The sequence below is a fragment of the Ambystoma mexicanum genome, chromosome 1p, assembly GCF_040938575.1.
Source record: "Ambystoma mexicanum isolate Mex_15411 chromosome 1p, UKY_AmexF1_1, whole genome shotgun sequence".
NCBI lineage: Eukaryota > Metazoa > Chordata > Amphibia > Caudata > Ambystomatidae > Ambystoma > Ambystoma mexicanum.
In genome coordinates, this window is record NC_090921.1 from 350929643 (window position 1) to 351001731 (window position 72089).

The following is a 72089-nucleotide window of genomic DNA, read 5'->3' on the forward strand; positions in this document are numbered from 1 at the left end:
ACATGTCTCCTCCCATGGCTGCATCTTCAGTGGGGAGTCTGCTCCCCCGCCAGTTCCCAGGGCCAGGTTACGGTTGGCAGACATAATGCCCCGGACCCTGATCCGCAGGTCGTCCCATCTCTTGCGGCACTGTTTGGAGGTGCGTGGGGTGGTTCCAACAGCACTGACACGTTGTGCCACAAGTTCCCACACCACCTTTTTGCGGCCTATGGCTGTTCGGGTCATCTCATTGGAGAAGACAACATCAGCCTTCTCCTGGAGAGTGTCTGCAAGCATTTGCAGTTCCTCTCGACAGAAGCGCTCCTGCCGCTGCCTGTCACATGCCTTCTTGACAACTTTAGGCATGGTTGGCTGTGGAAATGGGTGGGTTATGGGAATGTCAGGGTTTGAGGGTTGGTTGTGGTGTGGTTGGGTAGGATGGCAATGGATTGTGTTTTTTAAGATGGCCGCTGTGCTGTTTCCCGTTCCGCCGCGATTACGCTATTTCTGGTTCCGCTTAATTGTGGTCACCGCTAATTACGGTGACCGCTGACTACGGTCGGCGCAATGATGGGTGGCGGTAGGTCACCCTGCGCTGTTAACGGGGCGGTAAGGGCTGTTTACGGCATGGCGTAGTTTACGTTACCGCCATGGCGTAATGCTCGTGCGCGATGGGTCGTAATGTGGCGCTCTTATCGCCATCGGACCATGGCGTTAACGCTCATTACGCCATGGCGGTAATTTCAATCACTTACCGCCTGGGTCGTAATGAGGCCCATAGTCAATAAATTAAAATTCGAAAAATGCGTCATGATTTGTCAAAATGCATGTGTCTGCCCCACTACATTAATAGTGGTGGGGAAATGTCTACAAATATGCTTTTGCGTTGTCATCCTAGGATGGGAAACCATGGAGACGAAGACCAAGGAGGTCCACCAAGGGGGCGGAGCAAAGATCCAAGGGGCCCGGAGTATCGCTGCATACTCGCATCAGGACTGGGTGAGGAGAACTGGTCGATCCACCCATGATGGAAGAAAAGATTATTAACTTTGCCCTTTTGGAACCAAAAGAAAAGAGACTGACATCCCAGTCTTGCGACTTCCCATTGATGGACGGTCAACGCCAAATCGCAAGAGGGGGGCTTGTGGGATGTTTTAACCCACTATTCTATGCCCTGCAACATTACTGTGCGCTGCTTGCATCAGAAACAACAGAATGGCCGCTGAAAAGCATTATATGCGCTAGAAATCGCAGAGAAGTGTGCGGGAAAACCTGAAAAATAGGACGCCAATAGATTTTTGCCCATGTCAGTGGTAACACAGGAGAACACTGCCAAAACCTATCATTGGGCTGCCCACAGAGTAAGCTGAAACTACTTGAAAAAGCAGTGCTGCATTGCAAGGGAAACCTAGAACTGCTTGAAAATCCATTTTTCCTTGGCTGTTAAATGTGCAAAATAATGATTTGCAAACAGCAGAGAAGATCCAACATCGTTGTTGGGTGTTAAACATCACTTTATTTAAAGAATCTACTTAAGCCCAATGTCAGCAGAAGTATATTTTATCAGAAGAAAATCCACATTCAAAGATGCTTGCATGGGAAAAATATGTCAGAAATGGGCGTAATACCGCCGCTCGCCTGTGTCAGAATCTGGCATATACTTATACTGTCATTTAAACTTGTGCCTTAAAATCAAAGTATGGAAAAGAAGAGACTTCCCATCAAAAAAAAATATAGGTGACAATGCAATCTCTGTTTTAAAAAGGCTGGAATTAAGAGATTTGTGGCTATATTTGTAAAAATGTAAATTGTATTTTAGAAAAAGACTATTTTAAACATGGTTTTAAAAGTAGGTTAAAGCCAGCCACACTGAGCTTCAAAGACATTCCACAATTTCTCTCAAACAAAGGAATCTTCCCCCCCTGCTCTCTGCTGAGGAACTGGCAGGGAGGTGTGAAAGGAAGTGGGTGGGGACTTTGGCCTGTTGCTCTGACAGGAGACAAAAGACTTCCTTGACTGAAAGGAAATGCTAATTTGGGTGTCGACAGAAAACAACTGCTGGCAGGAAGAAACGTGAGACTGCTCTGGCCCAGCCAAAATCTTGGGGGCAGCGACAGACAGTTTTGTTTATTCGGAGAGGATGGAAAATATCTTTTTGAAAAAGACTCACAAAACTGAACAAAATTGGTAAAAATCTGTAAATATAGTGTTGTTAAAATGAAATTTCTGCTCAAGTTTTATAATTACTCTGGAATATGTGCGATATTCCGAAACAGAACTATCAAAATGTTGACTTTGTAGCAGTTGTAATAATGCTAAAAATATGAAACTTCACAGGAGTATGCCCAAATGTTATGTGCATGTATGTGGAAAAATGTGTACAGATCTGACACTGGGTAACCAAACAAAAGCGCTAAAAACTGTCATTTGTGAACCAAAACTCTTAAAAAGATGGGACTTTGATGGATAAGTGCCTTATTTAATTTAGGATGTAAAAATGTATTATTAGAAAGTTGGTGATATTGGAAATAAGTTTTATATGAAAAATAGATTTTCTGTATATAAACAAAGGGTTTTTTTTTTCCCCTGGACCATAAACGCAGCGTCACCATGACACACTGTTTCCTTCTCAAATCAGGAGAGAGGGAAGACTTTCACCAATAGACTTCTTAGAAGGTTGGACTTAGTATAATCAGCCTGCCCACCCCTTGAGAAATACATAAATAGGGACTGTTGAGGACCTACACACCCATTCACCCATCAACTGATTTACTGGTAAAGCGCTCTGCAGGAAGAACCCAGATCAAGACTCCAGAACTCTGAAAGCAGATGGCCCAAATCCAAAGCTGAACCCTTCTGAGCTGCCCTTTAAAATCTTGCAAACTGATTTTAACCCAAAACTTCCAAGGGGCACGACCAATTGAACAGCCGGGCTTTGCTGTTTTTCTACTTCTTGCCAAGAACACTTGCTAGAACCCAGAGATCCAAACCAGCAGAGCAGAGCTGTAACCCAGAACCAACCCATCAGATCCGGTACAGGAGGCCGTGCAGAGACAGAGTGCCATGCTGAGAGCAGAACCAAGCGCCTGACTCGTGTCCGGTGGCTAGCAGATTCCAGTCCAAAACCCTTGACCAAATCTCTGACGGGCCTATTCCAAAACCATAGTTGTGAGTATTTAGCATAGAATTGTCCATAGCCAATCTTTTATTCTTAATTAATCCTACCGAACCCATTCCAACATATCCAGAACTGCATTGTAGAACCTCTTTTGTCTGTCCTGAATCTTTCCCTCATCCATATAAACCTGTGATAATTGTAGTGATAAATCATCTTTGCGCTAATATAGTTGCTGAAGAAAGGCAAGTGTCGCAGCGGGAAAAGATCAGAGAGATGCGCCTCTGGACTGGTGGATGTACCGTTGGTATCTCGCATCTTCATGGCCCCTTAGTGTGAAGCCAATCCTTATTTGTAATCTTCAAAAGCGCATCTTTCATTTAAATCTTGACTCTTTTTGAGAAGATTCGACCTTTACTAAAACATCTAACTTCTGAACCGTACATGCTAGAAACAAAATGTAAGTGTCAAATTGAAGCTAACATCCTCAGCTTTCAAACAAATCCAATTCAACTCCTTACAGTTTTGCCGCAATCGCGCGTGGAAATGTTTGCTGCGATTCTGCATTTGGCTCAATTTCACTATCATGTAAAATAGCTATTTCTTTGCATTCAACCTCTGAATTCAGTTTCCTATCTGCCAGCCATTCAATCATCATCATTGCTAGTGTCTACCCGGAGCTATCCAAAGCAGCTACCACTAGTTTTGAATCCAATTTAGAGAATTAAATCCAATTTTACCATTTTTCCTATTCATTTACAACCCACATTCAAAAGCATTCGACCTGTGTGAAATCATTCCTGTTTCTCTGTAAGCTTGCAGGGGGAATTGGGATTGAAACTGCATTTGTAGAGTGTTTATTCCTGAAACCTGTTTTCTCTGCTTCCATCTCTATATTGCATATTAGGGGGGATTGAGTAGTATCAGGGGGAAAGAGTGATTACATTGCATTTGATTGAATTCATATCCAGTAATATTTCTGTGCTGCATTAATTTCCTATCATTGCATTTGACTGAACCCACACGAAGTTGTTCTATGCTACATTATTCTTTTCATCCATACTCCTATTGATTAAAGAGATTGTTGACTGTAATATCACCCATCGCTGATCAATGTATAAATATTATTAGTGTGATATCCAGATATTGTTCATAATTCATAAAAGTGCGATATATATATATATATATATATATATATATATATATATATATAATTGTTCAAATCCATCAAATAAATCTTTTAACTTTGTAAAACAACCTTCTTCTTGGTTCAGTGTGACCGGGGGGATTCAAAGAGAGGGGCGTGATATAAGGGTACATCGTTCAGAAATAAAAGAACTTTAGACATAAAAATATATAATTAAGGGTTCCAGCTGGGCATCACACGCTAGGCATTGACTTAGGTGGAGTGCTGGGTTGAAACCACTTACAGATCGGGGGCTCGTCCGGGATTTCTGAATTAGATATACCACTTGTGACAGCTTAAAACAGTGTGCTTACTGACAGGGTACATAAATCCTGTTGGGCTACCACGCTGTGTTACATTGTGAAAAGCACCCCTCAAAAGGGAACGCTCTAAGGAAACGGTATGTTTTGCAAAAATAAAATAAAACTTCTGTAAGTCAGGAAGGAAATTTATATTTCCAGAATGGCGACATTGGTAGAGATCAATATGGCTAGAGAACACCCATTGCATAAGTTATTTGTGAGAGGTGAATGGACCGAGCAGGATCAGCATGTGTGGTTGCAGGCAATCACAGAACAGATCACTGCAACAGGATTAGATGCATGGCAAGATCAGGGTCCCTTACATATGGCCCTGAGTGGACTGTATATGGCCACTAAGGCAAAGGAAGAACAAAACAGGATTGCCAACATAGTGGCATATCTATACCTATATATTGGAGCCATACAGGATAAATATGCTGAAAGCCAAGATCTGGCAAGTAAGCAACTGCAGGCATTAGGAAAGGCCCAAACTTATCTGGACTCTTCTGAACAGAGGTTACAGAGGAGTCAGAAAATGAAAGTAGGCAGTATATAGTCAAAATAAGAGGAAATGGGAATCCTGCAGCAGGAAAAGGCAGAACAGGATACCAGAATTCTGGCCTTGCAGAAAGTTACCAAGAAAGTTTGGACTCTCAACTGCAGAGCCAGAAAAAGCTGGAGCAACAAATAAACTTTAACAGGGCATACACAGAGCAGGTAGCCACCCTGCAAAGCCAACTAGACAGAGAGAAAGAGGAGAGCAATACTTTAATCCTGAAAGACCTGGGCACCCAGACAGAATTTGATGAAGAGCGCCAGAAAGCTGGTGCGCTTCAAAGACAAAGGGATGACGTGGCAGCACAGAGGCAGGCTCTTGCTCAGGAAAGGGACACCTTAGGCCAGGAAGTCTGCTATTTAAAAGAGAAACTGCAAGAAAATCGCCTGGCCCTCCAGGGACTGGGTGACCTCCAAAAACACCATCACAAATTGTTAGAGCACACCAGGAGGGTGGAAGAGCCTCTAGCAAGGAAGGCTCAGGCCAGTATTGCCAGGACTCGGGAGGTAACCCTCCTGCAGCAAAGACTGGCTCAGTACTCAAAAACAACCCAGGATGCACAGAGAGAAAATTAGGCTCTCTGTGAGAACAATGACAGGCTCCACAGACAGGTAATCAAACAGAAAGTGGATCAGTAGATGGAGATGACACTAAATTAATTCAAAACATATCAAATTTTAATCAATAAATTCATAACAAAAAAACAATCCTAAAATTCAATAAAAAAACGACCAGTTCATTCCTTCAATCACAACCACATACAAAACTCATTCAGACTTTCATCTATAAAACCCCAAAGTGATTTCTAAACCAGTAAGCATTGATAATGTTGCTACACCAATTATTTTCAATTTTCACATTCATCAGTGACCCAGTCCATAGTATCAGGTGTCGTTGTGCATCCAGTATTCTATTAAACCAGATGATTCACACCAAAAAGCGTCAACACGTGTTTCGGTCAAAGACCTTCTTCAGGACGTAGGGCATGGAGAAATCACACAGCCCTATTCTCAACATATATGGGCCAGTAGTCCGTCTAAAAAAGATAAAAACCATAGTGTCATCCCTATTTCTTTAAACAAGTGACTGATAATGTCACAAATGTGCTATAATTGAATAGGCACACACGCCCCTACTCACCCCCAAGTTCCAACTCGAGGGATGGTGAACGGTACAGCGGAAATCAATCCTCCACTGGAATCAATGTATATGTTGAACCTGTGGAACCAACAAAAACAACTCTCAGCTTTCTTGGAAAACACAGAGCACTTGGTGTACATTCCTATGACCAGGATAAATAAAAACAATCAAATCACTTACAAGCACCCATGGTCATGATCAGGGATTTGAGTGCAGGTCTACCCCTTTATTTATAATTTCCACATACAGGTAGCCATGCAAGAGAGATTGATCGAGACTAGTAAGGCCTTGATTGAGGAACAGAAAGCTCAGGTTCTTGCATGGCAACAGGGAGCAGGGGCTGATAGGTGTTTCCCTTTCCCAGCGAACCTCATTTCTGAGCATAACCTCAGGAAGCCTAGTACCAGAGGCCTTTATCTCTCCCAATCCCTGGACTCTGCCAACCCCATGCGCACTGGTGCATATGAGCCCAGGGTCACGGGGATAGTAGATTTCAATCCAATCAGAAATGGGGCTCATAGACCAGCACCTCCCAGGAATGGATGGGCGGGCATCTGGGTATGGGTACCCAAGTACTGTGAAATTTAGTGGGGAACTCCTGGAGATTAGGCCCACTAAGGGCATCCTGAAAACCTCTGCCCAGCTAGGACAGTGCAGGTGGGGAGGTACCCATCAAATCCTGGTAGCAAGTAGGAATCGGAAGACTCCTCTGAGCGCCAAAGGACACAGGAGACTAGGTCTCCACATTATGCCAGCCATTCTCAGGCTTGCAGAATCTGGGAAAACCTAGAAGACCAGACGGGCACCTCTGGGAGCAGTGCCTTTGAGTCAGAGGAGGGGTGGACCAAGATTACCCCAACCAAGAAGGCCAATAAGGCAAAAAGGGCCTTGCTTAAGGACCCCTTTAAGCAAATCAAGGCGATCAGGAGCGTCATTACGCCTTATCATAAGAACGCTAAGTATTCTGTTTGGGAGAACTTCGAGCAGATGATGGAAACTTTCCATTTGAAGGACAGCAGTAGCTGTATTCAGTATGTGAAATGGACCTTCTCACCAGAATACTCCAGCTTCTTTGCGGGGCCGGAGGACCAAAATCATTCTAGATGGTCCACCTATAGAGCAGCCTTCTTGAAGCATTTTCTGTGCATGGAAATCCCCAGGAGGCTCGCAAGGAAGCCTACATCTTACAATGTGGGGAGGATCAGGCCCACAAGAATTTGTGCAGGAATTAAAGCATGCCTTTGCACAGACCACCAGAAGGGTGCGCACGGAAAGCAAAGAATTTGTCAATACTTTTTTCCACGCGCTACCAAAGTACATCATGACCCAGCTAGTCAGAGATTTTCATGAGAAAAGATCAATAGACTGGGTCATTGAACAGGCCACCCGAATTTATGAGGTGCAAAAGCCCATAGAAAACTAGAATAATCCAAAAATCCGCAAACCAACCAACACCTCTGCTGCTGCTATGGTGGCAGAGGTGAAGGTTGCCCCCATTTTAGAATTGGGAGGGGGGGGGGTCTAAAAACCTGCCTGCACGAAATCAGAAGAATCCCAAGCCCAGAGGCCCTTGGGCCAGTCACAGACAGGGAACCAAGGTGGTAGTCCCACAAATGGGATCCCTCACTCCCCTGACTACATAGGTCCCCGCTACAAGGGGAATAGACCCATCCTGGGTTATGTTTGGACCCCTCCAGCCATAGGGGGGGATCCAACCAAACAGCACCTAACCCAGGGAACTTCCCTCCTCACTTTCCCCAGGAGGGCAGAAATTCCCCAAATCCTGGACAGAACTTATTCCCCAGGTACCCACAAAACTGTCAACCCCAGAACAATCCATCCTTCTTTCCCCACTTTCCGGAGCCCAGACAACCCAATCCGGGAGAGGGGAGGCCAAGGGTGGAGGGGTACCCAAATGTTCCAAATCCGGGGTATTATCAGAGAATGGATAGCTACCCTTCCCGGGATCAGCCCAGGGGAGAAATGAAAACCCCTTATCAGCCTGAGTGGGTTTCACAGCTAGAGCGCCAGGTCCAAAACATGGCACAGGATCTGGGTTGCATGCTGAGGGCTCAACAGAACCCTCAGATGAGCATGACGGCTCAGAATGCCCCAAACTCCAGACCTGGTGCTCGAGAGCCATGACTGGGGCAGAACCCCGACAACCCACCGGTTCCGAGGAAGGAGGCACAAGGGGAAGGGGGGGTGTAAAGCCTTGGAGGAAGCTTCCTTCCCCACTTGTAATAAGCCCCTGGAAACCCAGGAACCAGAACCAAAATCTCCTGCCCCTGAAAGTCTGCCACCCAAGGAGCAGAGGGGGGGGTGGGGTGGGAAAACAAAGAACCCAAACAGACCCATTTTGTGGAGGAGGTACAGATCTTCCAATTTGAAGCAGAGGGTTCCTCAGAGGATCCTGGGAAAAGGATCTTCTCCTTCAAAGATGGGGGAACTCCTCCCAAAGAAAAATGGGTTTCAAAGGATTCAAATCCAGACTGGGTAGATGTGGGGACTGAGCTAGCGCCGCCCACCATCCTACCTCAGAACCAACAGCAGGAAAATCCCCTGTTTCAAACCCATCCTGGTGACTGCCTCCAAAAAGGGGGGCGGGGGCGACCCAGAACTGGAACCAGGGGAAACTCAAAACTTCTCCCATATCTAGTTGCCACCTTTTCTTTTCAGATTCCCTAGATTCCAAACAGAGTGCTGCCCAAATCTCTTCTCTATCAGTGTCCAAAACTAAAAAACGAACCCACCAGTTGTCCAAAAATGTACATTATCTGTGCCCCCTTGCGGAGGAGGGGGGAAGACTCTATGCCCCGGTACAAATACATGGGCAGGGTACAATTTTGGCACTGGTGGACACTGGATCCCAAGCTACCCTTCTGCCCAAAAAGGCCTTTGATAAACTGAATTCAGGAAGGGGGCAGAATTATCAAATTCCTCTCACCCCTCTTTCTGGACAACTTCAGAACTTTGACGGGAAGGAAATTCCCGTCGAGGGGACTGCGGATTTTTAATATTACAATTGGGCAACACAAGGTGAAGCACCCGGTCATAGTTGTAACTCCAGAGGGTACCCCTTGTTTACTAGGGAATAACCTCCTGCGAAGGTTGTCACCCCTAATAGATTGTGTAATCAAGGTCTTCTGGACCCAGACTAACCGACCAATAACATTAAAACAGAGTGTCATCCATGTTAGTTTAAATGGCACCTGCCACATGGTTCAACAAAAATCTGACCAAGTAGAATTTCACTTCCAGAAGAACCAAATCCCAGACGTGACGGTAATGGCAGTAGGACAACAAACTGGTGATCGGGGGTCCTCTCTATTTCTGAAAATCAACCTAACTTCAGTCTAAGGTGGCATTCCACACTGGAAGGAAACACTCTGAAATTCTTTACCAATCCACAATCGGACATTCCAACTCCGATAGTCCAGAAAGATGAGAAATCAGCTCAAAGCCTTGCTGATATTCAGCAAATTGGAGAGCAGTTGTTCATCCCTGTTCAGTTAAATGAAGGGAAGGACTCTGTTCTTACCCGAGTGTGTGTGAACAACGGTAAGAGCTTCATCAGCGAAGCCATGTTCCGCAAACTCACAAAAGATCCAGCCATTCCCACATTTAGACTAATAGACAAATGTGAAATGGATCTGGAAACACCCAATTCCAAACATCTCCTGACAAGCAGTTTGTGTATGCTCAAAATCTCCATAGGCAACAAGAGCATAGTCCATAATTGTTGGGTCGTCCGAGACGTCACTGCCGCCTTTTACTTAGGCAGTGACATTCTCAATCGCTTTGCCATTAGGTTGGACCTAATAAACTTCACAGCTTGTTCCCGATTAGTGGATAATCCCATGGGCTTTGATGACCCAGAGAAAGCATTTGGGTCAGCTCAAATGCTGCCTTATGCAGTTGAAATTCAGATTGGAGAGGAAGTCACCATCGCAGAAAGGACCCGACAATTCTCCATGGAAGTAAAGTTAAGAGGACAGAAATTGAAAAACCGTGATGCCAATGTTCATCTAAATGCTTCTCTCCAACAGCAAGGGTTGGGGGTAAACCCAACACCACTTGTCAATGTAGAACATGACACCATTCCAATAGAGGTGGATAACAGCGATTTAGAGAGTATCACTCTAGCTGCAGGCACCATTATTGGAATGGCGGTTGATGACCAACATTTTTCCATAGATTTAGGAAATGGACTGTTAGGACCAATCCCCAAGGACTGTTTTGACAGTGATAGTGATGACAACACAACACCAGACAGGATCTTTACCCGGCATGGGGGGAATTTCCGGGTGTACACTTCCTGCCCTTATGGTAAGGAAGATGTGACCTAGGACTTCAGGAGGGATGAGGTGATTTTCCAAGTCCGCGAGCACTGCCTTCCCCACCGGTCCAAATCAGCACTGTGACCAGGGACTTCTCCACCCAGCTGGTGGGGGCCTCTGAGATAGCAAAACCAGAAGTCTTTCCAGGCTTCCGGCAGATGGTTGAAGAGAGAGTCAACCTAGCTGATGCCTGTGAGACTCTGGAGCGGAAGCAAAGATTGAAACAAGTTTTCTTGGATTTTCAAGATCTCTTTGTGGTGGACTCATATGACTGTGGTCGCACTGACATCCACACAACAACAATTCCCATGCACCCTGGCATGACTCCAGTGTTTGTGAAGCAATATCGCTTGCATCAATGGAGTTCCTTACTGAAATAATTAAGAACCTTGAGTCCTGTGGGATAATCTGTCCAGTCCACAGCACCTTCAATAATCCGGTGCTGGGGATATTGAAGCCAAACGGCCAGTGGAGACTCTGCGCCGACATTAGGGAGCTCAACAAACAGGTCCATACTTCCTGATGGCCTCTTCTCTACATTGACCAAGGGCTGGCCCAGATCCAGCGGTCACAGGTATTCACTGCAATAGACATGACCAATGGGTACTGGACTACCTGTCAGTAGGGAAGACCAATACAGGCTGGCCTTCACCTTTGCGGGGCAGCAGTACACATGGACCCAGACTCCCTTTGGATACATCAACTCCAGCAATGAATTCAACATTTTTCTACATAAGGCCATGCCTGACCATGGTGAAAGGGGTAACCTGGCCTATGTAGATGATTTTCTCAATAAAAGCTTGACTGTGTAGGAACACATAGCGGATATCCATTATGTTCTGACCCAGTTGAGGGCAGCCGGATCAAAACTTTCCTTTCAAAAGGCACAGTGGTGTAGAACCCGTGTACATTTCTTGGGGCATGAGATTACTCTTCAGGGTCTCTGTCCCCAGGAAAAGAAAGTGGAAGCACTCCAGAAATTGAAAGATCCCACAACTCTGCGGGAACTAAGGAGCCTCCTTGGACTGACTAATTACAGTAGAAAGTTCATTGAGGACTACGCAGAGATCACAAGACCCCTGATTCATCTTTTGAAGCGGGTGGTCAAGTGGGAATGGGGCCCAGAACAAGCTGAGGCAGTAAGACAACTCAAAAGAAGCCTCTCACAAGCACCTTGCCTAGCTTACCCTGTCAAAAACAAGGAGTTCTTGTTGGAGACAGGGTTCTCTAATACATGCTTGACTGCAGTATTATACCAAAAGCATTACAAGGTCAATAAAGTAATCTCTTATGCGAGAAAAATTCAACGATTGTGAGAAGGCACTCCTGGCAATGTTGTGGGCATTGAAGAATTACCGCCCGTTTATCCAGGGGGAACACATCATAGTGGAGACTCCACACCAGCCTCTTCAATATCTCCAAAGTGACAGAATCCGGGCCGGAAATGTGAGTAATTCCCAAATTACTTCCTGGATTCTGTCAATGCAAGGCTTTCCTGTGGAGGTCAGATATGGCCAAAACAAGAAGAGTCCCCTCGCGCAAGGTCTGGCTGACTTGCATGATTGTGCCAGAGAATACTGTCTCGAGGATGAGAGTCTTAAAATCAAGGACAACATGGAGGCATACCTCAATTCCCCACACAAAGTCTTTGAAGAAGACAAGTGTGAGGGAAGGCCCACTGTCTATGTGGATGGATGTTCTTACCATGTTGACAACAACAGGGAAAAAGAACTTATGGCCGGCGTAGGGAATTCATGGGTGAATGAGACCCCAGAACCCTCCGCTGGGTGCAAGATTGGTCCCCGAAGTAGTCAAGTGGCAGAGTTGATGGCTGTGCATGAAGCCATCCCCACTGCTATCCAACATCAACTCCACAAACTGGTCATAATCACAGATTCGGGTTATGAACGGAACAGGTTCGTGGAGCACCTGGTTAACTGGAAAACCAGAGGCATGCTATGTGCTAACAACAAACCCTTGAAACATGGGGAAATTAATTCAAAACATTGATGATCTGGTCACCTCGAATGGCATGACCATCTACTGGAAAAAGATCAAAGGTCATTCTAAAGCAGAGGGACCAGACAAGACTGGAAATGACTTAGCTGAACAGCTGGCCAAAACCGAAGCCATCCAAGGGGATCTACTTGAGATTGAGTCCCTGTTGGGGGAAATCCAGGTCACTGCTATCACTAGGTCCCAGACAAATGCTCACAATGAAATCTCAACTGCACAATGGAGTAACGAGACCCCAGATGCTGATTTGATTACGACTCAAAAAGGGGATCCAATAATTGGTAAGTTTTATCAACACATTGAGGACCCTGAGAACTTTCCCCTGACGGATACCGATTACATTGGGAAAGAGGACCTCAGAGTGTTGATGAAATGTCCAAAAATGTTCCGAATCCAAGACGGTTTGTTGGTAAGGAGATCCCTAGCTGGCCATGATCTCTGGGTGGTCCCTACCTCATTTCGAAGCCTGATGTTAAGTCACACCCATGATGCGGCCACAGCCGGTCATAGTGGGTTTCATACAACACTTGAAATCTTAAGAGGGGTTGCATACTGGCCACACATGGGGCAGGACCTTGACCAATATTTGAAGGGGTGTCTTCTGTGTGCACAATTTCAGCAAACATCCCTCACACACTGTGCGCCTCTCCAAAAGAGGGGGATGACACTGCCTTGGTCAGATTTACAAGTCGACTATATTGGGCCCGTGATTTGCTCCTCTAGGGGGAACAAGTACATGTTGACCATTACATGCTTGTTTACTAATTGGGTGGAATGTCTCCAGGCCCAAAACTGCAAGGCAGAAACAGCAGCTGCCCTGATGATCAACCACATCTTTTCGCGTTTTGGACTACCGCAAAGGATCGAGTCAGACCGAGGTAGCCATTTCACCAGTGAAGTAATGACAAAGATGTGGGAGATATTTGGTGTCAAAAGGAAGCTATACATTGCTTACCGGCAAGCCTCTAGTGGTGCACTAGAGAGATACAACAAAACAATTTTGAGCATATTAAAAAAGTTTGTGGCAGATTCTGGGCCAAGTTGGGATATTCGATTACCTCTTGTCCTAATGGCCATCAGAGCTACCCCTTCATCTGCAACTAAAATGTCACTGTTTGAGCTGATGACTGGATGCAGGATGGTGCTTCCCCAGCATCTGCTCTACAGAACCCAAGAGCTGACATTGATCAATGCCTCCACAACTCATGAGTATGTTGAAAATCTAAGAAAATACCTTCAACATGCTTTGACCTATGCTCAGAGAAATCTAGAGAGAGATCTGCAGACAACATGAATACCCACTATGACTTAAAGACTACCAGAAAAGAATACAATGTAGGAGACCGGGTCTACTTTTACAATTTCCAAAGGAACCAGGCCAAACAGCGCACATTTTGTCCTTTTGAAATTGTAGACAAAATCTCACCAGTCGCCTACAAAATCTGCATCTCCAAAGGCAGTTTGGCAGAGGGGGAAGATAAGTGGGTCCATATTAACCAACTAAAGTGTTGCCATCCTAGGCACACTCTGCAGCAACTGGAGGAGTCTTCTGGAATCCCAGAGGGGGTCACTCCAGCTCCCTAGAATTCCAACTATGAAATATTCCATATATAGTCAATAAATTACAATAGAAAAATGTGTCCTGATTTGTCAAAATGTATGTGTCTTCCCTACTACATTAATAGTGGTGGGGAAATGTCTACAAATATGCTTTTGCTTTGTCATGCTTGGATGGGAAACCATGGAGATGAAGACCAAGGAGGACCACCCAGGTACCGGAGCAAAGATCCAAGGGGCCCGGAGTATCGCTCCATACTCACATCAGGACTGGGCGAGGAGAACTGGTCGATCCACCCCTGATGGAAGAAAAGATGATGAACTTTGCCCTTTTGGAACCAAAAGAAAAGAGATCGACATCCCAGGCTTGCAACTTTCCATTGATGGACGAACAACGCCAAATCACAAAAGGGGGGGGCTTGTAGGATGTTTTAACCCACTAGTCTATGCCCTGCAACATTACTGTGCGCTGCTTGCATCAAACAACAGAATGGCTGCTGAAAAGCATTAAATGCGCTACAAATCGCTGAGAACTGCGCATGAAAACCTGAAAAATAGGCTGCCAATCCATTTTTGCCTATGTCAGTGGTAACACAGGAGACCACTGCCAAAACCTATCATTGGGCTGCCCACAGAGTAAAATGAAACTACTTGAAAAAGCAGTGCTGCATTGCAAGGGAAACCCAGAACTGCTTGAAAATCCGTTTTTCCTTGGCTGTTGAATGTGCAAAATAATAATTCTCAAACAGCAGAGAAGATCCAACATCCTTGTTGGGTGTTAAACATCACTTTATTTAAAGAATCCACTTAAGCCCAATGTCAGCAGAAGTATATTTTATCAGAAGAAAATCCACATTCAAAGATGCTTGCATGGGAAAAATATGTCAGAAATGGGCGTAGTACCGCTGCTCGCCTGTGTCAGAAGCTGGCATATACTTATACTGTCATTTAAACTTGTGCCTTAAAATCAAAGTATGGAAAAGAAGAGACTTCCAATCAAACGCTGTATAGGTGACAATGCAATCTCTATGTTTTAAAAAGGCTGGAATTAAGAGATTTGTGGCTATATTTGTAGAAATGTAAATTGTATTTTAGAAAAAGACTGTTTTAAACGTAAGTTAAAGCCAGCCACACTGCGCTTCAAGGACATTCCACAGTTTCTCCCAAACAAAGGAATATTCCCCCCTGCTCTCTGCTGAGGAACTGGCAGGGAGATGTGAAAGGAAATGGGAAGGGACTTTGGCCTGTTGCTCTGACAGGAGACAAAAGACTTCCTTGACTGAAAGGAAATGCTAATTTGGGTGTCGACAGAAAACAACTGCAGGCAGGAAGAAGCCTGGGACTGCTCTGGCCCAGCCAAAACCTTGGGGGTGGGGACAGACCGTTTTGTTTATTCAGAGAGCACAGAAAATATCTTTTTGAAAAAGACTCATAGAAAACTGAACACAATTGGTAAAAATCTGTAAATATAGTGTTGTTAAAATGAAATTTCTGCTCACATTTTAAAATTACTCTGGAATTTGTGCGATATTCAGAGACAGAACTATCAAAATTTTGACTTTGTAGCATTTGTGATAATGCTAAAAATATGAAACTTCACAGGAGTATGCCCAGATGTTATGTGCATGTATTAGGAACAATTTGTACAGATCTGACACTAGGTAACCAACCAAAAGTGCAAACAACTTTAATTTGTGAACCAAAACTCTTAAAAAGATGGGACTTTGATGGATATGTGCCTTATTTAATTTGGGATGTAAATATGTATTATTAGCAAGCTGGTGATATTGGAAATATGTTTTATATGGAAAATAGATTTTCTGTGTAGAAACAAAGGGGAGGTTTTTTTCCCTGGACCATAAACACAGTGTCACCATGACACACTGTTTCCTTCTCAAATCAGGAGAGAGGGAAGACTTTAACCAATAGGGTTCTTTGAGGGTTGGACTTAGTATAATCAGCCTGCCCACCCCTTGAGAAATACATAAATAGGGACTGTTGAGGACCTACACACACATTCACCCATCAACTGATTTACTGGCGAAGCGCTCTGCAGGAAGAACCCAGATCAAGACTCCAGAACTCTGAAAGCAGAAGGCCCAAATCCAAAGCTGAACCCTTCTCAGCAGGCCTTTAAAATCTTGCAAACTGATTTTAACCCCAAACTTCCAAGGGGCACAACCAATTGAACAGCCGGGCTGTTTTTCTGCTTCTTGCCAAGAACACTTACTAGAACCCAGAGATCCAAACCAGTAGAGCAGAGCTGTAACCCAGAACCAACCCGTCAGATCCAGTACAGGAGGCCGTGCAGAGACAGAGTTCCGTGCTGAGAGCAGAACAAAGTACCTGAATCCTGTCCGGTGGCTAGCAGATTCCAGCCCAAAACCCTTGACCTGATCTCTGACGGGCCTATTCCAAAACCATAGTTGTGAGTATTTAGCATAGAATTGTCCATAGCCAATCTCTTATCCTTAATTAATCCTATCAAACCCATTCCAACATATCCAGAACTGCATTTTAGAACCTCTTCTGTCTGTCCTGAATCTTTCCCTCAACCATATAATCCTGTGATAATTGTAGTGATAAATCATCTTTGCGCTAATATAGTTGCTGAAGAAAGGCAAGTGTTGCAGCGGGCAAAGATCAGACAGAGGCGCCTCTGGACTTATGGCTGTACCGTTGGTATCTCGCATCCTCATAGCCCCTTAGTGTAAAGCCAATCCTTATTTGTAATCTTCAAAAGCGCATCTGTCATTGAAATCTTGACTCTTTTTGAGAAAAATCGACTTTTACTAAAACATCGAACTTCTGAACCGTACATGCTAGGAACGAAATGTAAGTGTCAAATTGAAGTTAACATCCTCTGCTTTCAAGCAAATCCACATTTCAACTCTTTACAGTATTTCCGCAATCGCGCTTAACGCACGTGGAAAAGTTTGCTGCGATTCTGCTTTTGGCTCAATTTCACCACATGTAAAATAGCTATTTCTTTGCATTCAACCTCTGAATTCAGTTTCCTATCTGCCAGCCATTCAATCATCATTGCTAGTGTCTACCTGGAGCTATCCAAAGCAGCTACCACTCGTTTTGAATCCAATTTAGAGAATTAAATCCAATTTTAGCATTTTTCCCATTCATTTACAAGCCACATTCAAAAGCATTCGACCCGTGTGAAATCGTTCCTGTTTCTCTCTAAGCTTGCTGGGGGAATTGAGATTGAAACTGCATTTGTAGAGTGTTTATTCCTGAAACCTGTTTTCTCTGCTTCCATCTCTATATTGCATACTAGGGGGGATTGGGTAGTATCAGGGGGAAAGAGTGATTACATTGCATTTGATTGAATTCATATCAAGCGTTATTTCTGTGTTGCATTCATTTCCTATCATTGCATTTGACAGAACCCACACAAAGTTGTTCTATGCTACATTATTCTTTTCATCCATACTCCTATTGATTAAAGAGATTGTTGACTGTAATATCACCCAATGCTGATCAATGTATACATAATAATAGTGTGATATCCAGATATTGATCATAATTCATAAAAGTGATATATATATATTCAAATCCATCAAATAAATCTTTACTTTGCAAAACAACCTTCTTGGTTCAGTGAGACCGGAGGGGCGTGATATAAGGGTACATTGTTCAGAAATAAAAGAACTTTAGACATAAAAATATATAATGAAGGGTTCCAGCTGGGCTACACACGCTAGGCATTGACTTAGGTGGAGTGCTGGGTTGAAACTACTTACAGATCGGCTAGTCTAGGTGAATAAATATTTGTATTAGTGTTTGTCTTGTCTGTTGTAGTTAGTGAGTCGATGCTTATTTGTTTAGTTATTGTGTTTGTTATTTATTATGTCTTGTTTTGTGTCCATATGTTGGGGATTTGAATAATTATTTTTGTATAGGACTGATTATTATTAGAATATTCTTTAGACTCCATTGTATATAAGTTTCTTACATTTTGTATGAGTATTTCTTCAAATTATTACTTGGGGTATGGTGGTTTTTAATGGATGTATGTGTTAAGATATGCTATATTTCATGTTGATTTTGGTTGTATTATATCTTGCATGTACTTGTTTGAATAAGATAAATAATAAGATAAATAAAGTTAACAAAACATGTAAACACAGAGCTGGTAGTCTGGTTGGATGATATGGCGGTGGTCAGCATCATCTATAGAAGACCTACTTCATGCCAATGGGTTTTGAGAGTTCTAAGGGCTATGGCCACAATTTCGTGCACAACACAATAAGAAGGGCAACACACATTGCAGGAGCAGAGAAGGATGTTGCAGATGCTTTATCTCGCCTGCAGTGGGATACACTCCGGCACCTCCGATCAGCCGCAGACCAGAGAATGAGAGCAGTGCCAAAAGAGTTTTGGGAGGTTCTGACAGGGAACTCCTATATACAGGTGATTGGTGCATGCTGAACGGCCGAGGCCAGGAGAAGAAATCAGCGGGCGACAAACGCACCTCAGAGCAAGGTGCCTACCAAGACCCACTCCCCATCAGCCACCCATAGGCCTCCACAAAGGTCTTGATGGAGCTGCCCAACAAGGCATTGGCAGAAAAGACAGCCAAATGATACAGTAAATGACTGGCCACAGTAAAGGAAATTAAAAATGCTGCAAACACAGAAGACATAAATGAGATAGAGTTCAACAAAATTGTTGCATGGGATTACAGGCAGAATAAAAAGAAGGCATGGCCTAGGATGCACCTGGCAGCCATAGCATATTTATTTTATAGATAACCAGAAGGAAAGACCCAACCCACAGCTCACTAATATATTATGCTTACAAAGGATGGGGCAAACTAGATGGGCCAATAAAAGAGAAAAGACGGCCTTTGAATTTTGAAATGCACAAAACATGAATGATGCATTTGGGAGAAATATGTTCACACATATGAGCGAAAGTAATTTCTTTTGCTACCCTGAGGCACAGCGAGCTGATAGCTTCTAATACAAGGGCCTATGATGGGTTGGCCATGCTACATATGCGCATGGGCTGGGACTGCATGACAATAGAAATAAGAAAAACAAACACTTTAAGAAAGGTTGATAAACTATACCTCATTGAGGATGAGGCCAACTGCCCAGTATGCATCACAAATTATTTTCGTACAAACCGTCCCATCCTAGGATGCCAGTTCCTGAAACACAGGGACAGCAAGGCCCTCAGACATTTTCAGTTCCAGGCCATCCTGTGGAAAGTCATCACCATGGCTGGCTGGCACAGCACAGAATATAGAACTCACTCTTTCAGAATAGAAGCAGCAACATGTGCATGGGGTGAGGCATTGGACCGCAAGGGATCAAGAAAAAAGGGGGCTGGACATCAGGGTGTTTTTAAAAAGTGCATAAGGACAGAACAAATTTTAAAGATATCTCTCCAGATTAAGAAGCCCCCTACAAATCGCCCTGGATCGTGGGACATTCCTTTGTGGGTAGGACAGGAAGGTGGAACAAGGAAACCAGAGACCAGCTACCTTTTTAAAAACACAATCCCGTCCTGGTGGGGCGCCAGGGGCATGAAATGGGAGGACATACCTGAGAGGCTAGCAGACCTGGTGGGTTTCAGGGAACCTCCGGAGTACCTTGTAATACACCTGGGGGCAACGATATACTAAATATAGGAAGACAATTAACACAAGAAATATATACATCCTGAACAGGGATAGCAAGTTATTGGAAGGACATAGAAATAATTATGTCAGAAATATTGCCCAGAAAAATATGGAGAGGGGCCTCGTCAAACGGGGCCATCGACATAGCTAGGAGAAAGGTAAACAGAAGTGTTGACCAATTCTGCATAATCAAGGGACTGCATTTTATCAGGCACAGCAGTATAGTATTCTCTGACCCAGACCAATTCCACAAAGATGGAACCCACCTATCGGTTTAAAGGGATGGAGTTTTTCCACACAGGGATCCTGAACATGTTATCAGCAAGGGGATGCAAATGGAGCAAGGGTCTTTTGGGGAAAACCTGAGTGGCCGTGAACCCACTTGGGTGTGGCTGCATGGGCCTAGAAGGAATCTCACCCGACAATGTACATGTTCCAAACACACAGACTTGAGAGTCCACGCTTAGGGGCACCCGGTGAGCAAAGAAGGTCAACTTCCAGTTCATGGCCCAAGTGCCCAAAAGTACAGAACTAAGATAACGCTGCACACCTGTTTGTTGGGAAATAACAATAATACTCAGTTATGTTTTATTAGTGTTATGTTTAATAAAAAGCCACAGGCTTTTTTATTTGCTAACACAAAAACAGTTTCAGCATATTTTTATGTATGTATTGTATAGAATGTGTGACCCATGGGGCTAGCGGTTCCACAGCCTATGTCCAGACAGTGCTGCAGAATGAGGGGAACCCCCATGAAGCTCAAAGGCACAGGCCCTTATGCTTGGGGAGCTGCGCCACTGGTTAGAGAGAAAGGAAGGGCTGGCAGGATGGCAGCGTCCTCTCTCATAACACACGACACACGCAAAGAGCCAGGCAGGGAGAGTACCCAGCCAGAAACAGCTCCAAAAAAGGTGCTAATGGCGGCCAGCACCAAAACCCATAGTGTCTCTCCCCTTCTTCAAAGGGGGAGAGAACACACGAACATTAGGTGAGAGGAGAGGCAGGAAGCCACGCACATAGGTGCTAAGTGGCTATCGGGGCAGGCCGGCCATTTGGATGTCAAGTGCCCATATGCATGGCATGGCCCTAGGGCACATTGGCCCTATATAGGCTGGGCTGCTGGAGCAGCCCTGCAGGAAGAACACTCTGACCTGAGTGTGACTGGACTCGGCTTTCGAAGACCCACGTTCTCGTTTACCCGGATCCCACCCCCGAACCCTCTCTGGAAAAGGTACATTTGGGAAAGCACAGGACAACGCTCATTGTTTGAAAGTCGTGGAACAGATGAACAGGAAAGGCGGCATGGGCCTGTAAGGAATCTACCAGCAGGCACCGGAATGCTCACCAGACGATTTACAGGTCCCAAACACGATGTGGGGCACCGTGTGAGCCAAGAAGGGTAACTTCCAGTTCCTGGCACAAGTGCCCAAAAGTACAGAACTGAGAACACTGCACACCTGTTTGTTGGGAAATATGCATAATACTCCGTTATGTTTCGTTAGTATTAAAATCCACAGCCTTTTTTATTTGCCAACACAAAATATGTTTCGGCTTATGCTAATGTGTACACTGTATAGAAGGTATGACCTATAGGGGTAGCGGTTCCACAAATTGTGTCATTGCTGCACCCCCTATATCCGTTAGTAACAGTGATGCAGTCCTCTGTCTTAGTCTGTGGGCCAGGCTGGATGGTGGCAGATGGGGTTGGATGCCATCTAGAGCCAATGGATGTTGGGCCCCGGGTGGTTTGGGGAGGATGCCCTGTTCACCTTGCCGAGGTGCCAAGTACCTGGCAGGGGAGAGCCACCTGATCCCAGCACCTGCCAGTCCCAAGGTCCCCCTTCCTTTGGTGAGGAAGCCCACAGCTCTCCTTAGCTGGATCCAAAGACACAGCATGGAAATTGAAGCCTGCCCCCTTTGAGGGTAATCTCGCTCTGAATCTACAGCAAAGGTCTGGGAACCATTAAAACATTGCAATTCAGAAACCACTCATTTTAGAGTTTACAGAATCCACACTGAACTTTGCACTGCCTAAACCCATGGCTCCTAGAACATTTGAAGGCAGACAGGAGGAGCCTCCCCACCTTACCCGTGTCCTCAGAAGCACATCTCATGCCAGGGAACCGTGTGTGCCCATTTCTCCGTTCACCTTACATTTCAAAGGAATAAAATGAACTTAAAAACTAAACCAAGGTGTTACCAGCCCCAACTTCCTACTTTGTAACGATCATCAGCCACAGGATGGGTTCACAGTATAAATACAGCGCAACCCACTTGCTAGGTGTGATGTTGTTGGAGTGGGTTTTGGCTGGTGGTTGAAGTTTGTAGAGCATTTCCGTGATTGTGGAGGTGGCTGTACATAAGGGTGGTGGGGTAACAGCAGAAAGAGGAGGTGCAAGATTGGGAGTGGGGGTAACTGGAGGAGACTGTAGACAATTACAGGAGGTGGGAAACAATTGTAGGAGCTAGCAGGAGGTGGACATAGACAATAGGAGGTTGTGCTTCCAAAGCCAGTAAGAGCAGCTCAGTTCTGGTGGGCCAGATCTACCCTAGGGAGGACCAGATGCTGCTCAGAGGAATGAGACTAGGGCAGGAAGGTGATCAGCGGTTCAGAGAGGGGGAATGAACGACAGCCACCAATGTGGTCCTGGACGGCCTGTGGTCTGCAGAGTGGATGTAATGAATAATAGATCTGACTCTAACTCAATGAATATGCGAATGCTGCTCGAGTAAGTGCAACGGCAAGTACATGTAGTGACCCCGGGCCTGGACCAAAAGGGTAGGTTGGATGTTTGAGACATGAGTACAGGAACCTGGGAAAGCCTTCATCTAGTTTGCATATTGGGCTGCCGGCACCCTTGGAATGAGGGAATTTGACATCATAGGGTGAAAGTCTTTGCTTGGTAAACCTTGAGACTTGAGTTTTATTTTTTATTTCAGAGTTGTACCTTAGGGACATATGTAACTAAAATGTCTAAGATTTACCTATTGTGTCCAGTCCAGTCGTAGCAAATCGCTACGGAAGAGTCTAGTGAAAGCCGAGATTCCACCTTCAGGGATATCGACTCAATTTAAAGGCACAACTCCGTGCCACAACTGTCAACACTGCAGCAATATCATTGAAGAAAATTCCATCTCACATCTCCACTCAGGAAAACCCATACTGCTAAATCATTCTTGTACCTGCGATGCCCAGAATGTCATATACGCATTGAAATGTTGGAATGAAAACTAGAAAGGTGAAAACGAGATGGACCGAACAGAAGTCCAATATCCGTACTAGGAACCAGAAGTCACCAGTCTCAGCCCATTTTGCAGACAAACGCCATACTGTAGCACAGTTGAAATGTGTTATTTTAGTGCAGGTAACAGCTGGAAGCAGAGGGGGAGATGTACAACGAAAGTTGGCACAGAGGGAGATTCTATGGATTGAGCTCTTGGACTCACTAAGCCCTCGAGGCATGAACATTGAATTCGACTTACTGTGTTTCGTGTGAATCTACAATGTTCACTCTACATGCTGTAAAAACTTTTTTCACGCTGTGGCTGACATTGATTTTAACTTCATCTATCTGAATCTTTACCCCTTAGATCTGCTGACTAGATTGCGTATGTGATTTTTCTAATACCCGCATGATGCCATTCTATGTAAATGCAATTACATTTTGTTATCTGGATACTCATGACGATGAGATTTGCCATCATATTTGGCGAATGTGGGCTAGGCCATACGGATGCAGCACCAGTGTTAAATTTATGCTCTTTGTCCGTGCGGAGCTTAGAACGAATTTGGAATCTGATATGAGACATGTTGACAGGTTGTTGGTGTCAGTGTTGAAGTACTTCAATGTAATCTTTGATCTAAATATACAGGTAGTCAAAATTGCTAGGTGCTAGGTTTTAATAATGCAGTATTTATTTGCAACACTGTACCCAGAAGAGCGTTGTGTGAGTTTACATGCAACGGGTTAACTCCTTGGATCACACACGCAAACATACTTGACACCGCTGACCAATGGCCTTGGCGCAGTCCCCGGGAAACCCTACCTAGGGAACTTAATGACTGGTGCGCCATGGGGGCACCCCGCGGCTTTTTCATACCGCGGTTGTGCCCCCATGCACACTAGTCTTCCTTCTTGTTCACAATTAACATATAGTTGTCCAGTTTCACCTGAATCCTTCATGATGATCGTTTTATTCAGTTTAGAGGTTAGCGCCGACACGTGAACCGAACTAATTGCATAATTGCACGAAATCCCTATCTCTATGACAACGGATGTTTGAGCTGGGGATCCCACACCAAGATGGTCACCGTGCGGCATCCCCGTGCGCATTCGCGGGGTTGCCGAGACAACCTTGAACGCTCCCCGCGGCCGTGCTGCTTTCAGTACAGCAGTCGACGCGGTTGGATAAGCTTTGTGATACGGTGAAGGCATTGACCTGAATGAGATTACGATATAGGCAGGCTGCACCTCTATGCATGCCGTACGCTGGGGAGGCATTAAGGGAAGTATAGTGGGAAACTGTCTCCTTTATCCCACTCTAAGGATCGGGCATACATTGAACTATTGTCCACTGCCTGAATCCATATTGGTATCGTTGAACAGAACTTAAATTCGCAGTAGATATCACTTATTCAATTGTAGGGTTCCCGCCGTACTGAGCCTGGCCGTCTCCCAGTCTCCTATGATTGCCATCTGAAGACTGGGTGAGTGCAGCGGTGCTGCTTTAATTACATTTCTTCTGACTAAGGTTAAACCTGACTCCTTTTAGGTTACTTACCCTGGCTCCCTATTTGAGATTGTTTCCATAATAGGTCAAATTCTGGATCTCTCCGGCCCTCGATGAGAGGTCAGTAACTTTAGCCTCCCTGTATCTTACGTTTAGCCTCACTTTGTCTTTATTCTTGCTAGTTAACTAAATGAATGTCCCTTTGAATTACCCACAGGACTAGAATTAGGAATGTACTACCCCTTGTAGCACACCATAAATAGGAACAGAGAAACCCCCACCCTGAAGATGGATCTTTGATCCGAAACGCGTTGGTTGATTGTCTAAATCTAAAAAGGGTTTCCCTGGAGGGAGCCAACCACTCCAAGAGACAATTGCGTCTAACACACTTTTTACTAACAAACACAAAACTGTTTTGTTATTGCTGTGCTTTCTGTTCGTTTGAAGTATCAACCTTTTGTTTGAAGTGTCAATGTTTTTTGATATTTTCATGAAAGACAATAATGTTGAAATGTATTACTTGTATTGTTGTAAAACTAGAGAATTCAAAGATTCTCTGAGAATTAAGTTTGAGGCTGAATCTATTGAATGAAGAATATCATGTATTTATCTAATGAAAGATTTGCGACATAACATAAATGTTAACTGTTTGTATTGAATTAGAGTATCTATGAGTATACAAATGTATATCTAAAGCCTCCATAGGTTAAAGTCTACCAAAGTATTAATGAATGTTGATTGGGACTTCCTGTTCCATTAGGAGTGCATTTGGGCCTACTGGGTAGCAATACACAGTGCTGTTTTTTTGACAATGTCCATGTCCCAAGTGGCCTTGTGATGTTTGCCCTCTTGCACCTGAAACAACAATTAAAATCTCATTACATTTTACTAGAGAGATATATTTGAAAGTTCAAATATACATTTTTTTGAAAATCGGAATTAGCTGTGCACCCCTGCACCCCAAATCCTTTGTTTTTTTGACAGTCGCTTGTGTGACCACAAGACATCTATGATAGAACCGAAGGAGAAAGAACCACCTAAACAAACAAAATGTGTCAACTGTTCTTTTGGTACACAAGTAACTAATGAGGGCTAATATCAAGTTCAGCTCACTACCACAGTACTTGGGACTTCAAAAATAGTCTAATAGGTACTATGTATTGGGTGCTGGGAATCGGTAAGCAAGGTCCACCGTTAGCCCAGAGTCCCATGAATTAGTATAAATCACAACACAGCCTAGCAACATGCACCAAAGGGACTCCCTTATAACATAATATCCATGAAAATCAGTTAATTGCAAGTAAACTGAGGTCCACATTATTCATGTTTCCCCCCATTTATTATTTAATGTCAAAAACAGTTAACCCCAGTTTTCCTTAGGGTTGTATGGCATGTTGTTTTCAGCACAAAATATACATGAAAACCTTAACGTTCAAATCATACGTGAAAACCATACAAATTAAGATTTTTGTTTTCAGTTGGATATTAAACACAAATGCCCCAATTCAGAAAGGGGTGCAAGTGAAATGCATGTATTGAGCTTCCCTAAAAATATCACAAACGTAGGATCAAAATTCATCATACCATACAACAAGAACATAGTACATATATTGACGCCCAAAGTACTGGCAGCAAAACAATGAATAATAAATAGAGAATCAAAACATGGGCGAATGCGGGGAAAGGAAAGGGAAGCAGAGCGAAGAGAACCACATATTATACTCAAATTCCGGTTTACATTTGCATTTTAATTATTCCAAAACACATCTACTAGATCGGTGCAAAGCTCTGATATAACCCAGTACGGTAAATAAACACTATTCACCATTATTCGCCTCCATCACCTTCACATCTACCAAATGGGTGCAATGGTACCACTCATGCTCTATTATACCCCAATGTGGTAAACATGCTTGTTTGTTTATTAACAAACAACAGGGCGCAGCAATAAGATAATGCAAAGCTTACAAATTTGTACAGGTTACAATAAAGGTGCATGGAATCACAAAGTAACAAAATAGATTACACATAACATTACAGAAAGTATGACATTATTCAGCTATGAGTATATGAGTGCTGGGAGTGTGCCGTGGCCTGGAGGTGGAGTGAGCAAAAGGGCAGATACGGCTAAGAAGATAAGGTGACTAAAGGTCATTGGAGATGATATGTTTGATGGCGTTCCTTCTAAAGTGTTGGTAGGGTTGGACTGCTCTCAAATTATGTGGTAGTGAGTTTCAGAGTTTAGCAGCCTTCACTGGAAAGCTGTTGCCGCTGATCGTAGTTAGCTTATATCTTGGTACTACTAAGCAATTGGCGTTACCAGCTCTGTTTGGTCTAATAGAAGTTCTTTTATATAGTTTATTCATGAGGTAACTAGGGGCAGCGTTGTTTAAGGCTTTATGGGTCAGTGAAATCATTTTTAGCTGTATTTTGTTATCAGTGGATAGCCATTTATGTTGGCGTCTCATGGCGGAGATATGTATAATTCACGTCCATCCCCTTCACCAATAGAAAACAGTGTATTTACGGAAATTGTCCCATAGAGCTGGCAAAAGGTCCAACACTCAAAATACTACACAAACGTGTCTGAGAACATGCACAAGCCAAACCAATAAGAACCCAGTGAAAACTCCCTAGAAATGTATTGTCCTATTTTATTTTTTAATAGTTGGTTTATTACAAATCTATTTATCTTTTATCAAACACAACTAAAAACCAGAAAAGATGAGAAACAAATCCCTGTTCCAAAATACAAAGTGAAGTCCCTCATAATCATGGACGTCAGGTCCCTTTCTGGTAAATTCCATTCCCACCCTTACTCCTTGCCAGAAAGAACTCCTTGTAGGACAAAGGACCAAAATACTTCTGCATCTTGAAGGTGCCTTTCCTCCACAATCTTGCTCAGGAATTTGGTTTGCTTGTCAGTTAGCCCAGGGCAGAATAGGATTATGTGCTTCAGTGTTTCTTCCTCCCCTTTCTTAAAACCGAACCTACAGCTCGTCGGAGACATCTGTCCATAGATTTTCAAAATCTGTTTGGTTGGGAGCAAGTTCATCCTGAAACGCATGAACTGGTTCCTATACCATCTGTTGGGTAATTTGATCTGATGCTTCGGGAGTGAGCCCCAAGCCTTGTGTTTTTCCTCATGGCCGTTTGGACTTTATATTGGTTATTTTCTACAATCGTGTTGGTCCAATCATCCTCCCATAATTTCCACTTCACTCTTGCTGGATTATTAATGAGCTCTTCCAGGTCCACGTTAAGATGGTTAAGGAGTCGGTCACAGCTGTTTCTCCACCTTGTTAACAGGGTATCGCTATAGGTCTTTAACACTGACTCCAAAATGTGTAACGGTTTAGCCGGACAGGGCAACAGACATTTACGATACAGAGCCAGAGTTTTCCATGTGGGTCTTGCTCGCAAGGAGGTCAAGCCCAACTCAAACCTAATGATTGATGCTGGGATAAGGTTGGGGAGCATCAGTAGTTTTCTCTAAAACACTCCCTATAAAGAAGGTCATATTTCTCAAGAAGTGAGAGGAAAACCTTCTCCCCTGTATGCTACTCCGGGGGTGACCTTCACTAGAAAGAAAGACAACAGCAGCAGAGCTGAAAGGTTTCCGTATTTCCTCTGAAGCAGTCTTCCCTGAGCAATCAGAGTACTTAGTTTAGCCTTTAGGGCCAGGTGAGGTGGTAGATGAGTCTTATTGTTCATCAAGCCCCCCAGATAGAGCACCTGTTGAGTCTGTATCAATGTTGTTTGTTGACATACCATTTGAACTCCGATTTTGACCTTGGACCTTGCAGGCCCAATACCAAGTTAGCTGGGTTCATAGCCAGTCAATTTATGGTTATGTATTCATGGAGCGCATCCACGCTTTGCTTCAACCCATTAGGCGTGAGGTAAACCAGGACCATGTCGTCAGTGAAAAGTAGTCTTGTAACTGGTTGGTCTCCAGTCTGGGGGTGCGAGGGGGGGGGGGGAAGACTCTCGCCTTATCCCACATTCCTCCCAGATCTGAGATGAATAACCAAAATAATGTTGGGGCAAAGGAGCAGCCTTGTTTTAGGCCACCAAAAGTTGCTATTGGTCTGGTCAGGAGGCCCTGGGCTTTAAGACAGATCTGAACATTCAGAGACTCATACAGGGATTTGATCGCCTCAAATTAGTAAGACGGACAATTCCACATCTTCATTTTTGCCCATAGCCATTGCCGATTGACACTATCAAATGCCTTTTTTAAGTCTACAAATGATTTTCGTCTTCTCATTGAAGGCTTTTCCTTTTAAGATGTTGATCAAAAATAAGTTCAAGTCCGTTCTGACACCCTTGACAAATCCTGCTTGCCTCTCTGTCAGCTGTTTTGATCCACTTTTGCAGTTGTTTCAAGAGAAAGCCCGCAAATAGTTTGCCAAGAGTTTGCCAAGAGAGTCTAGCAAAGCTATTGGCCGCTAGTTAGGTGGGTTGGCCCTGTTGCATTGCTTATAAATGGGGACGATTATCATGGATTTCAAGACCCTGAGATCACCCCCACTCTCATGACCTGTTGAAAAAGATCAAATACCAAAGGAATCCACAGCTCAGGGGCTTCCTTAATCAAGGACTTTGTGATGCCATCTGGATTCGGAGCTGTAGAATGGTCGGCCTTCTTGATTAATAGTTAGACGTCTGAAAGGTCTATCAGGAATGACTACCCTCTACTTGTATTTAGAGGGGCAATCTGGGCTAGACCTTCCTTTTGTTCAAATAATTGTTGGTAGAAGGTCGTCCATGCTTCCTCAGTGACGATGTTCAGAATAGGCGTATGTTGCTGCCCACGCGCTACGTTCAACATAGGTTTGGACACCTTCACTTGCCATGAACGGACGTCCAACAGCTAGTGGAGAGGAGAGTCAAATTTCAGGAGCGGGCACCCTAAGATTTGCTGAATTTTTGCCCTTCATCTTGTTAGTAAAACCAGTACATTCAACCCCACCCATGGCATCCTGTAAACAGGTCTTAGCGTTTTTCATTAGGCGTGTGGATCCTAGTTGCAAGTTAGTCTTTGGTAACAACACACAAGGGGATGAGTGTTTTTTTACCCTTCTCAGGTTTTAGCAAACGTCCGCTCACCTTTATCTTTGATTGCAGCCTTATTCGGGGCATCAGGAAGGAGCAGCGTGTGTCGGACTTGGGGTCCATCCTCGTCCGATAGTTTTCTTCAAGGCTCCTCAAGCTCCCCAACCTCCTGGGCAACACAGTCAACACTCCCTCACACTCTGCCTTGCTCTGCGACAGGAGTGGGGATTTTAAAGGGAGGCACCAGCAGCAGAAACACAGGAATAAAGGTAATAGACTTCTAGCAGGACTCCCAACACAGTCAACACTTCCTCACACTTCACCATATCCTATTTCTGTGTCTGTGTAAAGAATCCAGCTCCTTTGCAAAAATACTTCATAGTGCTCCACTCTATCATAAAAAGGAGGCAACATCTTAATTGACCCTTCTATTGTACTTAATTGAACATTGATTTATACTGATGGCCCAGCCTTAGACCTTAATATACATAGTGTGACGTTGCCTGGCTGACATCACGCTATCCATAAAGTAAATACACATTAACGCTCTGGGTCATCCGCACATATCAATCCGGCTTAGACAAGTATAACAAATGGGCAATTTGTTGATAATCTATTTCTAGTTAATGCTGATAATCACATAATGGTAGGTAAATCACTGAAGCCAGTTATTTGAACATCAAAATTGCTCAATTAGGATTCGAATATCCCTTAAAATATGTAATGGAATGTGAATGAAGTTGAATTCTTATTAAAAAATTATGGATATGCATGTGCCTTAACCAAACTTTTTCCCCCGAAGCACATGTAGTCCTACAATTCTCTCTTGTGATGTCAGAAGAACCAATCATCAATGTATACAATAAAACTGTTCACCACGACAGTCCACTCACACTCTTATTCATTACAGTAAATAACACCAAACCAGTCCCTTTGTCATATTCATGCCAAATGCGTTTGCTGACCCACTGTTCACTTGTAAAGGGATAGGTGCAATATTCACCCTCTGTTACGCATATGCTTAAATTTAAGCTAACACACTATTTCGCATGGTGGTCCAAACCACACTTGTACTTGCTTCAGTACATCACCAAAACATGCCCTGTTGCTATATAATATGGCACATGCGCTTTCTGAGCCAAGCTTCTAACTTGGGCACAAATGGGATGTTTTCTAATTTCTTTTCTATTGATTTTGTTGGTGCACTAACACTTATATTAAGCAACTCATATTGCATATTTCAAATGCGGAAACGACTCTGAATAAAATTCCTGTCAAACACATTAACATTCCCCAGGTGGGAAGTCCAATTGTTTAACATAGAATAATATAACCTGTATACAATTGGTTGGACTAATTTGTGCATTTTATCTTATGTTATATTTAAGGTGCCTGCTCGGCATACAAATACACTTAGACGGGCGATCCGCAAAGCCACTTACTATTTCACAAACGAACGGGGGGAAATCCTGCATATGCCTCTAGTCTCCAAACTTAATCTTACTATATTACCAAAACCACAATGTGTTTGTGTAAATTGAGTCACAACCCCCTATTACACTTGGCAAATACTAAACTGCTCATTCAGTATCAAGCAACCCACTGAACCACCTCTATTGATTTTTATGACTCTTTCAAGAGACTTTATCAGTGCTCATTTCAGTTGGTATTAGATTTATAATTTGGAACAGTGACCTCATACGTTTGGTACCATTATAGCCATATTCCTATTCACTTCATAGGTTTATCATAAAGAAATTATCACATGAGTAATGTTATAGACACCAGGCTGTGAATATTCATCATTCCGAGTATGGCAGTCCGGAAATAAGAGTGCCAGTGGCAACGTTGCAGGACCGCCATATTACGAGAATACCGGTAGGGGCAATGGATCCTCTGGCAGGCCTTACCTGCTGGGGTTTCAGGCCCCTAATGGTATGTCTTTCACTGAAGCATTAGTGCCAGTGCTTCAGTGACCACATTTCCATGGATTCCTATAGGACTAGCTCATTACGAGGTTGGCGGGCAGTCCTATAGGACTCCATGGAAATGGGGAGTAACGGTTACCGCCACCAGTTGGGATATCCCAGTGGCACCGGGATATCAGTCAGCATTAAGGGTGTTACAGGGTTGCCAGTAATCCACTGCCTACCGGTGGGCTTTACCGCCAACCCTGTAATGAGCTCCTATGTCTTTCAAGGAGGATACCACCCACAATGATTTCAATCCTGCCGTCTCAAATTAATTCTTTAATTAAAAAAACAGCCATCTCATGGTCTGTATTCAAACCCCTCTGAATAGTTAGATATCTGCAAATGATCCTTGATTCGAGTTGTCGCAGCGATTTTTCCCTGTCTCCTCCCCTGGGTTGGAATCATACTAGTTTCAGTCCAACAAATCAGATGCCTCTTTTATCTTCAAGTGGTGATGCTCCTGACAGTGAGTCGACAATGGTAATGTAGGATCATCGGTTCCTAAGGCATTCAGGTGTTCACGAATACCTATACGTAGTTCCTGAATGGTACTCCAATATATATGAGACTACATAAACAAATGATCCCATACACCACATATTTGGAACTGCAATTGATGAACTCCCTGATTTCAAATTGTTCTTTAACATTAATCAAAACACTGTTTCCTTAACATATTGACACATGCTAAATATGCAGCACTTATTGAAAGCCAGAGAGATTCTGATGTAAACATGTTTTCTCTTACCTGACTCAGGAATGACGGACTGGGTAATGTTCTCAATGTAGATGCCTTGGTGTACACAAAAGTTCGTCCCTCACTAATATACTGTCGTAGATCAGGATCTAATGCCAACATGTGCTGCATGATCATCCTCACTTCATTGTTATTCATAGTGGTGTTCTTGACTTTAGGTTTAAGAAGTTCACCTGTTTGTGTTGGCATCTTACATTTTGACTCGTGGCAGATTTTGTTCATTGTAATCTCTGCAGAAATCGTGTTATCAGAACATCACATTCCTGTTTGTAGCATGCCATTTTGCTACAATTCTTCCTTGTCCATATACATTACCCATAGGGATGTTCGTAATGATACTGGCTCTATGACAACTTGTAGCAGCTAAAATTGAATTGACTTCTTTTGGTTTCCTGAACATCTTGGACATAATTCTGAACTCCTTTCCATATGGGTGAGTAATTAGAAAATCAATTCCTTGGCTGTCCGTAGTGCAGGTAAATTAAATGCCCAAATCATTTACATTCAGATTTTCTACAAACTCATAAAATACGTTTTCATTTTCCTACCAGATTATAAAGTCATCATCCACAAATAGTACCCATAGTTCGATACGTACACAAAATACATTATCCACATGTACATATTGGTTCTCCTAATGCCCCATAAACAGGCTGGCCAATGATGGTGCATAATTTGCCCCCATGGCCACTCTCTTAGTTTAGTTTATTATTTGTAGAGCGCACCAGACCCTGGTGCATCAGGGCGCAAACAGACAGGAAAATGCTCAACTTAGTTACAGGTACATGGTAAGTAGGAAACTAAAGGGACATCAGACATATTACAGTAGGCAGGTATGTACGAGGCAGGATCTAGGTCCAGAAACCTAATTTACAGGTGCAGGTATTCCAGCTAGATATAAGATAATAGTATACACAGTAATAATATACAAGCACCAGGAACATTACAATGCAAAAAAGAGAGACAGATTCAAATAGCCTGGAAATTAGGTGCATGTCGAACTTCAGGTTGGTGCGTCAACGGGTACAAGCATGTCAGGGTAGTTAGGTGTCATTTGCTCTCAACCAATTGGTCAAGTTCTGTCTAAATTTCACAAAGGGCTGAGGTTCTCTAATGCCATGGGGTAGGGAGTTCCACAGCTGCGCAGCCTTGACTGGGAAGCTGTGTCCTCCTATAGTAGCGAGTTTGAATCGTGGGACATGTAGGCATTTGCTTCTTGTGGGTCTGGTTGAGGTTCTTATACGTAGCCTATCCTTGAGGTAGGGTGGTGCTTTGTTGTTAAGGCACTTGTGGGTAAGGGAGGCGATCTTAAGTTGAATTTTATCAGAAGTGGATAACCATTTGTATTCTCTTCTTACCGAAGATATATGCTTGTTTCTGTTAATCTTGAATGGTGCTCTCAAGGCATTATTCTGGAGGACCTGGATTTTATGGATAGTCTGTTTATTAGCCCCAATGTAAAGTCCATTACAATAATCCAGTTTGGAAAGTATGAGGGCTCTGGCAAGCGTGATGCAACTGTCTGTGGAGAGGAATTGTTTTCTAGCTCTGATAAGTTTGCATGTATATGCAGTAGCTGATGCTAGTGAGTTAACTTGTTTAGCAAAGTTCATGGTGGCATCTAGGTAAAAGCCTAGTGTCTTCACTTCCTTGGCTACTTTTATGTTGTCCCCATCGATAATGAAATTGGCATAGTCAGGACTGAGTTTGTATATTTATGTTGGGGTGCCTAGGATAATGAGCTCTGTTTTGTCATCGGTCAGGCATAAGCCGTGTGTGTCCATCCATGCCTGAACGATGCTATAGATTCTATTCACTAGGGCCAGATCCTTGACATAGTCTCCTGAAAGGGGAAGGAGGATCTGGGTATCGTCTGCGTAGTTCGTGTAGGCGATACCCAGATGATCCATTTCGTCAAAGAGGGGCTTTGTGAATACATTGTAAAGAGTAGGTGACACACAAGATCCTTGTGGTACACCACATGTTATAGGGATCGGGTCAGCTGAGGCTGATGGAGAGAAGACTCTCATAGTTCGGTTACTCCAGGAATTACTTGATCCATGTTATGGCCGCTTTAGAGAAGGTGGCTGCATAAGACTGTATGGTCTACTAAATCAAATGCAGCTGAGAGGTCTAGTAGGAGGAGTAGAGCTGCTTGGCCATTGTCTCTGTACTCATCTATTTGGGCATTAAGATCGATTAAGGCTGTTTCTGTCCCGTGTTGCGGGCAGAATCCAGATTGGCAGGTTCCGAGTAGATGGTTGGTTCAAGAAAGTTTTGTATTTGCATGTACGCCACTTTGTCTAGAATTTTTAGCAGAATGGGCACGGTCGTGATAGGCCTGAAGTTAGTGGGAATGGCCGGGTCAAGGGTTTGCTTCTTTAAAAGTGGCAGTACCCAAGACTCTTAAGTTATTCGGTACAGTGCCTTTGGTAAAGGAGGAGTTGATGAGTTTAGTTATGAATGGCGATAATTCTCTCGCAGCATCCTTAATCAGTTGGGCTGGGCATTGATCGCCTTTGCAGTTGGACGGTTTAAGTCCCAGAATAACCTTTTCTACCTCAATGGTCGATACCTTAGAGAAGCAGCATCGAGATTCTTGTTTGGGTTTTGGTGGTGGTGCTATAGTCTGCGGGATGTGAGCCGTTAGAGATGCTTTCTTGAGGGCAATTTTAGTTTGTAAGTTGGCTACATTGTTAGTTAGGGCAAACTGTATGCTGGAGCACCATTTTTTATCCTTGGTACAGTTTTCTTGAGGACCAATAGTTTTTTCCAGTTCTTTCAGAATACTGAACAATTCTCTGACACTAGATTTGGATTGAGATATTCTAGTATTATACGTTTCCTGTTTGGCTAGTAGGATGACTTTCTAATATTGGGATGATGCCTTGGAGAGGTTAAGTTTGTTTTCGACTGATGGGGAGAGTCTCCAAATAGTTTCAAGTTTTATTTTAATCAGCCTAAGATTTTTTAGATGAGGAGTGAACCATGAGTTAAGATGCTTTTTCGGTTTACTATTCTGAAGTTTGAACGGAGCTATGTGGTTAAGGGCTCTATTAATAGCTTCATTGTATTGTTCAACTAGCACATTGGGATCCATATTGTCTGGGACCAAGTTCAGTTGAGATAATATAATGGGCAACTGTTTTTCCGCTGTGATGAGTTTTTTGTTCCTCTTGGGCACAGGAGGGGCAAGTGAGGACTGGGCCGTGACAGGGTACGTAGCTGCTGTAAATAATAGCAGGTGGTGGTCAGTCCAGATCTGGGGTACAGTATCTGTGATATTTACTTCACAGTTGTGTTCCGCTATCCAGTCAAGCATTCGACCTTTGTTATGGGTGGGAAGGTTAACTTTCTGGGAGAATCCCAGCTCTTTTAGGGTCAAAGCAGTAGCTGTTGAATGGATATCCTTAATGTCACTGTACCCTAAATTAAAGTCACCTAGCACTATTGTTTGGGAGGTATTATTTAGGTTATTGGACAGGGTCGTAGCGATATCCTCAGCGAAGGTTCCAATGGGACCTGGAGGTCTGTAGATAAGGAAGAGGTTTAATGTTTGGGAGCTAGCGGTGGCGATTTTGACCGAGAGGCATTCACAGGATCTCATAGAGGTGGTTGTGGTAATTCTCAAGTCTAGACTGATCTTAGCAATGTTTGCTAGACCCCCACCTCGAGAGGTGTGCCTGTCTGCTCGTAAAATGGTATAATTGTCAGGAACTGCTAATGATAGGGCAGGGCCTGCCGCGTCATGAAGCCAAGATTCTGAGATAGCCAGGAAGTCGAGGTTATATGCGAGAATATCTGAGATCTCCGTTGCGTGTGCGACTAGGGACCTAGCATTTATAAGCACACCTTTGAGATAATGTTTGTGGCTTTCTGAGTTGGGGTGCGTGGTACTGAGTCTGTCTATAGTGGTAGGTTTAGTGAAACTTTCTATGGGTCTTTTGGGATTGCAATATTTCCTAACACATTCTGTGGTAGTCTTCAAGGGTGGGTGTTCTTTTAGGAGATTTAGGTGTTCAATTTTCTTAGGTGGTAGCTCATGCAGTTTGGATAGGCGAGCGCATAGTCTTAGGTTTCTGTCCATGGAACTACATGGCCTTTGTATGATAGTACCTTTTTGAGGCTGGTTCGCTAAAAACCCTGTAATTTGTTGTGAGTCAGGCATGATAAGGTGAGTGAGATGAGTAGGGTAGGACATGGTGCAGGGGGTCAATATGTTATCTTTGGTAGCGAAATTAAGTGTTAATGCTACTAATATGAAGGGAGAGGTGATGTAGAGAGGTAGCCCAGCCTTCCTGTAATGGGCAGCTATAGTTTGTATACCTGGATTTAGTGAGTACATGCTAACTGGCTGAGCACAGGCAGGCTGGATGCGACTATCAGGCTAGCAACAGTTTTAGGTATCAGAGTATGATATGATATGATATGGTATTTGTAACGCGCCTATACACAGGTGTTTCAAGGCGCGACTAGGCAGGGAGGGGAGGAACAAGGGGAGACAAAACAAACGATCCTACTAGGCCAGGTGTCATTCAGATCGCGCAAGTGCAGGGGTGGGGGAGGGGGGGGAGTGCAGTAAAGGTAAGTGGCGTAAGTAATAAATAAAAAAGGGCCAGCTAGTGGCAAGTGCAAGGTAAGTGCAGAGCAAGTGCTGGGGAAGGGGGGGGGGCTGTAGGGATACAGAGACAGTCCCGTAGTGCAGAGGGGTTCCAGGGGATCAGTGACTGGGACCAGGACCGAAGGCAGTTTAGAGTGGTCAAGTTGCAGGATCAGTGCAGTTTAGTGAAGAATTTAATTAGCTGTTCAGCAGGGGAGAGGGAGAGAGAAAGCAGAAGCAAAGAGGAAGGTTTTGAGGTGCTTCCGGAACCGGAGGTGGTTCTCCTCAAGTTTCAGGGAGGCAGGAAGGCTGTTCCAGAGGTAGGCCCCTGCCGCGGAGAGAGATCTACCCCCAGCTCGTTGCTTCGAGAAGCGGCTGACCATGAGGGAGTTGGAGGCGGATGAGCGAAGGGCTCGGGGAGGAAGATATTTGGGAAGAGAGAGTTGAAGGCCTTGTAGACAATGCAGAGGGTTTTGAACTTTATCCTCGCAGCCACCGGGAGCCAGTGTAGAGATTTCAGTCCTGGAGAGATACGGTCCCTGGGCTTGAGGCCAAGGACAAGTCTCGCAGTTCTGTTCTGGATGAGTTGCAGAGGGCGGAGAGTGGAGGCAGGCAGATTAAGATAGAGGCTGTTACAGTAATCCAGCTTCGAGAGAACCAGGGCTCGGGAGACAGTGAGCTTCTGGGGGAAGGAGAGTACACTTTAAAATGGCTAGGTACAGGCAGGCTAGATCCAACTGTCAGGCTTTATATAGTTTTAGATGGCAGGACATAGATAGGCTAGGTACAGTTTCACAGTTCAAAGTGCCGACAGTCTAAACGCACTTATCAACGCTGAGTACAGTATCATCTGGCTAAACGTAGACAAGGTAAGAGCCACTGTCTGGTAAGGTGCAGTTAAAAGAGTTGGACTATAGGTCGGATAGGTGCAGTTAGCAAGGTGTAGATGCAGTTTAGTCAGCAGGCTCTCAAATGCAAACGGCACGTATAAAACCCCTTCACGCTTGGTAGTGATCGTTATATTGCATGCATCTAGCGATCGATGTAAGGCATAGGTCATTCATTTACAATTGGCGAAGTACATTTTTATTTTTATGCGTGCTAGTTGGCATAGAGTCAGTGGGAGAGACTAAGGTAGAGCAAGTAGTATGCAAAGCGTACATTGAATAGGCAAGCAGAGCTATGGATACGGCAAAGGTGCTAGCAATCAGGAGGTTGATGACATGTGGCTGAGTGCCGAAATGTATGGGGCTGGAGGAGCAAACCTCGTAAAATTGGTAGCTGTGCAGCAGCCGTAGGATGCCATAGGACAATAAACCATATGAATAGTGTCAGTGGTGATGCATAAGCATGATAGCAGCCAGGAAGTAAGGTCACTGAGAAAGGCTGTATTAGTAGATATCAGAATGGTGTGCGATGCGATAGTACCTTAGGTCTGTGACCTGGTTACAGGTCTGGTGAAGCAGGGTCTCTGGCAAGAGGCAAGATCAGGCAAAGACAGGCTAGGACAGGAAGTAGCCTTTGTTCCGGATGCCGGCTCACGCCTCCCGGCTCCGGATTGGTTACTTTGTAGGAAGTGCGGGCCAATCGAAGGGGTCCGTGGACTGCTGGCAAAAGAAAGCTAGGAAGTAGGGATCACGACGGCCATCTCGGAAAGTTCGCCGTGTACCTGCAGCCGGATGCACGCAGTGGCAATGGCTCAGGTGTGATTTTCAGCACCTTTGCGGGCCTGGCTGGGGTTTTGCACGGCATCGGTACGTGTAATCCACATTCGCTGTGGAAAAATAATGGTGAGTGCAATGCAATCAGCGGTCGGGGGCGGATATACGCTCCGCGCTTACCTTGCTGAAGGGAAGCTCCTGCTTCACCTTCACAAGGCGGTGCACTGCTCAGGCAGTGTAGTTAAGGGTTCCTTCTCCCTGCGACGGATTGTGCAATGTCTGTATACATTGTTATCAAATAAGAATACAGTGTTCATCAAAGTGAAATACAACATTTCTTTCAGCATCACTAAATGCATGACACATGAAGCAGATGTAATCGTATAAGTTTAATCCACTGTCTTCAGGGCAAATAATGCCTGATGGATGTGTGCAGGGCCTTTACATCTAATGTCCCAAATCGCAAATCATCGGACCACTCGAAATGTTCCTCTAATTACAATAAATACATCGTATCCCTGAGATAGGATGGGACCTCCAATACTTCAGTGCATAAAAACGCATCAATATATTTTGAAGAAATGTTGGTGATCCATCCCATTCCACTCAAAATGGGTCTTCCACCTGGTGTTACCTCAAACATTTTAAGCACCTAGGTAAGAAGTAAATAGTTGGTAAACCCGGGCATTTTTTGGTACTACTTGTATTATGGTCATGGCAAACCATCATGCCTCTAGGATAAAACCCCTCCACCTGGACATGCATCCCTTACTTCTGGCATGAACCAGACAGCCACCCGATCTGCCAATGGTATCATGTACCCCAGACACCCCAAACAAGAACAATGCACGTAGGATAACACCCGTCAACTTGGACATACACCTCTTACCTGTGTGGTAAGAGGTGGGGAAATACCCTTACTATCGCAATCTTTTCAGTTAAGTATGATGGTGTCTTGGACATTAGAGCTTTTTTGGTCATGCAGGCTGTCTTGAAGGTGATTCGAGCTTGGACTGGTAACCAGTTGCCACAATCCAGGTGAGAGAGCACCTGGACCTGGATGACGGATCTGAAGTCTGAGGCGAGGATGAGGTGTTTGAGTCAGTGCAGTGCTGTTTGTGCTCTTGGTAATGGGTGCTGTGATGAAGCTAGACTATTTGTCCCTTCACCCTATGGGAGAGCCACCCTCTTTGAGGATAGGGAGGTGGGCCTGCTAAGCGAGACCCTCACTAGGCGTCTGGGAAAGAGAGACTTCACTGTGAGTGACACCCGTTTTGGGGCATGGGTTCCCATTTGTGTAAGGAACTTCCTGTCCAGAATAATTGGGCCTCATCAGGGGTTGGGCAGAGCGGTAAAATGTGGCGGTAACGCTATTACAGCTGCAAGACCGCTCTGCCCAATCACGAGTTTGGTGGAACCTTAGAGCATTCACCACCAGCTTTTAACTGGAGGTAAATGCAGCGATTTTCTACCAATTTTTGGGCAATTACCATGGCGCAATTAGCACCACACTAATTGTGCCGAAAGTGCTCCATAGAGTCCTATGGACTCAACAAAATGGGGATTTACCGTGGTACCCAAACTTGTGATCCAGCACTAATAGCTCCGGACCAACTTGCTGTAACTCTAATTGCATTGGGTGGTATCCCAGCGGATTTACTACTGGGATACCGCCCAACTCGTGATGAGGTCCATTGTCAGCCTACATGGAAGTCAGAAAGACAATTTTTTCTTGTATTTTGGATTTTCCAAATAGTGACATTACTTCAATCTCTTTGGCTTCAGGTAATGCTGGATCTTGCCTGAACTTCAGTCGGAGAGGAGAAACACGCCCCTTTTGTTTGTAATGATGTACATAAATGACTAGGATGTTGGAATGGCGGAGAGAGAATCCTACGCATAGTCGAGTCTCTGAAGCGACGACGTCCTGGAGATGCATAACCATGCTAAGGTGTGGAGCTATAAGCAGCATAGAGAGCGAGCTGATCACTAGCAGGGCATCGAAAGGCTGACGTCCTGAACGGCAAGGACACTGTAGTCAAGAGGGAGATGGAGTCGGTAAAGAGACCCTCTCTTCTGGCGGCGTGACCACACAGAAGCTGTGTTGGGCATGGGGCCTGTTAACTGATGCTGAGACCAGACCACAGCAGCGCGATTGGATCCCTGATCTTTGCATGAGAATGCATCATCTGCTAAGCAGGGCAGAGCAAGGGAAGCATATGCTCCCGAAAGGTAACGTCACTGAGAAGGGCAACCATTTGTATCCAAGGCTAGGAAAGCCAAAAAGATTATGTGAGCCTGGAAAACCCAAATGCTGGATAAGTGCACATGCCCAACTGAGACCCACCTAAAGTAAGCCTACCAGAGAGCAAAAGGGCTTTGGAAAGCCCTGGGAAACCAAGATACTTTGATATCTAAGGCTGGGGAAGCCAAAAAGGTTATGGGAGCCAGGAACACCTGAATGATGCATATTGGCACACGCCCAACTGAAGCCCCGCCAAAATAAGCCTACCAGAGTGCCAAAGGACTTTGGAGAGCTCTGGGAAACCGAGAGACATTGCAACCAAGGCAGGAGAAGCCAAAAGGGTTCCGGGAGCCAGGAAAACCCAAACACTAGATACAGGATGCGCCCAACCAAGACCCTGCTAAAGCAAGTGTATTAGAGGACCAAAGGGCTTCATGGAGCCCTACAAATACAAAACATGTTGAGAAAGACTGGGAGCACAGGGGACCCGTTCCCGTGCTCCAACTCAAAACAGGAACATTATGAAACACCAATTCATTGCATTAAGGAGACCCTTTTTCCATTGAAAGCAGGGAATCTGGCAGAAGTGCATAAAGACTGAAGACTGACCATTCAGAACTGGCAGACAGGTTGGAAGAGCACTTTTTGAGAAATTGATGATCTTTTAAAAACGTTCTTTGGAAAGAGATCACAGTAGTTGGGCTGATAAAAACAATTCGATAGAGGCCATTGCTCTGGTCTATATTTTGGTTTTAGTTTTCTAAGTGGTAAGTATGTTTGGACTAAGAACTATTTCTTTGGGCATTTTATGAGCACCATTAGTTTAGTTTGGTGGGGAGGGAATTAACCTCATTGCAGTAGATGGGTGTTTTTTCTTATTGTTTAATAAACTTGGGGGAGTTTGATGGTGTCCCGGAGGAGGGTGAACACTGTTTTGGTAGGGTTGCATTTCAAAGAGGCATCCGGTGATGACTGCTGGGGAGATAGAGTTTACATTGGTGACTGCTGTTGCGGCATCACCATACTGATGAATTCTGATGTTGACTTTGCCCAAGAGGGCCCCCAGTGGTCCATATAGAGGTTGAAGGTGGCAGGATAGAGGATGGAGCTTTGTGGGACATTGCATGTCACTGGGCACTGTTAAGATGTGCAGGTGCCCATCTGGAAGAGCTGGTGTCTGTTGGTGAGGTAGGATTCAATGCATCGAAAAACTGTGGCATCAAATACCATGATGGAGGACAGCACTTTGTGGTTGACTGTCGAATGTGGCATAGAGGATGAGCGGTGCCAGGAGTCATGGGTCTCCCATGCCCATGATAAGAAGTGACTCATCCCTGACTTGAATGGGAGCAGTCTTTGTGCTGCATCTTGGTCAGAAGTCTGTCTGGTATTCTTGAAGGTGGTTGTGTTGGATGATCTTTTAGTGTAATTTAGTGACATACCTGCCTATCTCTTGTCACTAAAGAGTAGGTGGCTGTAGTTTTCTATGTGGTCCGAGTCATGCATGGACTTGTTTTGTAGGGGTCAGATTAAGCCGTTGTGTTTGGTGTTGCTAGAGTATAGAGGAATATTTTGTATTTGTATTTTGTTACATTTTGAGGGCCATGCACATGTTAATAGAAACAGTACATTAAAGCAAGATGCAATACAGTTAGGTTCATTCAGCAGAGAATGGAGAATAAATGGCAAAATCAGCTGTTCAGCATAGCTGAAAGGAGGTGAGTTTCAGGTTAGTTTGGCAAATGAGCAGGAAAAACAGATAGAACACGGAAGAGAATTGCAGTGTTTGGGTGCGAGTAGAGTGAAAAAACAGAAATGGGAGGAATTGCAGGGAGCTTTATGGACTGAGAGTAACAGCTGGTTCTGATAATGCAAGTAATGGGGATGTAGTCAAGGGATATTAATGAGAGATAGAGAGATGTGAGACCATGGATGCATTTGTAGACAACTGAAAGAAATTGCAAAAAGTATACAGGAGTCAAAGGGGAGAAGAGTTATATCTAGCAGAGAGAAGGTGATGGGGGGAATGCAGAGGGAGGGAAAAGAGAAGATGGACAGATTATAGAGCAAGTGGCGAGGAGACAGATGAGAGGAACAAAGATCAAGAAGGAGGGCGGAGCAGTAATCAATGCGGGAGAAAGTAAGAGAAGTAATGAGAAGCTTAGTAGCATGAACATAGAAGTAGAGGCAGGCACAGCAGTTGTAGAATAGACCAGAACAGGCAGTGTTGGAAATATGAAGAGAGAGAGAGGGGGGATGAGAATGCATGCAGGCGAAGTGAACTGGAGAGATGAAGGGGAAAGAAAGGGGAGAAGGAGGTACAGGGGTGGGATGATAGTAGCTGGAAAGAAGAGTACCTCTGTTTTTGAGGGATTGAGATGGAGGAAGTGAGAGGACATCGAGAGTTGTGTAGCAGAGCGACTGTTTCATACAGTAATGGAGTCAAAGAAAGAAGAAAAGGAGAAAATATTACAGTATAGTATAGAGGGAGAAGAGAAGGTGGCCTAGTACAGAGCCTTGAGGGACACTGTAAAGGAGTGGATGGCGAGAGGAAGTGTTACCAGCCCAAGTTACGAGGTAAAAGTGATTAGAGGGGTAGGAAGGAAACCATTTAAGGATAGAGCCAGAGAAAACAAGGGAGGTGAGAGTGGAAAGGAGAGCAGAGTGATCCACAGTATAAAAAGCTGCCGAAAGATCAAGATGAGTAAGGACAGAGGAGAGCTTGCAATGGCGAGCAGAGAGTAGAGCGTTGAAAACATGAAGAACAGCGGTCTCGGTCAAGTGAGAGGAGTGGAAACTGCACTGGAGGAGAGGAAGAAGAGAGTGTAGATTAAGAATGGAAGAAACCTGGCAATAGAGGGCGCACGCACAAGGAGCTTAAAGAGAAAAGGAAGGAGAGAGATAGGGCGGAAGCTGGCAGAAAGGGAGGGATCAAAGGAGAGGTTTTTCAGGATCGATACAATTATAGCATGCTTAAATGAGGAAGGAAAGTAAACATTTCTAAGTTAGGTGTTAATGAGACAAGTGAGGTAAGGGATGAGGTGAGGTTTGATTTAATGGCGGAGGGAGGGGGGAAGCGGGTCTGAGGGAGAGGCAGTTGGAATGATGTTGGTAAAAAGGGTAGTAGTGTCCACATCAGAGAGGGTGAGAAGGCAGAGAGAGTGTACAGGGTGTGGACCAGAGGAGGGGGGGAGAAAGAGAAGTAGCAGGTGGGAGCGAAGTGAAACAACTTTGGAAGTGAATTAATTGGCATAGTCGGAGGATACGAGACAAGATAAGAGAAGGCTAGGGGCCGGGAGAGATGATATTTTGTAGAAGTTGAAACAGAGCTGGGATGGTGAGAAAATAAACTACGTTCAGAGAAATCCTTTTTTGGCTCAGTGCAGCGATTCATCATAAGAAGAGTACAAGGAGGATAAGACAGAAAGATCAGAGAGAGATTTAGCTTTGTCAAAGTTTAGAGCATTGAGAGGTGAGATCAGGAGTGAGCAAGGGTTGAGGGGTTCTGTGAGATGGGGAGAAATAGTTAGAGGGATAAGTAAGTAAAGTCTAGGGTAGAGAGTATGAAGAGATGTTGCATCATCATCAGGGAAAAGAGAAGAGAAAGACTGAATAGAGGGAGGAAATAAAAGGGAGAGTGTCAAGTGAACAAAGGTTATCAGTAATTGAAGTGAGTGGGGAGGGAGAGAGGTCAAGGGGAGGGAAAGAGAGAGAAGGAAGTGGTTAGATTAAGCAGAAATAATAAGCAGCAGCAGTAGTAGGATGAGGGAGTGAGGAGAAGATGAAATCAAGGTAAGATCCCGAACGATGAGGGAGAAGGAAGTAAGTTCAGGTGAAAAGATTCAATGAGCGATGAGAGGGGTTGAAGGTGGAGCAGTAAGGAAGGGAAGGTTAAAATCACCAAAAGAAAAAGGTTCAGGAGGAGGGGAGAAGGAATGATTAAAGAGAGTCAAGATTGTCCAGGAAATCAAAGGCAGCGCCAGTGGACCACAGATAATGAGAAAGCATATTGGAGAAGGTTTGGAGAAAGAACAAAGATGATATTCAAAGGATGTAAAAAGAGAGGTCTGAAGCTGGAGGAACAGAGGTCCAGATGGAAAGATGAAGAATACCAGTACCACCACTATGGCTGGAGGTGCAAAGGTTGTAATAAAAACAGGGAGGGATTGTGCCCTTGGAAGGTTGCCATTTCAATGGGATGCCCAGGGAGAGGATGCCCACTGTAGGTGAAGAGGTAGGCATGAATGGCAGTCACGTGACGCTTCACGTGACCACAGATGGGAGCATTCAGGTGAGGTCCTGTGGCAGGAGCCGCAATGGTAGAGGGAGCCTCGGGAGACAGTCCTCTCCTCTAAATCAAAGGCACCAGGTAAGTCCACGCGTGTCTGCCCATAAGATATTGCTGGAGCCCGCCATGTAATCTTTCACTTGATCGCAGATGACAGCACTGGTGGGAGATGGCAGGAGCTGCAATGGTAGAGAAGGCCTCGGGCCTCAGGGAGGAGTGAGAGCCTTTCATTTTATATTCTACAGGATGGAGACTGAGTTGATATGGCCTTGAGTGATGCTGGGATTTTTGAGTTCCTCCAATGTTAGGGTCTTGAATTTTGATGATCTTGGGACACCGTGAGGTGGTTTGTCAGAGGTGTCTATGGTGGGTTGGGTGTTGTTAATCTGGTGATGAATAATGTCTTTTATTGTCTGTGAAGAATGTGCTGAAAGCATTGCATCTCTCCATCTGTTCAGGTTGTTAAGATACTGTGGTGTCTGGTAGGGGGCTGATTCAGTGTTTGACAGCCTTGAAGAGGGTTCTCCTCTTGTTGGAGGCTTCTACTACAGAAGCTGGATAGAAATATACTTTGACTGAGAAGATGAAGGTACTTCAGGCTCAGCTGAGGCTTTTCAAGACAGTGATTTGTGTTTTTCTCCAGATCTTTTCTCGATGAGAGCATGTTTACTGTTGGCGAGTTCTTGTGTGTACCAGGGTGTGGATGACTTGGTTTTGTTGGTTCGTAGTTTCAATGGTGCATGGATTTTATTGGAATCGGAGAGCAGTTAGGCTTTCTGATGAGTTCTGCAGTCTCATCACCAAACCCCAGCCTGAAAGTGTCCTCCCATGTGTCCTGGGGGAGGAAGCAGCTACCTGATCCTAACCCTGGAGGTGGTATCAGGGTGGAGGATCACATGGGAGGAGACGGCTATCTGGGGAAAGTGGCGACTGCACTAGGAGAGAGACTGTATTCATCTTCTTTTGAGGATGAAAGTCAAATCATTCCCAGATACCTAATGGCATGTTATTGATGCGCAAATCCCTCCCATCTAACTACCCAAAGAACCTAGTATGGGAAATCATCTAGACAGAATAAGGTTGGTGCCTTAGGGGTTCAACAACTAAAAGTGCAATACTTTTACCGGTCCTAGTACCACCTTAAGTCCTCACTCCAAGGAGGAATAGCAAACTCTTTTCACAACCTCCCCTGTCTCTTATAATTCCAGTACCTAAAGCAGTTAAAACTGACTAAGTAAAATAGAACAAACTGATGTTGCATAATCTCATATGGACTTTGGTAACCATAACCCTTATGATACTGGGATGAGGAAGAAGGCCCCAGGGGCAAGGAGGATTCAAAGTGCTGTTTGTGAAAAGATGCAGTCTAGTTGTTAAAGACCAAGGCACATGAGTGGGAGATTTAAATCCAAAAATGAGTACAGCTGCAGAAGAAGGATAAGGTGCTGTTGAAGGCTGTACAGAAGACGTAGCTCTGGAAGCAGAGTTTTTCTGAGATGCAGGTGAAACCACGGAGAGAAGAATGCCATTGAAAGCCATCATGAAGAGTGAAGGCGAGCAAAAGTGCAGAGTATGCGCAGTGGGAAGTGGCATGTCAAGATGAAGCACAGCTGATGAGGAGACGTGCTCCCAATTCAGCACACGGAATGTCATTGGAGCCGAGGTAGATCAACAGAGCAATCGGGAGCTACAGAAGACAGATGCGCGGCTTACCGAGGGTACACGGATGCAGGATGTCTGCCACAACACCTGCCCACCAGAAAGAGCTGCCGAAGAGAGATGGTAAATTGATGGTGATCCTCTTGCCCCTGTCATGAGCGTCCGACAGAAGCCTTCCAAAAAGTGCAACTCTTGGTACGACTCTGATCTAGCTGCCCTTAAACACAAGTGTAGGGCATCTGATTGGAAATGGAATTAGTCAGGCGGACCCCCTGACAAACTGGCCTGCCTCCCCCTTCAAAGGCAATATCGACAATATCTGCACGGCATCAAACAACACTGCCAAACTTTTCAAAGTCTGTAAGGAACTGGCCAATCCTACAGCAGCCTCCTCTTCTGTCACAACCACCCTGGACCTTTGCTCACCCCTGGATGCGCACTTTGCTGCAAAAACCCAACACATCCTTTCCTCACCACATCTTACACCAACACCTCTGGAGCCTCCCTTTGCTGCTCCACCACTTCTCCTATCTTCTTTCACCCCCATCACACCTGATGAGGTCGCTGGTCAAGTCTGGTCTATGAAGACCTCCTCCAAATAGATGAACCCCTGCACCTCCAAAACCATTAAGGACAACATTGACTCTCTCGTTCCAGCCTTGGCTGATCTCTGCAATCTCTCTTTTGCCACTGTAGTTTTCCCAACTTCTCTTAAGCACTCACTTTTGCACCCTCTGCTTAAGAAACTCTCTGCCGACCCCTCCTTTCTGGCAAACAACCGCCCTATCTCTATCACTCCTTACCTTGGCAAACTCCTGGATAAGCTGGCTACCTCTCAGCTTACCCTCCACACTGAATCTGCTGGTTGCTGCCACGACCATCAGTCTGGCTTTAGAGCATCCATAGGCATGGAAACTGCTCAACTGGACACCCGTGAAGACCTATTCTCAAATCTCAACACTAACATTCCCTCTGTCCTCATTATTTTTGACCTCTCCTCTGCCTTTGATGTGGTAAACCACAACATCCAGATTGCATATCTCTGTAACACCTTGGAAATCACAGGTCATGCTCTGGTGTGGTTAACGTTATTCCTTTCCGACCGCCCATTCCAGGTGGAACCTGAGTCCTTTCTACTGTCACTCCTTCAGCCTGTGGCATTACCCAGGGTTCTAACCTATTCCCCTGGTTTTTCAATATCTACATGGCTGCCCTGGCATGTGTAATTACCACTTGCATCTCTAACTTCCAGTGTTGGCGGTTGACACATAACTCTCCTTCAGGCTACCCTCAGTCACCTACTCTACCTCGCTGATATCTGACTGTTTGTCTGCAATTCATTCATGGTGTGCTGCATATGACCTCTGTCTCAACGCCAGTAAGACTGAGCTCGTTCGCATTGGGACCGCTGCTCCTGCTTTCCCACTCTCACTCTGGCCGGCTTCCCTTGGCCCTGCGCCTGCACCCACCTGCGAGGCAAAATAAATTGGATCATCTTGGTCTCCACTCTCTCCTTCTCGACTCACATTTTGGACATTTCTAAAAAGTCCAAATACCAAGTGCACCTCCTCAGAGGTACTCTTCCTTTTCTCACCTTACCCCAGCGGCTCACCGGCTCCAGCATCCTAGTTTTCTCAAGGCAGGACTACTGCAACAGCCTTTTTCTCAACCTCCCTCCCTCGGCTTTGCGCCCCCTGCAACACATCCAGAACAGAACCGCAAGACTTCTCCTAGGCCTCACGCCCAGGGACCACATCTCTCCAGCGCTAAAATCCCTCAACTGGCTCCCTGTGACTGCAAGGATGAAGTTCAAGACCCTCTGCATTGTCCACAAGGCTTTCTGGGGCCTGGGACTTACCTATCTTCAACAATGCCTACCTAAATACTGTCCTTCCTGACCCCTCCACTCATCTCTGTACTCTTTCGGGACCTCTGTGATTCCCTTTCCCCCTCTATCTTCTCTTCGGGCCCGACTCACTCTGCAGAGCGCACGCTCAATGTCTTGATCTCCTCTGACCTCCCCCCTCCATCCCTCTTACCCATCCTCTCTCCTGGAGCGATCACTCCCTCCTCTCCACTCATCTCTCACTCTATTCCCCCCAGGACAAGCCTAGCCCAACACTGCCACCTACCTTCTTGGACATCCGGCCCATGAAGCGTGTGTCAGTTGAGGCTTTCGCTGCCACCTTTTCTACCCCCACCCCACCTCTGGCTGACTTGCATCCTGACACAGCCCTGTCTATGCTCTACTCCTCTATTTCTGATACTCTCGATGCTCTTGCCCCTGTCATGAGGATCCGATTGAAGCCCAAAGCCAAATGCAATTCTTGATATTACTCCGACCTAGCTACACTTAAACGTTAGTGTAGGGTGGCTGAGAGGGAATGGAGGGCTTCTTGTTCATCCTCTGACAAACTGGCCTGTTGCCTGCTCCAAAGGCAATACTAACTTTCTGTCCACACTAAGAAGAGAGCCCACATCCAAGCCTGTGTCTCTGCGGCATCTAACAACTCTGCCAAACTCTTTAAATCTGCAAGGACGTGGCCAACCCTGCTGCAGTCTCTACCTCTCCTGTCAATTCCAAGGTCCTTTGTACGGACCTTGCCTCTCACTTCATCTCTAAAACCCAGGATATCCTGTTCACCCTCTCTTCCCCTACCACTCCCTTCCTTCTGCAAACTCTCGTCCTCCTACAGCCACCCCTCCCCCCCAACCTACTTTCTCTAGGCAAGTCCGATCTATGAAAGTCTCATCAAAGGAGACCACAAGGGGGCTCAGGCATGATGGTAGTCTAATCCATCGTCTCCCTCTTCAGGCGAAAACATGCTGGGGAAAACTACATAAATCTGAACCTTCAGTCCCTAAATCTGAACATTTAGTATCAGAGCAGGACAGGGCAGCTGTGGATTTAATATTAGGCGAAACCGCAACAAGCTTTGTTGAGGAAACCAAGCACCACTATAAAGCCCTGGGCCTTTCCCGACTCTAGTATGGCGGCTGAGTGACGGACTCTGCGCGGGAGAAGACCTGGTGTAATCCAATATGTCAGAGCCAGCAGTTAAAGGAGGCGAGTGGCGGCTGCGAGAGAGGGGCTCCAGGATTGTTGGATCGGCTACGAGAGCCCAACAGCGAATGGTACGTCACCCCTCCCCGGCACCGTTATTGGTGTGAGCCACTCCAGAGGCTCATGGGACACGCATGCTCTCCAGGTGCCCTGTGCAGCACCCAGAGCACACGGAGGGGCGCCGAGCGGCAGCAGCGGGAGGTTTCTTTTTTTTCTTAAGCAGAGGGGCCGCGGGATGAGCCAGAATCCCACCCCCCCATTGCGGTATCTCCCGCCAAGCAAGCTGGGCCCCCCCGCCTCCTCACCTTGACTGTGGGCTGCATCTGCACCAATAACAACCACCGGCGCTGAAGCGGGCAGAGGCATAGCGGCCCCAAAGAGACTGGCCAAGAGCACAGACAGAACACCACTGACTGACCGGAGTGTGGAAGACCAGAACAGTATCGAGCAACGCTGTAGGCCCAGAGGCAGTAGCCTGGACCCCAGAGTGCTGCCACAAGGACTTAACTACTCTCACCCACCAAAGCAGGCACTTGTGAGTCTAACATTTTACAGCTGAGCACCTTGCACCTGAGTTTACCCAGCTACTGTAAGCAACCAGGAGGGGCTAGCTGTAGAGACATTTCACGCCTGAAGCAGTACTAGATGAGAGGAAAAGGGTGAACAGGTGAACTCCAAACGATATAAAGAGCTAGCCATAAACAGTGTGGAGGCCCAAGGCATTGGGAGCGCTCAACTAATGGTGATACACACCAGAGCTAACCCAAAGAAGGCTGGACTCACACACCTTAGCGCTCCTTCAATCGTTTCGCCGAGCAGACACAGCTATGGAGTCAAATGAAGTGCAAAGCTCCTCAGAGATTCCAGGCAATGACCTGGACAGCGCCACCAAGTCGGATTTCCGGCTGCTGCTGGGCGACATTAGGTCCATCAAGTCCAGCCTCACAGAAACTGCCTGAGATCCGCAGACCAAGATGGCAAAAGTGGAAGACCGACTAGATACGGTGGAGAGCAACCAGCAATCAGGCGATATAGCTACAATGCAGTACGAAGCCCAGCTTCAAGACCTGGAACAGAAGGAGAGAAACGCAGAGGCGAAGCTTGATGACCTCGAAAATAGAGAGTAAAGATTAAATATTTGCATACTGGCAAAGCTTGATGGGATAGTCTTTGGATTCCTGAATGTAGGGGGTTTAAATTCCCCTCATAACAGGTCCATGCTAGCACTACAGTTCAAACAATCCAAGCTAGACATACTGTTTGTGCAGGAGACAAAATATACCCAAGGCGAGGAGCGCAGGATCGTGGGAGGGGACATTGGGAATACCATTTGGGCCTTTGGCCCCCAAAAAAGAGGTGGGTGGGCATTTTGTTTAGGAAATCCTTGGCATTTAAAATAGAGCATATTCAAAAGATGCTCAGGGTAGATGTATAGCACTTAAGGGGGAACTGAGGACTCGCAAAATCACTCTATGCTCAGCCTATGCCCCAAATCAAAATCAATTGAGTTTCTTCAAGCCCTTGTTTGATTTTTTGGGGGACCGGAAGGCAGGTACATTGATTTGTGGTGGGGATTTTAATGTGGTGGCAGAGTGGGAACAGGATTGGAACCCGGTACGGCAAGCCGCACAGCCGCTGAGCAGCCTGCAAGGAAAACGGTTCTTTAGCCAGCTGAAGGAGTACCACCTAATCGACACATGGCACACATCCCATCCCACAGACAGGAGCTTTACCTTTTTCTCTCCCCCACATCAAATCTTCTCTAGAATTGACTATCTATTTCTAGGGGCAGAATTCGAAGGTGAGATTTTAGTCATCTATAGAGGACATATCACAAGCTATGCACACTTATTAGACCTGGCACTCCCTTTAGAGCAGACAGACAGTGGATCTGCAATGATTTCTTGTGCAGAGACCCGCTGTTTAAGGAGACACTCTCGGAAGCTATCACTAGCTACTTTGAAATAAACGACATGGGTGTGATGTGTCTGAACACGGGAAGCAGCAAAGGCTATGATAAGGGAAACCCTAATAACCGAGGGGGCTTCTAAGAAAAGACTCGGGCTGCTCAGGGAGGCAGAACTCAAAGCTACCATTTCCCGTCTAGAACGCAATCTTCGCCAATACCCTACTCAAGTGGAAGACAGGCTATCTCATATTGCGGGGCGTAGAGAGGAACTAAAAGACATATGGAACGGTAAAGCTCTCACACAACTCAAGTACCTCAAACAAAAAAAAATTGAGAAAGGAGATAAAGCCCACACGATGCTCGCGAACCAGTTACAAAATCAGAGAGCCGACAGGGCGGTATACAAAATACACAATGAAAATGGAGCCGCGCTTACTGACCCCCGTGAGATAGTGACCTGCTTTTCAAGGTTCTACTCGCAGTTGTATACTGCGGAAGGAGATAGCGCACTCTCAGTAGTTGACGAGTACTTGGCGGCTCTACCTCGGCCCCCCATAGTTTTAAAACATCTGGAAATGTTAAATGCTCCGATTTCCACCATGGAGGTTCAAGGAGCGATCTCTAATCTGAGGGCAGGCTCGGCACCCGGGCAGGATGGCTACACCCCAGCCTTCTACAAAATGAACAGTAGTACCCTCTTCCCCCTTCCTTGCCAAGCTGTTTAACTCAATACTTACGACAGGTCAAGCCCCCAAATAATTCACTGAGTCGATATAATAGTAATTCCGAAGGAAGGGAAAAACCCCCTAGACTGTACGTCATACCGCCCAATTTCCCTCATTAATGTGAACGCAAAAATGTACTCCAGCATCCTAGCTTCCCGCCTTGCCCATGTCCTCCCCCAGCAGGTACACACAGACTAGGTGGGTTATGTTAGGGGCCGAAAGGGAGCATATAATATCAGAAAAACCTTGGCCCTAATGGCCGGCCTCCGGAAGGCAGACGGCGACCCCCTTCTATTATCACTGGACTCTGAGAAGGCGTTTGAATGCGTAGAATGGCCTTTTTTAAGGGCAGTATTGAAATGGGTGGGGTTAGGCACTGCATGGAGACAGGGAGCAAGAGCACTATACCACACAGCTCAAGCCAGGGTTTCCATCATTGGCACCTCCTCAGCCCCCATCACCATCACACGAGGTACCAGGCAGGGCTGCCCGCTCTCTCCCCTGATTTACGCCCTGGTTATTGAACCCTTCGCCCAAGTACTGAGATTGAACCCCCCTAATTCACGGCATGACATGGGGAAACAAAGAATACAAGCTGTCTATGTTTGCCGATGACATTCTGCTGTTCCTCACTCGGCTGGCAGAATCTATCCCAGCCCTTTTCCAAGTACTGCTCAAATACGAAGCCCTGTCCGGTTTCCGTGCAAACTTTTAGAAGACCATAGCAGTCCCTCTGAGAACAGACGGTGAGCTCCTCCAGTAACTAGACGCGGGCTGGGGCTTTTGGATACTATCCCACTATGTGAGTTACCTAGGGCTAACCATCACTATGTCCTTATCGAACCTCTTTGAGGCAAACTATGTCCCCTTATGGAAGGCTGTCAGAGATGACATTAATAGATGGTCTAAATTGTCCCTGTCGTGGGCTGCTCGATTCACCTCCATTAAGATGAACATACTGCCCCGGTTCCTGTTCCTCTTTCAGTCCCTCCCGATACTGGTTCCGTAATCTTTCCTGGTAGAAATTAAACGTACATTATTATCATATCTGTGGGCCGGCAAAAAGCGTAGAGTCCCTTACACCACTCTCATCCTACCCAAGGAATCTGGGGGCATGGCATTTCCAGACCTTCAGGAATACTACAAAGCCTCCCAACTCTGTGTTCTGGCAGACCACCTATGGGAAAACCCTGAGAAACAATGGGTAGCCATAGAGAACATTTCCTTTGCACCGGTTACTCTGGGGGAATGGCTGTGGGTTCCCCTGCCAGCCATGACTTGAAGGATTCGCGAACACCCGGTTCGGAAAGTGCTACGGTCACTTTGGCGCCCTCCCCTAGCCATGCGAGGAGTTACTACTTGGCCCTCCCCGCTAAGCTGTGTCTGGTCTCCCCCTATACAGAATGTCATTTGCGATGTACACCCCTTTCAGGAGTGGTAAGAAGCCTGGCTAGTGAGAGCAGGCCAAATATGGAAGGAGGGGGATACATCTCCGTAGAAGACCTTCAGGAGGCCCTGCAGGGGGTAGATATTTCTCCCATGCAACATCTCCAATTACGAAGTGCTCTCAAGGATCTCCGGTGGGGAGATTCCCTACGACGACCCCTGACCCCATTAGAACAGATCTTTAGCATCCCCCAAACCACAAAGGGCCTCATTGCCCGTATGTACAAGGCTCTGATGACCAGAGGCCATCTGAATCACCCATCATCTGAGCTGGAATGGGAGGTAGAACTAGGTCTGAATGATCAGCCCGGGGTCTGGAAGGCCATACGAAGAGCAGTATGGGCATCATCTATATCCGCACTAAACAAGATGCATAATGCGCGTATATTGGTCAGGTGGCACTACACTACTACACTCCTAAAAGGCTGTCCAAAATGTTCCTGGGCACCCCCCCTACACTGTTGGAGAGGCTGTGGGGAAATCAGTGACTACTGGCACCAGTGGTGGGGTTGTGATACAGTGAAAACGAACTGGAAGGAGGTCCTGCGGTAGACTGGATTCCTAGAGTACTCCTGCCCGCTCTGATTCTGTTTGGGGTGGAATCTGATGAAAATTCACATGTTACCCTCTCACACATGCTAGCAACCTACTATTAGCAGACAGGGTATGCCTCACTATTAAATGGAAGGCTGCAACCCCCCCCCACCAAGAGAGAATGTACTGAGTACTGGGGTCCCAACTGTGTAGAACCATTGTTGAGCCCTGTGCCCAAAGCTATCAGGTGAGCCCCATGCAGCGTATGCTTCCACAACCCAATTGGAAAACACGCTACGCAAGCTGAGTGATATTTCACAATGGAGGTTTTGTGAGATTCTGTTTGTTCCCCATAAGATTAACACAGTTCAACTATTTACTTGAAGAGTGAGTGAGTGAGGGAGGGAGAGGGAGGAGGGAGGGATGTGTACTGGGAAGGTGAGGGAGGGGGAAAGGTGACGGGGGAGGGGTGACAAACAAGTTGCAATGTTTTGGTTTGTTGCATTCAGCTTCTTTTAGTGTTAAAAACAAAAAAAAAGTGTTGCTGACCTCTACTGTGAATTAAACATGTATAATGTCAGACTTGTTATAAAATCAATAAAGAACATTTTTTTAAAAATAAAGTCTCATCAAAACATGTTCTTCCCTCCCTGATCTTCCAAAACAATAAAGGACCACATTGACACCCTCGATCATGCCCTGGCTGATTTCTGCAACCTCTCCTTTGGCTCAGCAACCTTTCCCTCCCCTCTGAGGCACTCTTGTGCACCCGCTTCTCAAAAAACCAACAGCCAACCCTTCTTGCCCAGCTAACTATCTCCCAATCTCATCACTCCCTTTCTGGGCAAACTACTGGAAAAGCTGGCCATCTTGCAGCTTAACCTTCACTCTGAGTCTGTTGGTTGTCTCCATGACCATCAATCCGGCTTTAGAGTTGCCAGAAGCACGGAAACTACTTGATCTCTCTTCTGCCTTCGACATGGTCAACCATACCATAATGCTCAACCGTCTCTGTGACAACCGGAGTATCACTGATCAGGCTATGGCCTGGCCGACCTCTTTCCTCTCTGATCAACCCTCCCAAGTCCAACTAGGGTCCTTCCTTTTCATCTATCTCCCTTTCCACCTGCAGTGTTCCCCAGGGGTTTAACCTCTCACCCTGACTTTTCCACCAATACCTGGCAACTCTCGCCCACTGCATTGCCATTTTCTGATCCAATTTTCTGTGCTATGCTGATGACACTCAACTGTTCTTCAGGCTTCCCTCGGCCACCTCTTCTCCTTCTCTCATCTCTGATTGCCCATCTGCCATTCAGCATTGGTGTCCCGCCAACGATATCTGGCTGTCATGATGCCTACTCCCGGGGACCCAGACCAAGTCCAGCAACTCCGGAAGCAGGCATCAAGTTACCCCAAGCAAGCCCAACAACCCCTGCTAGGGGCTATTTGGGTGCAGTCCTGGCGCCTGTGGCGCCAGGCTCATATGGAGAGGCAGTCCTGGTGCCATAGGCGCCAGGCTCATAGATTAAAACTTACCTGATGCAGACCATGCTGCAAACTTACCTGATGCAGACCATGCTGCAAGAGCTCCAAGCCAAAAGAGGCTTGGAAGGGACTATTTTACCTAGGGACTATTTTTTTACTCGGGTGGGGCTGGGGAGGAATACTTACCTGGGACTACTTTGAAGGCTATTTAAACCACGCCCGAAGAGCAGCACACGCTTCGCGTTATTCTTCATCCAGCAGCGTAACGCTCACCGTGCCTGCAAGTCTGCATCCAGTCTTCTGCCATGCCCGCCTCGAGTTTGGAGCTCCTAGAAAAAGGGAGAAAGAAGGAGAAAAGGTTAGAACAAGAGCAATACCTTTGATCCTTACCTGAATTCCCGATCCATCGCGCCTTCGAGCTGGAAGAAATTAGTTATTTTATGCGCGTCGCCTCGTCTGCTGCAGCGCCGTGCTGAACTCACCGGCCTTCGCAGCATCTTCACATTTCACCGCATCCTCCTGCATGTTCCCGCCGCACTCCGGCACCTAAGGAGAAGACCAGAACAGCAAGGTGAGCCAAGGGAATACACAGAGGAATACCCCACATAGACTTACCTGATTTTACCACCGGGGGTACTATTCCTCTTCACGGGTCGAGGCAGCTTCCACTGCATCATAGCCGAACCCCGGCCCCTAAGGGGAAACAAAAGGACAGCAAGGTGAAACAAAGGGACTAACAAGGGGAACCCTCCTCACCACAAAAGACTTACCTGATTTTACCGCCGGAGGCATTCTTCCCCGAGACTTCATACTTTTTCTCAGCGCCTGAATAAGGGAGAAAGCAACAGGTTACATATGGACATTATTTTATCGAACTGTGTTGGATAATACAAATCCTTACCAGAATATTACCGGTTGCCACGAGGAACTCTTCAGAAGGGTCAAGCTGCAACCTGCAAGGAATCGGACAAGAGTGAAAGTCAGGCATTAGAACTCTTACGAACTACAATTTACGGCGTCTTGCCAGGAATATCGGAGTCAATATTGTCCTGGAACTCACCAATTCCTTCGAGCCAGTGAAGCAACTGGTTATCTACGCGCCCCTTCGCTCGATGCAGGATGGAGAGCTCATCTTTTCAAATCATCAAGTGAGACTATAAGAGGGGACATCCAAGGTGATCAGTGGGGAGAACAGCGGGGTGGGGGGATTTACGCTCAACTCCACGGGTGGTTAATTCCCTTTCTCCATTTTCAGAAGAATATTCCTACGGGCCAAGCAAATGAAGCTAGGTGGGCCAGTCCAGTCCGTCATCTCGGCCCTACGCGTCACATTGGTGGAGACCGCAGCAGTCCAGTCCAGATCGACGCCTCTGTGGGAGCCAGGTGAGCGTAACACTGCCTGAATGCCAGCAAGACTGAGATCCTCCTCATTGGCACACCTTCAGCCTCCTTTCCCCTCACTCTCTGGCTGGCCTCCCTGTTCCCTCCTCCTACACCCACCTGCGAGGCTAAGAACCTCGTGTCATCTTTGACTCCACGCTTACCTTCTCTGCCCACATCTCTGATGGCTCTAAAAAGTCTAACTTCCTACTGCACCTCATCAGAGGTATTCTGCCTTTTCTCTCCTTCCCCCAGAAGCTCACTGTCTCCCGAGCCCTGGTTCTCTCTAGGTTGGACTATTGTTACATCCTCTATCTAAATCTCCCCTTTTCTACTCTCCGCCCTTTGCAACTTATCCAGAACAGGACTGAGAGACTTGTCCTTGGCCTCAAGTCCTGGGATTGTATCTCTCCAGCCCTGGAATTGCTCTACTGGCTCCCCGTGGCTGCAAAGATTAAATTCAAAACCCTTTGCATGGTCCACAAGGTTTTCTTTGGCCTGGGTCCAAAATACCTTCAGCTGTCCATCCGTAAATACCTCCCCTCTCGAGCTCTTTGTTCCTCTACCTCCAACTCCCTCAGGTTCAGTCGTTTTTCAAAGAAACGTACTGCAGGTAGATCTCTGTCTTCGGCTGGGGCCTCCCTCTCGAACAGCCTCCCTGCCACTCTGAAACTTGAGTATAACCATCCCTGGTTCCAGAAGCACCTCAAGACCTTCCTCTTTGCTTCTGCCTTTGCCCCTCCTCTCCCCTGCTGATCTGCTCTCTCTCTGCACTGTGCACCTGGCATACCCTCTGACTTGGGGGCCCATGTACCTGCTCACCCTGCCACCCACCCTCACTGCCTCCGGGCAATCCCTGCACTGTGGTCTGTATCTGTAACCATACAGTCCCCCCTTCTTTCTGCACTTAACAGACGCATCCTGTCTTGCCTTAGACCCAGCACTTGCTGGCTGCACTACCACTGTTTGTTGCTATTTATGTATTTATTTAACTGTTTTCCTTTGCTCTGCACTTTCCACTTCTCCCCCCTTCCATGCACTTTCCGCCTTTCCCTCTTCTATGTACTTGTGTGTTCTCAATGTTACTGGGCCTAGTAAGATCGTTGTTTTTTGTTCTCCCTTGTTTCCCTCTCTTGCTTTGTTGTGCTCTTAAGCACTTGTGTACGAGCACGATACAAATAAAATTTCAATATCTATCTCCAACCTTCAGCGAGTGAGCTGATTCTCCAAGCACAGATTTGGAGGGAAATCTCTATCCTCAGAAGGGGCCTCCATTTGGAATAGCCTCCCTGCCGCCCTCTGTCTTGAGCCTGATCTCCTTAAGTTCCGGAAACTCCTTAAGACATTCCTCTTCTCCTCTTCCTGCTCTCTCCCTCTCCCCTTTCTCTCTGCTCTATCCCTCCTTTTCCACACAGTTTACTGGCTGGCTGCTGGGTGTACCTCAGAGTTTCACAGGTCCCTGGCACTCTCACGAGTCCTCTCACACTAGCCTCCAGGCCTTCACTTGCCTCATCACTACTGCACTTGATCAATGACCCATGAGACTAACATCTCTCAGCACTTAGCCCAATTTCTGACTGACTGGATGTTCTTGAACTCCCTCCCCCTGCACTTGTCCCCCCCTCTTCTGTTCCATCTGTGCACTTGCACGATTGGAATGTTCCATGCCTTGGAGATCGTCTATCTATCTTCCCTGTCTCCCATCCTTGCATGGTAGCACCTCAATGCACTTGGAAAAACTGCAGAATCGTCGTCAGACCTATTTGCTGTTATCTACACTGTTAATTTTATTATATGCACATACTCTGCCTGAGCAGACTTGCATTTTTTCCCCCTTGTTTCCTCCCTCCTTGAGCACTTTGAAACACTTGTCTTGTGTATAGGCGCTTTACAAATGAAAATAATCATACCATAGCTAACTGCAAAAGTTGACCCTGACCCTCCGCACAAGAAAGTTAGTAAAAACTAACCATTTTGAGTACCAAACAATTAATGAAGTAAAGCAAAAACCTAGTAACTTTGAAAAATGAACATTTAAAGTAACAGACCAGAAGTAGCAAGAACATACGTTCCCTTATAGGGGACTACAATTGGGGTAAGCTTATAACCAGCATTTCTAACAGTCAGAATGCTGTGAGTAAAAGCAATGGACCAACAAAGGTATAAATCCCCTTTTTGGAGATACATATTGGGAAAAGCTTATATCCCACATTCCCAACAGCCATAACACTATGATACCATACAGAGGCGACAAGGGTGCAACTCTCCCTTTTTGGGACATGATCTGGGGAAACTTGTAACCCAAACTGCCAACAGTCAAAAGGTTGTCAAGAAGCATTTAAGAGACATTTTGAAAATAATTATTCTATATTGAGTTATCATTTTAGGGAAAACTGGAAAACACATTGCCAAGAATCAAGAGAACATAAAGAAAGGCTCTTATTGTTCAATCCTCCTTCCAAGCAAGATTGGTGTGGAGAATCTTGGAATCAATATTGTTATCAAGTTTGAATGAAGTTGTAGGAATGCTCTTCCTGGTAGGAGAGTATACCAGGAAAGGGATCATAGTAATTAGTCCTGGCAGGCGAGTACACCAGGAAAGAAGATGGTTTGATGAACTATATTTGTGGCAAATAGGTGTGGTGGAAAGATCTTTGTTGAATCAAATACCTTATTCATCTTATCATTTGTTTGAAAAGCTGTGGGTTTATCAAGAGAAGTTGAAGTGCTATCTTGACAAAAGTTGTTTGTTTGAAGAAAGAGTACTAAGAGAAGTTGTAGTGCTATCCTCACAAAAGCCATTCATTTGAAGAAGGTGTGATATGTTCATAATTGATAAACAATTGCAAAGAGCAATTACTCTGGTTGTGAAGTTGTGTTATGAAAGAAAGACATTTACCTTTCCTAGAAGGATATTGTGGAAATCATCAGTTGTTTTGAAGTCGGAACAAACATTTGTGGAGAAGGCATTTGCTGTGTAACAGGGAAAGACAAAGTCGTTGAAAGATACTTTTTTTGCCATTTTTAATAAAACTTTGTTGAAACTGAACTGTGCTTCAGGTATTCCTGAATTGATCCAGGGGAAAGGACACCAACCTTGATGAGGTTTTCTTCTATGGCGTCCATGGGGAAAGTTTTGAATGAGCAACGATGCATCCTTGTTGGTTTCAGTTGCCCTCGATGGGAGAAGTTTGAGTGCTGAAGGTTGATTGCTATGGCTGTGTTGTCTGTACGTTGGAGTTGTATAGATTGGAGGCTGATGATGTCTGGGCATAAGGTGACTATCAGTTTGCAAGTGCTACTTGGGTTATGGGTGGGATAATTGATTAGTTTTGTGATGTGGAGGATGTCCAAGCAATCAAGGAGTGCTACTTTGATTTTCTTGGTTGCTTCCATTCCTGGCCAATTGAGATCTCAAGGATGTGCAAGGAGGTCAGGATAAGCCGTGTTTCTGTTACGGAGAGTGCATCAAGGTTGTGTCTGGTGTACAGTGGAACAGGCGTTGGTGAGCATGAGTTTTCGAGTGCTTGGGTGTGGTAGGCTGAGTGCTTGCGAGTGGAATGCTCATAAGATTCTATGGTTTTAAAGCTGTTCTAGTGCTTGGAAGGTGCTAAATGTGTGTAAGTTAGAGTGGGGATAGGCTGAGGTTTATATTGGATGGTTCCCATTATGGTTGGGTTATCTGTGGTGTGTTGTGCAGGGGTTCTGGCCATGAGCCCTTTCCAGGTCCTAACAGGACTCAACAGGTGTCGTACTGATTGAAGCCCTTGTCTGTGTAAGCCCTGTGCTCAGGACGCCAGGGAAAGGGATGCCTTAGTGAGGAGGGTTTTAAAGGCAGTCAGGGGGGGAGCCACACAGAAGGAGGGAGTGGATGGAGGAATTAGTCATATGAGCAACGGAGTTAAAGAAAAAAGGCAGACAAAAATGAAGACAAACAAGTACAACACAAAACACAGAATTTTAAAAGCAGGGAGGTGGAGGAGACGCACCCAGGGAGGCAGTGGAGGCAGAAAGCAGTCACGGGAGTAGGGGGGAAAAAGGACAAAGCAGACAAAAAACTGCAACAATCTGGGGAGAAAGTGTGCAGTTATGAAGAAGACAGATGCAGGAGGAAAAGGAAAGCTGTCAGTTGTCCCTTAAAAACCATCATGTTGGGTCTTTTCCCATGGGATCTGGAAGAACCTTCCAGGCATTGGCAAATAGCAAGTGTTTACCTGCAAATAAACAGATTTATAACAGCATTAAACCTGATCTATGTGTTTCTAAGAGAAGAAAAAAGCAATTGCTCAGACTAAATAGAAAATCACAGGTTGCACCGTCACCTTTATCACATGTATGCAGGCATAATTGGCAAGAGGCAGTGATACTCCACACCTCTGAGCACCTTTCCAATAGCTTGGTATGCTTCTTTTTCCAGTGTCCTTGCATAATTGAATTCCCGGTTATGCCGCCTCCCTTACATTGCACAATTCATGAGGAGACTCTGGGTTCTGTCAGCATTCGCCCAGTACCCTGGCACCCTCTCACATTTATCTTCTCAATCGCTTTCAGAATTCCCGCCCAGACGGGATCAGACAATCCCATCACATCAGGGTGTCTGCCACATACATTGAATGGCCAGCGGGGAACACAAAATAAAATCCCAAAAGCTTGATTTACAAAATGCGAACACGTGTGCTTCACAATTTTGTAATTCGGGTTTTTGGGATTCGGTTTTATAAGGTAGATACGTGGCAGGAGACTCAGTGGAGTACGTGGTTTCATTGGCCACTGAAGCCACGAGGTCGGAGTAGGACCAGAGAGAGTTTCACAGAAAATGTCCCAATCATTTCCCTATCCGATCATATTCAATTGCACTCATACTATTAAGCACACTCATTCCACCCCCATGCTTTCTTTCTTCTCCAAGCCAGGGGCCAAATGGCTAATTATGAGTTGGTGTTTCACAGTGTCTTCTCACGGTGTGTTCTTAGAAATGACCAAGACACAATCGTGGGTACTCTCTCAAAACATTCCTTTTTAGACAAACCAGTATCTTTCACCTGGCGAGTTTCATCTCTTGGGTGTTGAATTTCTTGTATCGCCCAGTTTTCTGCACAGTATAATGTTTCGTCTTGGAGGTATCTGGCAAATCTTTATGCGTAGCGTGAACAGAGACCTCACATGGCAATATCGAGCAAACGTTGGTAGTACCTGGCCATAAGCTGGCTGTGGCTAGCACATGGCGTGAGTACTTGGTCATATGATGGCAGTGGCTGGCAAAGCCACATAAATGCCCATCTGAAGTCTAGATAAGAGGCAACACTGTTGGCTTTGCCAATGCGAGTTTAAGCACACGGGGACTGCTCTGTGCAATGAGGCATGTTGCTGACACAATATTTAGGCTTGTGAAAGGTATTTCACAGCCGTGTGTATCGGGTGATTGTCCCCAGGGCCGGGAACATGACGCAGCCTCCTGCTGGTGTCAGATAATAGACCCGTTTGGTTTGATCTAATGATGAAAGAATGAAATCGCAGCCTGTGGGTTGTTTCACCATCCCATGTCACATTGCTGTTCCAGTGGTGTTCCAGTCATTTCTTATCCAATACTTTATTTCCAGTGATAGGTCATAAAAGTCATAACAATTAAACAGAGAAAGAACAAATAAAATACAACAATAAAATATCCAAGGATAAAATACAAAAATACACTATGGATAAAAACAGTACACATTAAAAGAATAAAATAGCCTATTAGGCACTGGATACTCACGAGTCTGGCCCTGCTGCAGTTAAGTGCTTACGCTTCCTCCATACCAGCAACAAGAAAGGCCCCATGCCAAACAGCACGTTGGAATCGCCCGCCAAACAAACCTGCAACACCAGTGATGCCTTGTTGCAATTGGAAAGCATAGCTAGAGGTACCAAATATTCCCTCCTGCCATGCATATATGCTGGGCAGAAGAAAACAATAACAAATACTATATTGTTATACTAATAACAAACAAGAAGAAAACAAAAACAAATACTCAGTGCTTTTGACTTCACTAGGGCAAAATGAACAAATGGCCGAATGAGACGCATTCCAGATGTGCTTCCAGTACAAGGTCCACATTTGTTTAGATGGCATAATATAGAGATAATGTTCGAACCCAGGGGTTCATATCCTGGCCAAATAAGGTGCTAAACTGGCTGAACACATAAGATTCACTCTAGTGACTCTCCATCTGTCCCTTGGTGCCTTCTTATATAGTACTTTGATGTTCCCTGGGATAGCAACACGCTGCAGCCAATAGCCTTCCACCACCACCGCAAACAGTTCACTGCCTATAACCTGGAACTAGGGCAAACTTTGGCCACCTGAGCAATTTAAGACATCACTGACAGCGCTCCTAAAGGGGGCCAGTTTGCCATTGGACCACAATCTAACCGAGCGGAACACCGGCCTCGTATGAGAAATGAACCTGATGCTCTGCAAGCCAAAATCCCACAGTACCAGGACATTTGGTCCATTCACGAAAAGCCCCAATATCGATTAGAGGAATTCCTGCCCTGCTCAACTGCCCGAAGACCTACCTAGTTGCAAATACCCCACAGCTCGGCCCCATACAGAGCTTCCTGCCTTGCCTAGCTCTTATAAATTAGCAAGGTTACAATTGGCCATCAGACGAACTCCCAAATAATCGAAAGCATCTTGCAGCAACCACGTTTCAGATCATGGGAGTGCATCAAATACACTCTGAATCTTCTATGTGTTTTGTGATACCAGAGATGTTCCACAACATCACACGTTTGTGATCACAGTCTTCCGCCAAAAGAATTGGGGATATTTGAACAGGATTGGGAGCATTTGCCAACCTGCCTAATAGATGAACACAAACTTATTGCAATATCATTTTCTATCCATCATGGCATACTCATCCTTCCGCCCTGTGGGACCAATGGGCCTACAGTCATTGGTCGAAAGATATATACACCCTCAGGCAACTAATAAGGCCTAGAGGGTGCGTGACCAGCAGCATAATTATAAAAAAGATGAGATATGCAAAGGTGTCCTGGGGATGACTGCCTCATGGGTTCTTGCTAATTGCTGGTCACAAAGCGTCAGCTGAAAGCCCCAGTGAAACGACATGTCTCTGCACAAAAATAATAAGTAAGACACCATATGGGAAACACACTCAATCAAAATCCAGTTTGTGGTACTGAACTAATTCGGAAGTTCAAGGCGCAAAATGTCTGCACTAGAGATGGCCCAATAGACCCGGAATCTGTTTCTAAAGAAACGGGCTATCAGTCTTTGGGCAATTTTCCTAGATGTTCACCAAGCCCCGAAAACCTGGAACGACCTTCCAAAGCACATACGTAACACAAGAAACCACCTATTATTCAGAAAATTACTCAAAACTTGGCTTTTTACGTCAAAACTAGAAAGACCGGCCACAGGGGCACATACACAACTAAAACATCAATGAATCTAGAGACCCGGATCCACATCTAGCAATCAACGGGAAGAACCATAAGGTAAATATCCCAAGACATACTAAACGACTTACCGGGAAACAGCCGCAATATGACCTAAAACCGTAAACGTAGCAAGACAGACAGAAACACTAGGACGAATCATCAAGAGGACCATGACCTTAAACTATAACCACCAGCGCTAAGGACAACATATAGAGAGGGAAAGGAAGCACTGCACCACTAGCCCCAATCCAGGGGGTGAGAAACAGATGTTTCTTCACCACACACTGTCCACCATTACACAGCAAGAAGCACAATGCCCCACCACACAAAAACTGCAACTAAACAGCACCAAGAATGTTCACCTCACAGAAACCAAAGAACCAACGGAAAGACAGTCAGGACAGAAGGAAACGAACGACTGAATACATAGGCACCCAGACAGATGCACTACGACGCCACATCAACACCACCATGACCCTGAACCATTCAAAGCCTCAACCGACCAGTGACACATTAGATAACCTGAGAATGTATATTACCTACCTAGTCCCACACCTCAAGAAAAGGTTCAGATGCACCTACCAATCCAAACTATACTCACTATGATACAGCTGGATCAGCGCAGCACCACCAAAGCGAGTCGGCCCACGAGGAACCAGCAACAACCCAACCCAGGGGTATACAACTCCCACGGAACCAGAAGTACCTGAATCTGGATACAGGCCTCACTAACCCAACCCTCAATCTTCTGCATACTTAACCCACACAAAACCACACAACCATCTCTCCTCTCCCAGCAATCCGCACGCACTTTACCACACTGCACCAACAACACATAAACATCACCTACAACACTCAAGGCCTCGCCCGATCCGATGCTAGCACCAAAGCCCAGCACTCAGTGTATACCGAGCTGAAGCTGCCAACAGCACACCACTTCTCCCACTCTCCTTATCCCCTACTCCCGACTAACCCTAACCATCCTTCTTGTTTACAGATCCGCCAGAGTGTCTGGGGACCAATTCCGTTGGTGACGGTGCACTATACAAGTACCTTTAACATAACATAACAGAACATGTTTACGAGATTCCCAAAAAGCATCTTCTTTCCATGGTCACAGGAGGTCAATTCCAGAAGGGAAGTTGGTGGAGGGGAAACTCGGACAGGAAATGCAAGATGGAGGGCTATCCTTCATTGCATCGAGCAAACTGACACCACTGTAATGTCATAGACACTCCCTTGGAAACTCAGCCATTTGCACCTGCATCGTTTTGGTTATAGGCATGCTATCCAACCTTTGCACTAAAGAGTCAGCTGTAATGGGGGGGAGAGGTTGTTTATCAAAGGGCCCATGCAAAGCCACCTGCCTGGAGTTGCTGGTCCCTAGTGACCAACGTGCACATTTGCAGGAGGCACAGTGGGAAGAACAGCCTTTGAATGCTTGATCGCAGTGCAGTGCTTGGAACAAACGTTCTTCTTTCTACGCTTCTTTTGTGGACTGTTCATCAGTCACTGTTCAATCCGTAGCGCAGCAAATACGAGCTCCTCTGATTCTGCCATTACTGTCACTAAGTCCAAATCTTGGGCCTTCGTGTTACCGGTCAAAGGTTGCTCTGCCTAAAACGTTGTTACAAGGTTGGGCTGTGGATGGCCTGGTTTGCCAACATTTCATTAGAGTGGTCCAGAGTCGCTAGCACTGGCACTTCCACTATCATCTGCTCCTGCCTCTGTGGCTTCAGAGCTGCCAGAAGCACGGAAACTGCTCTTCTGAACATCCGTGAGGACCTGCTCTCGAACCTTGACTCCAACACTCCGTGTGTTCTCATTTTGCTCGATCTCTCTTCTGCCTTTGATACTGCCAACCATGCCATCCTGCTCAATCGTCTCCGTGATAACCTGGGTATCACTGGTCAGGCTCTGGCGTGGCTGACCTCTTTCCTCTCCAATCGACCCTCCCAGGTCCAACTGGGGTCCTTCCTCTCTGACCTCTTTTTCTCTACCTGTGGTGTCCCCCAGGGATCTAACGTCTCTCCCTGGCTGTTCAAACAATATCTGGCACTCCTTGCCCACCACATCGCCGCTCTCTGCCCCAACTTTCAGTGCTATGAGGATGATACCCAGCTCATTTTCAGGCTACCCTCTGCCTCCTCTCCGCCTTCCCTCATCTCTGACTGTCTGTCTGCTATCCAGGAATGGTGTGCCGCCAATGACCTCTGCCTTAATGCCAGTAAGACCGAGATTCTACTCATCGGCACACCCACTCCCTCCTTCCCTGCAACTCTCTGGCCGGCCTCTCTTGGTCCTCCTCGTGCTTCACCTGCAAGGCAAAAAACCTCAGGGTAATCTTGGACTCCACACTCTCCTTCTCGCCTCACATATCTGACGTCTCTAAGCAGTCCAACTACCAGCTGCACCTCCTCAGAGGTATTCTTCCTTTCCTCTCCTTCCCCCCAGAAGCTCACTGTCTCCCGAGCCCTGGTTCTCTCGAAGCTGGACTACTGTAACAGCCTCTATCTAAATCTGCCTGCCTCTACTCTCCGCCCTATGCAACTTATCCAGAACAGGACTGCAAGACTTGTCCTGGCCTCAAGCCCAGGGATCATATCTCTCCAGGACTGAAATCTCTACACTGGCTCCCAGTGGCTGCGAGGATTAAGTTCAAAACCCTTTGCATTGTCCACAAGACCTTCTGGGGCCTGTGGCCTAAATACCTTCAACTCTCTCTTCCTAAATATCTTCCTTCTCGAGCTCTTTGCTCATCCGTCTCCAACTCCCTCCGGGTCAGCCTCTTCTCCAAGCAACAAGTTGGGGGTAGATCTCTCTCCGCGGCAGGGGCCTCCCTCTGGAACAGCCTTCCTGCCTCCCTGAAACGTGAGGAGAACCATCTCTGTTTCCGGAAGCACCTCAAAACCTTCCTCTTTGCTTCTGCCTTCTCTCCCCCTCTCCCCTGCTAAATTCTTGACTGAAACTGCACTCTACCTGCTTCTGGGCCACTCTCCACTTGCACTGCCTCCCTGGCAACCTCTGCACTACAGGACTATCTCTGTATCCCGACAGCCCCCCTTTCCCAGCACTTGTCTGCACTTACCTTGCACTTGCCACCAGTTTGGCCCTATTATTTATCTGTTGTTCCACTACGCTGTACTGCACTTTCCCCCCTCCCTTTCCCCTTGCACTTTCCCTTCCCTCCACCCATGCACTTGTGCGATCTGAATGACACCTGGCCTAGTAGGATCGTTGTCTGTCTTCCCTCTGTTCCCCCCCCCCCGCCTCGTCGCGCCTTGAAACACTTGCCATATCATATCATAATGGTGCTCTTAGTTGAAGGACAAGGTCACAGTAACCGTTTTTGCTATAATGTCTTTCAGTTGTAGCTGATCATGGACCAATTTAGTGCATAGAGTCAAAAGGGCATCCAGCTTCTTCATTACAATTGCCAAAACCAGAGGGGTGTGGGAGTCTCCCCTGACTGGTATGCATGCTTTTGCTAACCGCTTCGCCTGCTTCGCTCATAAACAAAACATCAAATTAGGGCTTGATGTCGAAATTAGGTCAATTATATTGTCACAATGCCATAGGAAAGTACCCAAAGAATTTCGTTTGAGGCTGTAGCACATTTTTAATAACGAACCATTATTATCAATTAGAAAAGAGCGTGCAGAGCCATTTCAATCCAAGTTGGTAACCAGAGGCCTTGAGTCAGCAGACTCTGCCTGGGAGTAAGTCAATCACAGGGGGGACACCGGGCCCACTTCCAGAAACTTTGTGATTTTGGGTTGTTTGTTGGGCTGTTTATTGGGTGCAGATGTATTGCCATTTATATCCTTGGCCCCCTTCTTTGAGCAAGGAGCTCCTCTTATGGAGCCATGATTCCTGGCTGGGCTGCATACTCGCTTGCCATATGTGATGCGAGCACTGCACAGGCAATATTTGTGCTTTCTGGGTTATTTTCCTCATTGAACCCTGCTGGTAAATTTCAAATTGGCACTACTCCAAGCAAACTTCAGTACCAGCACTCTGTGATCACATTCTGGTAGCAGTGCAGTGGAACAGAACTTGAGCACTGTCAGGGTAACCAAGTCCACCTCGAAATGGACATTTGGATCAGTGCTCAAGGCATGGATGTTATGGCAATCAGTGGACACTGTGTCACTTTTCTCTCTGCATGTCACCAGAGAAACCAAGGACGGCAGTCACCAAATGTCATTAACCAGAAAGCCACATTGTGTATGGAAGGTGTTAAGAGAGTTTTTCAGAACCTACTCTGGTGAGTGGTTCTCAAAATCCAACTTGTTTCAAAGACTTGGACAAAACATTCAATGGTAGAGTACTGAGCAGTTTGGCTTAGACTCTGGGGGAGGTAATCTTTTGTTGAGTACAGTTAACACGATACAGTTTTGTTAAGTAACAGATACCCACAATGAAGTACCAGACCTATATCAAGTATGAACAAATGAAGGAACTAAAACCAACACACTACTATTAACACTGTCAAATAAACACGTATACACTGTAGTTGGGTAACAGTAAATGTGTTACCTAGCACTTTACAATGCAACAGTTAATTATAGGAATATGTACTCTAAATAGCTTAATATTTAGCTTAAAAGCAGTCACTGCATAAGATATACTCCACCATCCAGACACGGCTGGTAGTCAACGGTCTCTGCCTCAATGGGGAGAAAAGAGAAATCTTCATAGTTGGCCTCAGGGAGACGCTTAACAAACTGAATAATCAATGCAGCGCCTTCACCATAGATGACACTAGCATCACCGTCTCACCCTGAGTAAAGACTCTGGGGTGCACCTTGATTCCACACAATCCATGACTCGCCAGGTAAGCGCCATTGCTTCCTCTGCCTCTTTCACCACCAAACTGATTAACTCAGTGAAACCATACCTGTCTAAGGATACCTGCCTCTCTATAGCTAGAGCTACAACTGGAGCTAAACTAGATTATTGCAATGTGCTCTTTGCCAGCACCTCTGTCAAAAATTTGAATAACAACAAATCATTCAAAATAATGCGCTCAGATCTGCCTTAAACATTCCCAAGAAAGAACACATCTCACAGGATCATCTTTAAAACGCTAGCCATAATGCATAAACGCCTAACCGGCTCGGCCCCATCCTATCTCTCCAAAGAAATTGTAAGAAGCACCTCTTCCAGACCCAAGCGATCTCACTATATTATCAACTGAACATCACCACCATCAAAAGGATTAAAGCAGGCAGCATTAGCTTCCCCTACCTTGCTCCCAAACAGTGTAATCCACCCCCCCAACAGCCTCAGGACCGAGACCTCATACCCATCCTTCAGAAAAGCCCTTAAAACTATGCTTTTCAATTAAGCCCATCCAGTCCCAAGCCAATCCTCACCCGCCCTCTCCCACCTTCCCTCATTCCCCTATGTATATCTCACCTTCTTAACTGCCAACTGTCTGGAATATGGTTTCACTGTTACCGAGAACCACAGGCATGTGGGCTTTCTGTCTTTTTGTCTTTATTGTTGTTTCCTGTATTCACATTCTGCCTGTAACCAAGCAAGTCCTGCCTGAACAGTTCCACGATGCCCAAGGGCTGCTTTGTGCACTTTATAAATGTAAAAAATAAATTAAGTAGGGCGATCCAAAGTGGTTAAGAGAAATTGTATAGGCATTAACATTACTAATATATTTGAACACATTATAAAAATGCTTAAGAAGTCTGTTCCTATCCTTTCCAGAGCTCAGCCAGTTGCAGATAGGGGATCTTGCAACTGTGGCAAGGCCTCAGTCTACTAGCTATGGAGAGGGTAGACTACTAGCCCACATGCCCGGGATGACTGAAGAGACTTCTGACCCAGACTCTGCCTCCTTTGGCTGGATAAGGTAGCTACTTTTAACTTAAGGGCTTTACCTCTGTTGCAAATCAATAAGGGTTGGGAGTGCTTTAAGAGATATAAAGTATTTCTAAACCCAGGATTCTGACTTGCAGCACCACAGATACCAAAGGTCAGGATATCTGTGTCTTGACCCCCAGGGGTTGTAACCCAATGAGATAAAACCCCACAAGTGGGAGAACACCTTCCATGAAGTGGCCCGGATATGGTGGTTTCAGGATCCAATGAGAGACAGGAGTCCAAGGTGAAATCCAAGCAACAGGCGGTAATGCAACAAGAGAAGGTTGCAGGTTGACGGGCAAGACAAGGGACAGTGAGCCTGGAAAAAGACCAGGGTAAGAAATCAAGGACACAAGATAGAAGAACCAAAGGAAACACGAAGTCGCTGGGGATTGTCCGTGGCAGCAATGGAAACAAGAAACGGCAGCATTGTGATGTGCGAGTGGTGAAAAAGGAACTGGCACACTGCATATGACAGCAAATACACCACTGTGTCCTAGAGTACCTAGGATGTGCGGTCATCATGGCAGCCATCTTCGGTGTGGTGCATGTTCATCCGAGCCCTTGGGGAGCAGCGTCACTGTGTCCCTGATGCACGGCACCACCAGGGTCAGACAAACGTATCATTGACAAGAGCAGGGCATCAGACTACTTGGCTCCACCAGTGCAGAGGAGGAAGGTACTTGGTTCTGGTCTTTCTAGTCAATTCAAAGGCAGGGGACTGACACCTAGGGCCTCATTCCAAGTCCGGCAGTCAGGAAATAAGGGTGCCAGTAGCAGCATACCAGCACCCTTTATGGACCACCAGAGTACAAGTATGCCGGCAGAGGCCATTGCTCCCGGCAGGTCTGACCTGCCGGGAACGCCGGACCCTGCAGTCATGCTTCTGTGTCCCCATTCACATGGATTTACACTTCCTGGCACCAGACATCCCGGGCCACCGGAACTTGTAATGTCCTGGTGGCACAAGGGATATCAGGGGGTGGAATGGTGTTAAGAGTTTGGTGGTAACCCACTGGAGCTACCGGCAGGTTGCCGCCAAATTCGTTATGAGGCCCAAAGTCTTTTCTTGGCCCATACTGGTCACAGCAGCAATACTCCAGTGAATCTCTGCTGTTAGTTGTACTTTAGATGCATGGATCTAGAGATCAACCATGTCAAAATGCTTCTGATTCTCACCTTTCATGCAGAATTGAGGCTGAGGTATTCCCACGCCTACCTATGGAAAGGACCTACAGCATTCAAACAGGTGGAGGCTGTCTAATCGGAGACTGCACACAACCTCACATTTCGCACAGCTGCAAGGCATACAGTGGTTGAAGTGTGGATTCAGCTCAGATGAGTGTGGTGAAAGTGCATGCCCTGTGTGGCAACTACCTCAAAAGGAAGGAAGATGGCCAACAAAGTCAATGGCACAAA

The 72089-nt window shown here is 45.7% G+C and overlaps 1 long non-coding RNA gene across 1 annotated transcript; it reads right to left on the minus strand.

The window, feature by feature from the left end:
• Window positions 1–5875: 5875 nt before the first annotated feature.
• Window positions 5876–38440, minus strand: LOC138511175 (uncharacterized). The gene is made up of 3 exons (XR_011280612.1): window positions 38380–38440; window positions 6279–6356; window positions 5876–6174 (listed from the first exon to the last, which is right to left on the minus strand). It is a non-coding gene; the product is annotated as an uncharacterized lncRNA (long non-coding RNA).
• Between the last annotated feature and the right edge of the window lie 33649 nt (window positions 38441–72089).